Source organism: Sinohyriopsis cumingii, chromosome 1 (assembly GCF_028554795.1).
Source record: "Sinohyriopsis cumingii isolate HCF-2022 chromosome 1, ASM2855479v2, whole genome shotgun sequence".
Lineage (NCBI taxonomy): Eukaryota > Metazoa > Mollusca > Bivalvia > Unionida > Unionidae > Sinohyriopsis > Sinohyriopsis cumingii.
Window position 1 is genome coordinate 131,144,116 of NC_142961.1, and position 72,089 is coordinate 131,216,204.

The window sequence follows — 72,089 nt, forward strand, 5'->3', positions numbered from 1 at the left end:
CCCATTTCAAATAAACAGGCGTTTCTACTACAATTAAAGAACGAAGTGTATGACTCATTGTAATGCATAGATACCATGTAATCTAGTAAGGTATGTTCTCCAACGTGACCTGAAAGTAAATAAGCATTTTATAAATGTAAAATGTATCATGTTGTCAATATCTAAATCAGGGGAAAAAAATCAACGAAAATAAAATTTAATTTACAAAAATGGAGAATATGGACAGTTTCAGAGCTGTACAAAAACATTTTACGTTTATCGTGTTGCAAAAAGCAATTTATTTTTAACTGTTATTTCCCAAATAGAACCCTTTCTCTCTCTAAGTGAAAATGAATTTCAGAGGCAATCAGGAACAAACCGGCTGGGTCGAGTGACGTTAATTGATTTAAACAGAGTGCTAAATTATTTTTATTCATACCAATTCGGTTCAGTTGTCAGGATGGCTAAGCAAAAATACAGAATAGGTAAGTTGAGTGTGAGGTATTGGTGTATGTGTACGCAGGATGGAACTCATGACAGTATCATCCCTCATTGTTGTATTTTATGAATTGATTTGTTCTGTCTAAAATCACATGCTGTTGACTAAATACCGCTTCATTGTCAGACGTTTATAAGTCCACTGTTTTAACTTCACTTTTTCTTCTGTCATAGAGCTGTATATGTCTAATTTAAATCAAAGTAGTCCGACTTCAGTCATGTTGGCCAACCTGGGGTAATATTTTTTGTGGTCCAAGCTCATGCCAATTTTAAGCCTTTTAATTATAGTCTATGAATGTGTGTGTGTGTGTGTGTGTGTGTGTGTGCAGGGCAACATTTACTAAGTCTCTTATCAAAGCTCGATACACAGTCAAAAGATAGCGGATTAATTGTTAGTTGCTAATGATAGCGGATTAATTGTTTGTTGCTAATGTGGTCATATAAAATCTCAACCTCGGCATTCGGTAGCAGCGATGGTTGCGGGATGGGATAAATATGTTGATGGCGGGAGGGGATTAAGTGAATGATGTTTTAATTTTCTTATCAAATAGATAAAGAACTAAGCAGTTATTTTTTACGACGGTATCGTCTTGTCCATATTTATCGTTTCAAGCAGGAATAGTAATCTTCGCAAAATACAAACGCACAGTCATATAAAATGTTGGCCACTCGTTATAACTTATTCAGTTTCTTCCCATAATACATTTCATGCGCGTTACTTACTGAATTGTCCAGTAGCACCAATTGATTGAGTCTGGTAAATAACGTAAACACACTAAAAGTTGATTGTTGTGCCATTTTATATGAGCAGAATATAAACATCAAAAAACCATAATCCCTAACATATTGTAGTAACAGAATGATGAGATGAATGCACCAGAGTATAAACGCTTCATATTAAAATCCGATAATAAATATTACTTAATACATTTCAGAATGAATGAATACATTAATTAGCGGTATTAATTAAAACTATAATTGGAATTGAAGCTTTGCCCTTTTATTCTTTGACCCAATATAGAACCCGCCGTACTTATCTACTCTAGCACAATTAGGTTACAACATGAGCGCAACAGCTTCGCGTTAAGCATAGAGCATGCGCGACGCATCGAAACGGCGAAAACGGATAACTTAGTACTAGAAGAATTTTATGGTTGTGTATTCAGGTGTTTGTGGGGTCGAACAAAGAAAAGTAGGTAGGCATATATGGGGGATGTAATGTTTATGACACGTAAGGAGGTCATGTGTAAATCATAACATACATACTACTGAATAACTGAATAAACTCTTTTGGAAAGAAACGTAAGAAACGAATTAGGGTTATTTCGACAGTGAAAAAGACATATACGGCCATGTACATTTCACTTGCTTTGTATGTATGTATATATATATATATATATATATATATATATATATATATATATATATATATATATATATTATAAGCCTTCGTATGTTTAAAGTTTAAATTACTCTTGGAATTAAAAAGAAATACAGTAACTTTGCAAAGAAGAATATGATGTTTGTTAGGTACTGTTGTTACACTGTTTATTAAAGTGTCGATTGGGAGTTAAACTGAATTTTAAAACATCGGATTCATATACTACCTTAATGAAATGTTCTATAATGCATTGTCAGTATCGGTATTAATAACGCTTGTCACAAACACTTATCTGTACAAAAACGTATAATAAGCATCTGATGACACCTTTGCAATCATCATCCATTTTTAAAAGATTTGTATCATTTTTGTATTTAATACACCAGTAAATGACCACAACATCCTTTCGACGGATTCACCGTAAGAGTTAAACAGTAACCTGGTCCAACTGTTGCAGTAGACAAATATTAAGCGTCGAAAATTTCTTCCTGAAATAAACAATGGTCGGAAACGCCACATATATAAATATGTTATTCTGACAGTACCTGGCTAATATAAACATAACAATGGCGGTATTATGTAAAAGCATATTTAGATTAAATCCAGTCATATTGATGTTGGAAAGGCACAAAGAATGGAGTTGAAAACGGAATTGTCATACGGTGAATATTCAATGGAATCTTCCCGGTAATAACCGCTTCTTTTCCATTGCTTATTGGGTTACCATCGTCTGCGATAAACCTCCTTAGGCCTAATTTACTTTTCTGTGTCTAATTGTGTATTTATCTAATGAAGGATCAATGTTACCAACAACAAATGGTTTGGCTCAAGTTCTGAAAGCTGCAATGAATATCCAATTATCACTTTCAGCAAATTAAATTCAAGAGTATTACAATCTTTATCAACATCTTCAATATCTGATTTCAATATTTTCTAATTCGGACAGGGATAATTTAGGGACGAAGAACATAATGGTTCTTTAAACTACGAGTGGGAAACTTGAGCACATTTCTGACTAAATTATTTACAGTGTTGTTAGAATTTATACTTTTAAATATATCTCCTCAAACTATACTTGTAAATGCGCTGACGCATTTCCAGTAGTAGATTTTGAATGGGGTTCTTAGAAACAATCTATTCATATGAATTGTTTTGGATAAAATTGTCACACGTTTGCCATACGATATAAGCTCACCGCATGCAAGACGTTTATGAACAAGTCTCTTCTTAGGGTGATAAATCTAAAATGTTCGCAATATTCTTGCGAGCTTTTAACTTTTTTCTTGGACTTAGTGCCTAGACATTCTCTGTAACATGCCAACCTAGTGGGTGAATGTCGTGGCATTGCCTTTGATAAGGATATGGGCCATGAATCAAACACTTACAATTTGAACTTATCAAACTAATCCGTTTTGTATAGCATTCAGATATCAATAGTTAAAACGGCCATGTTTTAGAGGATGCAGTTGTTATTAGGATGTCATCTGAATCTTGAGGACACACGGTACTAATGATATGGAAAAATGGGAACCTGCCTGGAAATGGGTGAACATATTTTAGAGTATACATAGGTTTGGCTCACCAGGATTGGGTAATAATGTAAGTTATGTTTTAGGAAAATGAATCATGTGAGAGCTTATCCTAGCTGCAAGTGAAACAAAATATAGACATTGTTTTATTGATTTAATTTAAGTCCTTTAATGGTCTTGGGTTTGGAACACTCATTACTAAAAATAGCACCTGACTCTTTGTTGCCAAATTACAAGCACATGTTTCAAACACATGCAGGTCCAGAAAATGTTGCGGCTCATATCCTTTCCTCAACAAAGAAGCTGGCATCCAGGTTTCGTCTTTACTGATAAATATAGGTTTGATCACGAGCACTCAAAAATTTTAATTTATTGATTTTTTAATATCTTGTTGTTCGCATAGGTTTACTATGGAAACTTATTTAGTACCATGAGCCCTTAAGACACTCTCTGTCAATGAGTTTCACAGCTCCAACGGTAAACTACAAATCGCCATTTCTTCTAAAGTAGCCGACATGAAAATCATATTTCGAACATAAACATGGAGGGATATTTGTATTCGAATTAACACTGTTAATATTGATTCATCGCGTATCGTATGACAAGCTATCCTTATTTTTTCAGCATGGTCGGGCGCATTAAAGTAGCTAATTTTCCCACTGAATAAATAGCAAGTGTTTACTATCTAATGTTAAGGCGCTGATATTTCCCCTATAATCAGTGATGAAGTACTCACCTCTAGATTCAATAGGAACGAAGCTCTCTTTGTTTGTAATTGCACAGGTAGCCATATATTTTGCGATCACATGCAAAACTGAAATAAGCTCCTCGCAATCGACATATAAATGGGAATCAAGATAATATAGCCATAGCCTTTCGAAAAAAATTTACCTTCGAAGAACAAACAAAGGTTTTATTTTGTTTCATCGTCCAACCGATTCACATTTCAAAAAGAAATAATTTAAATCCGTTGGTATTTTTTATACACTACAACCCGTAACCCATTCATAAAACAAATTATCAATGTGTTTCTCAAAGCAAAAATACATGCATACATACATACATACATACATACATATACCCTCGCATACAGATACGCACGTACACATACACACACTTATATACATACAAACATACATACATGAAAGCATTGGCATACATTTGCTCAGGCACACATAACAATACGATTATCCATGATATACGAAATGGTACACCTTCGCAAATAACCCTGATAAGATAGTCCTTAGGATTGGCTAAATGCAACAAAATTTTATCATAACGGAGAACCTATTTTCAGTGATTTAACAGCGTGTTATTTATTCCATCTGGTGTAATATATATATATATATATATATATATATATATATATATATATATATATATATATATATATATATATATATATATATATATATATATATATATAGTTATGCATCATTTTATTTCACTACTTAACAAGACTGGTTTGTTAACTTGAGTATGATCCTTTATTAATGAATGAAATCCATATTAAGTCATTTCCCAACATATAAACTAAGATACCTTTTTGCTAATATCTTTTAAGCTCTCTCCATATTTTAGAGGGTTACTTTGGGCTATATTAGTTTGATATAATCTGTAACCTTATAGTTCTTCGAAATGTCCTTAGCTTCATTTTACCTTATCCAGCTCGGAGGATTTTATTACAATTTTAATATTGTTTTTTTTTTACAGCAAGCCAGTCAATGTTTGGACACATCGGTAACATGTTATTACAGGCATGTTCTATATTTACTGTTGTCAGATTAGATAACATTGTTGTAGCTGCGGCAGCAGCTAGGTTCAATTTTCCTTTGTTTGGTAGGATAAAGTGCTTAAAACTTACCTCCACTTTTTAATGGGGATATTCCTAAGGTGTTATTTTATTCTTGCCTGTACAATGATGTCCAGCTGTACTGCAACAATGGGTCAGATACATACTGCATGGGTGAAAGGTGAACTATAATCAATAACAATAATAAATCAAGCTATATTCTTTCCCGGGTTTTTTTCCCAGCCAAAAATGGGACAATAATGCATTGCAAAATATATAGCATTAGTAATGTAATACTGATACTATCTAACAGAGGCGTTACTTGGATGCTAATTTCGCAACATAATATAATCGTTCATGAAGTGTCGTTGAGCTGCTAGGAATTTTGCCAAACTTTTTAAAGAACACACAACTTTTGAATTTCCATATATCAGAAAAGAATCCGATGAAACAAAATTACCTCTAATTTAAAAGATGTTCCTATCCTTTAGACGTACGTCAATATGCGCTTGCTAACAAGGTAACACATATGTTGGTCTAATATGATGAACTGTTCCATTTCCATGTTTCTATTTTTACCCGGTCTTGTTTTGTTAAACCGTGTAGTAGTTTTGAAATTGCTGTATGGGGCAAATATATATTCCCAAAATAATCTCAGAAATATGTCGTTCGGCTGGGACAGCTATGGTACTGGTAGCTCCTGCTGAAGTTACTCGGAACATGTGCAAGAGTGCAGTGTCTACAACGTTCTTCAATAATTCATCTGCAGGCAGCTGATTTCTCATTACTTGATCCTTAAGCAATATCAAATTTTATGAATTAATATTACAAGGAAAGCATAATAACGACCACAAAGTACATATTTGCTTTGAGATGAAAATATGTGCAAGAGAGGTTTCATAAAGTGTGAGGCTCCTATATTTTCCCCAATGATGAGAGTCTTTTCAGCAGTGGAGCTAAACAAAATACAATGCAATGAGTCGCCTCGTAAAACTTGTGGATATCATCATTGGTCGGAATCACATTGGAAGGAAGTACGCTGTTCTTGAAATCATAACTTGTAACCTCAAGAGATTTGGTAAGCACTTCAACCGAGCCCCGGACATTGTATACTATTGGTGGTTCAATCGCTACGTTACAACAGACTGCATTGAAGCCAATCCCGCAAAATACCCTCTCCGCAATTTGCATCGTAACTTAATGAATCATCATAGTTGATTAGCTTATCGAGGCTTCCACTGGATTGTTCAGACGTTCAGTACCCGACTAAATGACTTAAATTGCGTGTTTCTTTCGTTCCTAAGCAATTAATGTAAAAACATGTTTGCCTTTTTTAGCATGATCGCGGGCTGCGGATTTTCACTGACTCTCCCAGGGTGTAAGTTATGGTCATCAAGCAAATGCTGAGTGCTAAATATACTCATGCAAAGTCAACACAGAAGATGTATTGTATCAGGCTTACTGCACAGGCAAACTATTCGGGAAATATATATATATTTGTAATGATATTTATGCAAACATAACACTTCAATGTTGAATATTTGTATTGTACGTGTGTGCGTATGTATGTGTGAATAATTTAATCCTTTGAAAATCACTGTTCGATAACGAACTTTATTGAGTAGTTAAAACTTGTTTCTATAATGTACATGGAAATGTTTTGTTATAAAGATCGAGTTCACCCAAACGTTGCTGGTGTTTTCGAGGATGACATGTATTATTGTGTGCAAGATACAATGTAGTCAAGATCGCCGATGTGAAACAACGTTTTTTTTTTTCTTTCTCCTTTTATCACTGTTTGACCCGGAATACAAGCTGACTTTGGAACAGAACTCAATCATTGGAAATGCCTGTACAGGTCAACCTTTACATCAGATTCCATGCATCTGGAAAGAATCCATCCTGAACATTCTGGGACGTAAAAATCACTATTTTCAAATTATTATTCCAAAACCTTGTTCGATCTCATTATTGATGTAATTTGAGTCTTTTCGGTTTAAGATCACACGAGAACCATTGCCAAAATGCCCGCTAGAGATTTGTTTCTTAATGGAATTGAATGGAGAAAATTGAAATGAAAATATATCAAAAGAGAAAATTATTCATACTGAACCGAAACGTGAGTAGTATTTCACACGCTACTGACAGTATTCCCAGAAGCTTAATAAGGTATATTCTTTGTTAGTATGCGTGTGTGATTACTGTCCTATAATTTTCAAAATCCCCAATGTTCGTATAACTTGAACTAGCGGACATGGACTGGCTGGCGACGAATCGAGGTAGCCTCAGTGGCAATAGTACTTGCGATGAGATGACAGCCTAACTCATTTGGTCATTAGCAGCCACACGTGCAATTTCCGCTCGCCTGACCCGAGAAAAAATGTTGAAACATAACTACGCTGCCGCTGCACAGAGCTGCTTGACATTTAACTGTTGTTCTTCTGTGCGAAGTCCTAACATTGCAAGGATAATTGTTTTTTTCTTGATGCTCTAATTAACCGTTCTCGATCTTTGGTTTTGAGTTATTTCACGCTGGGCAATAATGTATATACACTGAAAATATCAGTTTCAGCAAATTAATTTTTAAACTAGTCTCCGCTCGGATTGGTATTTTTGAGATGTTATCATGTATGTCAAATCTGTAAGCTAATACAATTCTGTTCTTTCGCTGTTCTAAATAGTAACGCTACATACAGAGGATACAAAAACATCACTTTGGCACTATGCTGGAGGGACCGCAAAGCTTACTCTCGTGAATATGTAAGCGCTGGAAAGAAAGTCACTTCGCGGAGTAAAAATAAATCCTTGGGTTAGAAGTCTAGGATTCCAGATCAGTAACAATAATCTCAAATCTTCATAATATCGCATCCTTGTTTAACGACGTGCATGCTGTTGCTCGTTGCTGGTCCTTGTAATGAAATGATTTAAATTAATTATAATGTTTACCCGCATGTACGAAACAAAACGATATAAGAAGCAAGACGAGATAGTACAATATCTTCTGCTGCGAAAAATCTTACTTCTAATCACACCCTAATTCTGGCTATTGTGTTTCATGTTAATATTGTCTGTACGACCTTCAGTGGATTTGGTAGTAGGAATTGAAGGTTTATCTTCATTATGTTTCAATTTGTGCAGGGAACCACTCCGGTGGCCTAGTGGTTAGAGCGTCCGCATGATAAGTGGGAGGTCGTGGGTTAAATCCCCGGCCGAGTCATACCAAAGACTTACAAAAATGGTACTATCAGCTACCTCGCTTGGCGCTCAGCATTAAGAGGTTAGTGTTAGGACTGGTCGGCCTGGTGTCAGGATAATATGACTGGGTGGGACATCATGCTACGTGTCTGCGGCATGATGCCCCAGTGTATGACATCGCTTTAAACTGCCACACTACAGACATTGTAGCGATATGACTGAACAATTGTTAAAGCTACGTGAAAAATCCTAGTCACACACACACACACAATACCTTCAGGGTTATATTATTCGATTGTGAATCGAAAACATATACATTCTCATGGAAAAGTAGCAGATGTTGAGATCTGTCAACGTCGTATTGCTTGCCCGTATCATTAGATCGCCCTCGAAACAAACTGATGAGTATATCTAAAGGTTATATGTCCACCATATCTTCATTTTCGAAGATGCGTCTAAATTATGGACCTGCTTTTCAAAGTTGTGTTTACACATTGATGTCTCTTTGTGTTGTTGACTTTCTAAACTCTGGCGTCTCTGATAAATTGTTCAGGTCTCATTGAAGAAAATGTATCGGGTATCCACGATACAAACATCAATGAAATTCGCAAACTTTTCTAAATACTAACCTTTCATGTAGAATATACAATCAATATTATCTCACATTTTAATAAGATTGTGCTTGATACTTTATTATCGGACATTAATTTCTACAATAATCCCCACCCTTTAGAGACAATAAAGTAAAACTTTCATTGGATGGAATAATATCTCCTTGATCCAAACGTTATTACCATCAACTTGCAATATGTATATATATATATATATATATATATATATATATATATATATATATATATATATATATATATATATATATGAATGCATTCATGCATACATACATACATACATACATACATATACAATCCCGTTCTCAGTTTGCTTGGTTGGTTTTTCATAAGATTTGTATCTCATATGTAATGATCCAACTATTTATATGTGTGAAGGTGTATCGGTAACCCCACACATTCCGCATGACAGTTATAGGTATGTCGAGTTTGTATATGGTTAATTCGCTGTTAACTATTAAGCTTAATTTTCTGTTATTTTGTCTTATTTTCAGAAATGGGACCTATGAAGATAGTTTCATCGGTGGTTCTATTTCTTGCAATCGCTTATGTTGTACAGATCGCTGACGGATCTGATACCAAAATTTCTGGTAAGATCCCTGTTTTGACACCATATTTATTGAGACCTATCCAACGTTGACGTTGAATAGTATGCATAATCTTCAGATCAAAAAGATATTGGCGAATAATTATAAGTCGGTTCTTTAATTCTTTAATTTTATTATGTTATTACATTTGATGTTAAAATAAAGTAAATGAAAATTGGAGCCTACATTAACTCCGAAATTTATATCTATTGGTTATAAATCTAAGCTAGCGACCACTTAAACCAATATTAAATATGTAAATCAATTTACTGTTGCTCAATATAACTTCAGAACGTGTGTCCAAGTAATATTACATGGCTTTTAGATGTTTTTTTCTTTCTGAAATCATCTCTGATTAATGTTTGAACCCTAAATGTATGGTCTGCTGAGTTCGCTAGTTTTGTCCATACCTCTTAACTTACACACATTGTTATGGATATACGAACAAGGCAAATATCGTTTGCATTGGTTTCATTCCTTCTTAAATCTAATAATTATTTTTTGATTTCAGTAATGCAGTAGTTTCGAAATAACATTTTCCAGATGTACTATTTTCACAACCCATTATTAACGTCAGGAATGTTATATCTCATGCATAACGCATTGGTGATCTCTTCATGATTGGAAGACGAGCTAGTGATTTTTTGGACGATTATATCTGTGCCAGCCGTGATTAAACGTCAGAGTTAAGATATATTTCATTATTTTAGTTTCGATATCATCGTATCCTAACCTCTTTAGAATAGGAATTTGGCAAACCTTTAATATACAATGTAGTGTTGATTACATGGAAACAAATTTAGACACAAGCCATATTGAAGACGCGTGTGCTGTTTAGTTAGCGGGTAGGAGAGCATAAAACATTAGTGTTTGACACATTTATTTATTAAAGCTTTCGAACCAAAGACAAGAATTAAACTGCTTCGTAAATGTATTATAAACGTTCAAGTTCTTAATTCTATGAACCTGTAAAGACATATTATCGTGGACATAAATCTGCTGCCACATGATGACACATCATTAATAATAATAGTAGATGCATTAGATTTAATTAAGTTGAGTAAATTTGTTTTAACGAGAAATCGATATTTCCGTCATAGACAGCATGTGCCCAGATTATGAACTGACAAATGGTTCCGTGTCTGTTGAGAACCTCGGGGAAGACCAGATGAACAACACACACCGTGCAACAATCAGATTGACCTGTAATGAAGGCTACGTATTTCCGTCTGATCATGGCCAGCTTTACAATACATCTATAACAGCAGTATGCCAAAACAATGGAACATGGACAACTATGATGCGTTGCGAAGGTTATTTTATTTTTTGTTTAGTTTATTGTGACGTTATTGAGACGTCAATATAGTGTGTGCTACATCTACCAACGTTATTAGGTGAATATACTTCGCTTTAGTAGTGTATTTGCGAGCTGTGTATTGACTGATCAATATTTTTTTCTCAATATTTTATTTATAATGTGAAAAATATAATGTTATTTAATGCCATTTTAAATTCAGTTTTCTTCAAAGAAATGTCTAATTGTTATTTTTTTAGGGCTATATATTATAATTTAATAAAATGTGAAAATAATAATAAAACTTTTTTGTAGAGAAATATTCATCATATCTAAAACGTGTTCTAATTGCCTTTCATTAAGTGTCTTTATTTTGCATCAGTTATATTAAACTTTCATTAGAATGTTCATGTTCAAAAATTAAATCCGGCTTTAGCAGATTAAAGGGTCTGGCTAACTTATCCTCTATACATTTCAGTACATGTAAGTAGTGTACGTTACAATTAAACCATCTTTATTTATTTTATTAAAGTGAATTATTTCCATCCACCATCCTTCAGTTTTTAAATGTTCAGGTTTTGTTGCTCGTCAAGCTAATTGTTATAAAACAAAAATAATTATATGTGCTCTGGCTCAGGGTTCACACATATTTTGAGGGAATCATAGCTTAGTAATGCTCAATGATGATTGTGGGAAACACCCTTCTGCTGAGCCTGCTTCCAACAAAAAGTAGGAATCATTGCAAAATGAACAATCTACTGTCACAATCATATGAAACAAATTAAATTCCCCACATAAAACAGGCCGAATCTTATATGCAGGGCTTCTCCTACACGATTTGATTTGTCCTCACTGAATACCTCTTGCGTGTCTAGTTTCAAGCATTTCATTTTATCGAACGTAATAAACAAAAGCTCTAATGCTTCAAGTTATGTCGATGCAACAGATGGATTCAAGAAAGGTGCTGATGCCGAAAAAGCAGCAAAAGCCCCCAAGAGGGCTTCGTTAAGGGAAAAATAAGATTGTTAGACGCTTATATTTTCAATACCCAGTCATAAAAACAAAGTACTAATTAAAACTTTAACAAATTCACAGAACAAATACATTAGTAAAGTCATCAAAAAACTCACAGAACATGCTTAAGACGACATATCCTCCGCATGTGGCAACGACCATGGTATGCCTCCCAGATATTTTCGAAACGATTTGTATCCATACTAATTTAACAGTTCATTTGAACAATGACCAATCGAGATGTTTCATTCAAATGTCACAGTAAGGAATTAAGTGACAGGATTAACAGGATACCCATTAGTAGATGAAATATTTCAAATTAAATTATCGTTGTGTTTTTCCCTATAACTACGTAAAGGAAGATACGTTGATGGTACGCAATATATTTAAAATATATAGATATTTATAAATGAATGATCATAATCTAAATGGCAGATTGTTTAAAACATGATATTATGGTTATAGAATATAAGGCAAGTAGAATTATAATTCCAAGAAAGGATCTCAATCAGGCAATGTTTGAATATTGAATACATGCAACGAGTTAAATAATATCCAGCTTTTGCTAACCTTGAAGACATTAATCAAGGAGTTTCGTAAATTTAGTATTAAATCATTACCATTTGAGATGTTGTTTGTCACTTACTTTATACTTAGACTGGAGAGAAGGAGAAGGAAGAGCCCACAAAGTTTGGTACTTCACTTTGATACACACGCAGCTCCTTTTAATACTTGTGTATAAAAAATAGTCCCAGACGATAGAGATAGCAGTATCGAACACTTGTAATAGTTTTAAGCGTATCCGTTTTGTAACAAATATCAATTACAAGAGCAAATGCCGTCCGATCATTAGACCATCTAGGTTAGCTGCGAAATAACACAACAATTGTTGTGTACGTCTCTGAGGGTGTATTGGTTGATGCAAAACTGTGCTGGATGTAAAAGTATTGCTGAGAACTGAGATTTAGCGCTGCTGATTTGCGATTGTTTGGGTGTAGTTATTAACTGATTGGATGTTCTTGTGACCAGATAGTTGCATGACTTGACTTTTAACAATAGAATACAGTAGACAATGCCAACTATAATTTAGAGCTGGAATGGCATAACACAATAAGAAACATGTAGGTCGTTTGAACTATTTTACCGGGTAAGAATGCTGTAGTTGGATAACTTTGTCTGTTGGAACCCCGGCGTACGTCCACATTTTTTCTGTCTCCAGCGGTGATTTATTTTCGCTCCTATAAGTTAACATTTAAATCACTGTTGCACGTAGGGTGGATTGCATGTTATATGTATAGCACCCCCTCTACCACACCCACCTTCAATTGACCAATATACTTAGTTTTATTTATGGCTGTACTTGTTTGGGGTTTAACGCCACGTTTCGAACACATGAAATGGTATATATGGATTAACGAGCCCCTGTTAGGTAAATTAGGTAAATAGGCGGTATTGAGACCGACGCGACCTTTATCTCCAATTCCTTTCGAGTAATCGATTCGAAAAATAACCTCCAAAATGTTGATAGTAATAATAAAATAAAAACATTCCTAAAAGCCGAGTAAGTACAATATTCTCACGACCACAGCCAATCATTAAAGATAATACTGCGAAGCAATTTCATGAAATTAGTTGTACTATTAAAGATCACGTGACATGATATGTTAATATGTTGTCATATCAATAATATTAAATTACATACACTACATGCAAACTGTTAGGAATATGTGATCAAGCCAATTATAATGTTTTATGTAGGATTTAATGTGAGATAAGAGGTGGAAATACATATGATAACTAAACATATATGGTAAAGCATATCACAATAATTATAAAGTTACAGTTCGATAATTGCAGAAAACAATACATCAATGTAAAGGTCACATATTAAGGAAAGAGACGTCATCAGTTTATATATGTTACATGTGCCATCCACCATCTGTTATAAACATTGCATTGGTGGACTTAAAAGTAATACTTCAAATTATGTAATCTAGTGATAATTACTAAACTACCACCTGCCCTGCTTCTCCTTATGCCATAGCAACGTCTTGTGAGACATTTCAGGTTTTCGTCAGATTATGCGCTTGCTGTTTATGCTGATACATACCAGGCCTACGACAACACAAGCCAGTGAAGTAATCCAAGAAATCACATAGACATTCCATCACCTCCGCAGTGCAGTAATAAGCAGCACTGGTTTAGATTGTCGCTGAGGGGCTAAAAGGCTAGCAATATATGTCGGCAACATGGTCGACGGCTGAGATTCCTTCAACAACAAATATGATTTCTTAATTTTTACTGCATGAATGTTGTAATGATTGTGTCAGCGTCTGTGCGATTTTCGGTACAATTTAACAGATTTTTGCAACATCTTCTCGTGTCTAGAATATTAATTCTATTTTAGTTTCTTGAAAATGTGTTGAAAGGTAACTGCATACTTTTGATAATGGCGTCTTTGCGTACATTCTTTTATGTATTTCATTACACAGGTCAGAAATTGTGTATACTGCAATCAATGTATGATGTTTTTCGTGTGCACAAATGTGTTGTTTAACTGTAAAGTTTGTTGGTCAACTTTCTTCTTCTCTCTGGTTACGTGATCAATACAAACAGGCATGATATGTATATTTTAATTCCATAAGTTATGTTGTGCTCTTGTTTCCACATTCAGGAATTTCAGTATTTTCAAACACTCAGTAGTTATATGCATCTGGATATTGTTATATATGTATTGTGATTTCTTTCTTTCTATCTTTCTATCCATCAACATATTCATCTATCTGTCATTATATCCATATATCCATCTATCAATCGTTCTATCTGTATCCCGGTCTATCATTCAATCAATCAATCAATAAATCAATCAATCAATCGATATATATATATATATATATATATATATATATATATATATATATATATATATATATATATATATATATATATATATATATATATTTCGATCTATCTATCTATCTATCTGTGCATGCATTTACCATCTTGTAAGTTTATATGTGACCTCACGCAAAGTGCTTCTTTAATGGAGGCTTATAAAGCTATGTGATATAATTAATACGAGGTTTGATAGACAGAGCACAAGGTAAGTATATTGGCTGATATCATGATTATTTAAATTCGAAACTATGTAGAAGATCACGGGCACGCACGTCTCCAGTGATATTTGTTTTTATCACTTATCGCAGTGCAATATATTATTTAACAGTCTGTATTTTCTTCAAACAGTATCTCTTAATATAGTTGAAATATATTTAGCAATTAGGATAATGGAAACTAAATATTCAGGTGTTCAATTTGTGGTTATACCAAAGGAAAAACTATATCTGCAATAACGACATAAGAATCGGAACAAATAAAATAAAACAAATATGGAAAGCACTCAATACTCTATTTTTCCTTGTACCTTTTAGTCGTACTATGTCCATCAATGCACCTTGGATTCCAACCCGCTTCATGGCATTTGACTGATGGTATTGCAGGCACATATTCTTATAGATCCATAGCTACTATGACTTGTAATCAGGGATACCACGTGGAAGGGCCTAGTGACATTCACTGTGGAGGAGATGGCAATTGGCATCCATGGGGCTGGGGAAGATGTGTCGGTAGGTTAGGCTGAAACCTTTTTATTAAGCAAGTTTAGGTGTTAATTTTATTTTATTTTAATAGTATAATATCTGGCAACTTGCAGCACATCTCTAATCAACATTTATATTCCTCTCAATATATCGTTATTGGAGCACATGGATATGAGAGGATCTTTGTGTTTGAATGCAGAATTTAGAGGAAATTCAGTCAGGTAAACTTAAAAGAAGATGTTATGTATTGAATACCGGGATATATATTTATCACAGAGAAATACATGCTACTAAACTAGCCCCGAAACTTATAGCTTATGGTCGCACATTTTATCTTGTAGTCATTAAAAAGTAGTTTATCTAAAGACACATTTTCGCAAAATACTGAAAATTAAAAGAATTATCATTTACTGATATTCTTTGTTTCTTTCAATGTGTCCATAATGGCATTTTTTCTCCCTTTTTATTTTATTTTATTATGTAACAAGACTATAATCAAATAAACATATGTAGAAACAACTTTATCTGGCATAACCATACTTTAAATTTTTCCGTCTGACTAAAACATATTATTATTAATGAATATAACTTACACGTGACTTTGAAAGGAACGTTTCAAAGGTTTCCCTTTCTCCCATATCCGTGTAGACAATTAGATTTTACTAATGAGCCTTCTTTCAACATGACGTTTGCGTACGTTATTTGCATGATTTAGATCTGTATATATATTATGTATTCTCTTCTTCCGCACTTTATTATGTTACTCATCCTTTTGCACTGTCTGTAATAATCGTCTGAAACAATTATGAGTTATCTTTCAGCCACAGCGTTGTTATTAGTTTCTCTAGAAGTCTATCATATATTTAGTTGTTTTTATTTGCACAATTTTAATTATAAAGTTTTATTCAAATGCATAATATTCAAGACTTGCTGACCTTGACCAACTGGATTTCATCTCGGAGCATATTATATATTACTGATTCAATTAACGGTTATCATAATGTTGTTTTGTTTCTGAAAGAATGCACCATAATCTTGAGCTAGAACGAAACTTAGAGGAACACAGAACACTTGTCCTTATGTCAGAATGTTCCTACAAACACGTTACAATATTACATAAAATACTACTTGTGTCCTTAGTTGTTGTTGTTGTTGTTGTTGCTATAGGGTTAAAAATTTATAACATTGATGTCATTCTGGGAAAAGAAATTTGTTAGTTTAACCAACTTAACTTTCAAAATGAATGTTATTGTTTCGTGGGTACAAAAATGTCCTTAACGTTCACCAGAAGAACAACAGAAACATACCTAATTTTAGAAATTCTAGAGCACTGAGGATTTTCGTTAAAAAAGGAAACATTTGAGGTGGTAACATTTATTAGATTGTAAATGTATGCTTTGTGTGGCTATATCTCTAACGCACTTTGGTGACTAACTTAGAATTACCAAGAAATTAAGCAAATTATTATAACTTTACATGATGAATTTTTGTGCTTTTGTAGCTAACGTAAAAGGTTCGTGGGTTTTCGGTTGATAAAATTAGATAACCTTCATCTACATACTACAGTGAACAAATTTGGTTTCTAACATGTAAAGAATATGAAAATGTTACGTGGTCAGCATTATTCATTTTCATTATCTCTTGTAAAGCCACCTATCCAGTATGGAAATATATACAAATACATATTAATAGTATTTGTACCGTAAATATGGAATGAAGCAGAGAACCATATATGGAGTATTGTCAATGGCGACACGTTTTAGCAAAAACTAATTTCGTATTCATGTACGATTAAGAAATATTAAAGATGAAAAATTAGCTAGTAAAGTATTATAATAATATACATTTGTGTATGTACACATAAAAACGTATATATATATATATATATATATATATATATATATATATATATATATATATATATATATATATACGTTTATATACGTTTATATACATTTTTAATCCACCGCATAGGAAAATGTTTTGCTAGAATGTTTTGGATTTGGATATTTTTGGAATACCTTGCTTTCTTAAAACACGGTTTTCCATGGGTAATTATGAAAAGGATAAAATTAAAGTTTAAATATTGCAATTTAAGTGCCCCGCAACACTATGTAGGTTTTGGAGTTTTTATTCCACTATTTTGGTCATGACTTACAATAATACATCGCTTCACATTATCACTTTTCCACTCCAAAAGAGATAATAATATATGATTTGAAGCTCTAACAAACTTGCGGGGGAGTCAGGTAACAATATCAAGGAAATATTTGTACACGCAGTGTGAAGGGCTTACTGTCAATATTTTATCCTACAAGTGATATATTTCAAAATAATCAGTTTGATAATTGTTTTCTGAATACTGCATGTTTTTCCCCGCAGTTTTCTAGTCCTAACGTAAAATTGAAAGTATTAACAAAACTTTAAAAGTTTCCTCCTTCGTTCCAAAATGCGTACCTGGTGTATACAGCTTTTCTCTGTCAACCTGATCAGAGCGAATCAAAACTATTTACGTTTCTTTACGTACACATTCATTCTAGAGCAGTTGAAAAATCAATTTGCTGATTTTAACGAATGTATATAGGCAATGCCTACGTTATTCAAATAAAATGTGTGCATATGTACACACATCAGCAGAAACGGCCTTTTTGAGCTTCTAAGTAAGATTGGTTGCCCCCCAAAACTCCTCAGCATGATAATCTCTTTCCATGCAGATATGAAGGGAACAATCCTGTATGATGGATCCTCCTCAACCTCCTTCCCAATTAACAGCGGCGTGAAGCAGGGCTGCGTGCTGGCACCAACACTTTTTGGGATCTTCTTCTCCCTGCTCCTGTCCTAAGCCTTCGACACGTCCACCGATGGCATATATCTTCACAACAGGTCCGACGGGAGGCTGTTCAACCTGGCACGACTGCGCTCAAAGACCAAAGTGAGAGCTGTGCTCATCAGGGAGATGCTTTTTGCAGATGACGCAGCTCTTGTGACCCACACCGAGGAAGCCCTCGAGAGACTGGGAGACCGTTTTGCTGATGCTTGCATGCAATTTGGTCTCACCATCAGCTTGGAAAAAACAAATGTCAGCGTGCAAGATACCACCATTGCCCCTTCCATCAAAATCAAAGGTGTCACCCTGGAAGCAGTCAACAACTTTACCTACCTAGGGTCAACCATCAGCAACACTCTCTCGATTGATATGGAGATGGACAGAAGGCATGGAACGGCAAACACCATCATGGCTCGATTAACGAAGAGGGTGTGGGAAAACAACGCGCTGACAGAGCACACCAAGGCCCGAGTCTACCAGGCCTGTATTCTCAGCACCCTTTTATATGGAAGTGAGACCTGGAGTACCTACTTGAGGCAAGAACGCCGGCTCAGCTCCTTCCATATACGGTGCCTAAAACGCATCCTGAAAATCAGCTGGCAAGACAGTGTTCCACACAGCGAGATCCTGCAGCGTGCAAGTACCCCCAGCATGTACTCCCTGCTGAGCAAACGCTGACTTCGATGGCTAGGTCACGTCATACGCATGGAGGATGGAAGGCTGCCAAAGGACATACTATATTGACAACTGGCCACTGCCATGAGAAGAGTCGAACGCCCCTCACTCCGTTTCAAAGATGTATACAAGAGGGACATGAAGGCATGCAACGTTTCACCTGATGGCTGGGAAGAGCTGGCCGAGGACCGAGACACCTGGAGACTAACGGTAAAAGATGGCATATCAGTCGCTGATGCGAGGAGAGGCCACTTGGTGGCAGAGAAACGTAAGAGAAAGAAGAACGCGGCAGCAACCACAGTAATGCAGACTTCCCAGTATGTCTGCACCAACTGCAATAGGGACTGTCACTCACGTATAGGCTCGCACAGCCACAGCAGAAGATGCCAACAGAGACAGACAACACCCCAAGGGCGCTATTCGCATGGTCTTTCGAGGCTGAGTCGCCAGTGGGTATATATATATATATATATATATATATATATATATATATATATATATATATATATATATATATATATATATATATATTGTGTGTGTGTGTGTGTGTGTGTGTGTGTGTGTGTGTGATAGTTTCAGCATTTTTATAGGCAAGAGAGAATATATATTTTTTCGAGGCAATAGAGTGGCCCTGAAAAGGGCCTTTTAACTTTCTTTTCTTCTCTTCTACTCCTCCACCGACATCTTATTTTTTCCAATACAGTCTTCTTCTTTTAATTTTCCTTTTTATCCTCACCTTCTTCCTTCTCCTCTGTCTGATCTTTTTTCTCTTTTCATTATATTCCTCTTTTATCACCTTAGCGCTGTATCTTGTTATCTCTTCTCTTTCCTTCAGTTCCTCTTTTTCTTCTTTTTCGTGTTTTATAAGCTCTCTCCGTCTGTCCTTTGCCTTCTTCAAATTATTAATTTCCATCTTGACTGTATGGGTACTATAACATCCATATTTCACTTTCACTAACAATTCCTCTATCATTCCCAAATCAGCTAATACCTCCTGCAACTTGTCACTTTCTCTAAGATGTTGTCGATTTTTGTGTGTGATAGATTTATTTACATAAATCTATGTTTGTGTCATATGTCTATGTCTCTGCCTATATCTCATACCCTGTCTCTAAGTACGTCTCTATATCTATGTCTCTATTGTCCCTAGAGTAACGCGTATTCAGGTCAGCCCCGTGCCACACTGTTTCGCCCGATTGAGGTCAGCTACTTGTAACATTGTTGCCAGTGTCCAGTACCGTGACGTCACCCCTGTTCAATTCCCTTGTCGCTAGACAGGCCCAGCTTAAGAATGTACCCGCTGATCTTCAAGCAATACTTCCGCATCAAGAAGTAACATCTAAGAAGTAGACAAAAATAGGATCATACTTTGTTATATCACACGTAAACTGTGATGAAGATATATAACAAACATGATTACCATGTGTTCTTCTACGGGAACACTCAAGACATCTAAAGCCTGTACTATGATTTAAACGTGATATCTGTCTAAGGATTTACAATGAAACGTGATGAACTATGTAAATTAAATTATTTGACAAAGTTCCATTTCCTTTCTACGAAACAGAACCGAAAAAAAAATATTTTGTTTTAGCTTAACCTTCTTAGCAAAATAATCAATGATGTGTACACTTAGATATTAGTTTGTATCAACAAAGACATTTCTCATGATCGAAATAGACAAGGCTAATTGTGTCGTGCCTACGAATATGGTTGCAAAATCACTTGACTGTTCCAACAGGCTAATGTAAATAAAAGAAAGTCACGAATAAAGCTCCGTCTAGTTACACTAATGAAGAACTTAAAAAAAGTACAATGTTTAGCAAAAACAAGGATTATTAGTTTTATGGATCTTATAATATCAAACGTTTTAATCGTGTTGCGAAACACAGTTTGGCTGATTATAAATCAAAAACGAATTGATTAACTACCATACTAATGATAACACACTTACATTGTCTCGTGACGACAAATTTGGTGGACCACAATCCTCTATAGTTCTTAACAAAATACATTTATACTTGACATTAGTAAGAGGCTAGTCATGAATAAAGCCCAATAAATATAAAAAAATGGGCTTAGCTAGAGAGTGCAAACGCGGATTATTAATTTATGGATTATTTAATATTAATAGTTTTAAATCGCGTCACGAAGCTCATGCTGGCATCAAGCCTGAAAGCTTTAATATCTAGTTCTGTTTATCCTTGACTTGTCGTTTCTGTGAGTAACTTTTTCACTTGTGACCATTGTCGGTGAAACGTGCGACGGTGGTAGCTTACAAAATAAATATTATATGTGGTTTTATTTTTGATTGACTTAATAGTCTTTAACAAGAAGGCTTCTAAAACGTTGATAGATGATAATGATTACTTGGGATGAAAAATCTATAAAATGTTTTGTAACTTCCAGGCGCATCATAAATATATTGCACTTCGGAGATTATCTAGATCATACGTACTTCAAATTGTAATATTTTTTTGTGTAATGTTAGAAATGATGATATCTGGCAGATAAAATACGATATATATTCTTCTTAATGTTTTATTCAGATTTAAGGAAAACTGTGCCGTTGCACAACTTATGTTTCGGTGTGGACATTTTTATAAATTTATGTTGGAAGATGCAAGAGCGTACGCAATATATTTTCAGCACATAAAATTAAAGAAAAATATTTGTGATGCCTCTACCTCCTTCGGATCATTTAATAACCTTCATTTTGCCTTGCAACATCAGCGATATTAAATAGGAAGCAATTTATCTTCTAATTTTCACATGATGAGACTAATCGAGGAAACCTGATTGCCGGTGGATGCGCCTGTGATGATTATCTACATTAGAAGGTCTTAGAGCTGTTGGAAGCGACTGAATTATTCAGAAGATTTCTGATCATGTATACAAAGAATTTTACTCATATTTGTCTTTGATGTTGCGAATGCAGTTTTGGGGATTTTGCAATATCTATATATATTACCTGTGGTCGTATCATGCGTTTTGCCTTTGGTTGGATTGGAAATTGTCATTTTAAGGATATTAGAAAGGATTCTGTGCTATTTTCGTTGCATTTCGTCGATGAAATGTTATCTTCCTGTACTCTTCGACCACATTCCGATTTTTGCTTAAATGTTTAGTTAAGTATTGTGGTCTTTTTTTCTACGCAAACTTATACATGTTTCAGCGAAACGCTGCAATAAGCTCCTTCAACCAGAGTTTGGCAAACTTTTTATCACGCCAGGGATTCATGACATCAATCAAGACAATCAAGATACGGTGACCTATAATACAGCAGTTACAATCGAATGTAACCCAGGTTACATATTAAACGGGGATGGAATGGTTGTATGCCTGGATAGCTGGAACGGAACACTTGGAAACTGCTCCGGTAATGATCATGACAAAAATGGTTTCATAACCTAATTGCAACATATACGCATACATACATACATACATACATACATACATACATACATACATATATACATACATACATACATACATACATACATACATACATACATATTTTAGACCATTAAATATTCACAACTGTGGACACAACGTCCATAAATGCTCTGTACATACATCGTAACACTTTATACGTAATTCACATGATCACCTGCATGTTGGCATAGATGACTAGCTGACCTGAAAATTGGGTTTTAAGGTCGACATGCTACATACTCCATATTGCAATATTTGATAGAAAAAAATATATTACCAGACAAACTGCATACCACATAATCCTCTACAATGATTGTAAGGACCACCCTGCATTTAGTAAGCTTCAGTACCAGAGTTTTTATATGTTTAGGAGTTCATATGCTCATAATTGTATGTTGATTTAAAGAGTAATATTTCTAAGCATAATATTAGGACTACAAAACATTGTCTTTTTAATTTTAGCCATCGTGTGTCCATTACCTGAATTAGATCACCAGAGAGGAATATACACGTGCTCTCATGGTATTGACAGAACATGTTCCTACAATTCTCGTCTTAGTATTAAATGTCATGAAGGTTACCAGCTGAAAGGGCCAAACTCTAGTAATTGTACGGAAACCGGCTTGTGGAATGGGACAATAGGAACATGCGAAGGTATGAAATGAATAAGAAACATCCTCTATCATGAATTTAATAACTGATATGTTAGTATTTTTGCTCGTGTTAGACTCTTGCTTTTGCTTCACACCATTGACATGCAATGATAAAAGCCAATCACAAATGGGTGGTTCGAAGCTTATAACCGATTTATGCATTCAAAGATATATTGTAATCAAATTAAGTACTGTTTACATTTGAACTCGCATGTATGCATATGTTTGGATATTGTACTGGTTATGTTTTACGCGGTTTTGTAATTTTGTAGCAGGCCCTTAATTTTGAACTATAACCGTGGGAAGTATTTATATTTATATCTTAAAACAGATTGAGAGGAGGAAAATTGTTTGAAAATTTAACACGCTCCAGGACTGTTTCATTTAATTGATTGATGCATTATGGGCATGTCCGCTTTTGTACTCAGTGGAACAGAATATTATCTGTCCGCATTTCCATCGCGATGATGTTGGAGCTTTTCTCATAGGAATTAGACACAGACTAACAGGGCCGGCCGTGGCCGAATGGACCGATTTAGCTCAATCGGCCTTGCGCTCTCAGGGGCACGTGCGTTAGTAATTTTTAAATATGTATATTTTTAGAGAAAGTAAGTTTAAACCGATGGAAAAAAATGTTAAGTTCAAGATCATATAAAATTTGTTTAAAATTTTAATTCCAAATTACTGGGGTGGGTAGGGTAAGACCCGCACTTCAATCCAGGCGGCCCAGCCGAAGTGATCTAAATCGTTTGTTAAGGCCGTTCTTGTATACCAACTACACACACACTCACACACACACACACACACACACTCATTCATAATGGCATGTGCAAAGTAATACGGCTGGGTATTTTTCGCCTGCATGTGGTGAAATAACCAGTGGCTTATAATCTAACCATCCTTTGTTCTTATCAATTGAAGCATATCCATTTTCTTACGCATATTTAATTAATACATGACTTCTCGATGAGAATATTATAAAGGAAGAGAAATTCTTTGCTGCCGATAATAGATGGTCTATTCTCGCACGCTTACCTCACAAAAAATACGATCGGAGGCGGATTAGAGTTTAAGTATAGTAGATAAAACGGTAATAGTTTTGAATAATTTTATTTGTAAATTGCGTCATATTAAATTTATAATCTATGAGTCAAAACGTCAAATAAAGAATCGGTTCAGCTTATTTTAATTGTTTAGCAACAAGATGCAAAATGCCATATATATATATATACATACACACACAAATATATCTATCTATCTATCTATCTATCTATCTATCTATATATATATATATATATATATATATATATATATATATATATATATATATATATATATATATATATATATATATATATATTGTACACACATTGAAATTAATTTATATTAATATTATATGTCACTTCTAAAAGTCAGTTTGGTTTATTCCTATGCAAGCTTTTGCCATCATAATTCGTCTAACCAAAATAGCATAATAAAATGAAGATTAAAAATCTGAATGTTTACCCTTACCGAGAAATATAATTGTTACTTTAGTTTTCTTTATGATAATTATTTTATCTTTCCTTTTTCAGAGAGAGAGAGAGAAAGAAAGAGAGAGAGAGAAAAGGTGAATAATATATTAGAAGAAATAAAGCAAAGTTACTACTACGACTGCTACTACTTCTGTTGGTGCTACTACAACTACTACTATTACTTATTCTGCTACTACTACTACTACTACTACTACTACTACTACTAATAATAATAATAATAATAAATACATAAATAAACAATTATGATCATTAATTCAAGGTTTCAAATGAAATTTTATTATATTGAGTTCGTATGTACTAGAAAAATTAAATATTAAGCCTGAAGAAATAAGAAAAGATAATATCAATGAGATGATTGTGCAATTAGAAAGTAAATAAATAGAAGAAGGAGAAAAAAGATAATATTTGTGTAGTTTGGAGAAAGACATTAAAGCAACAAGACAATAACTAAAGTGAAAGCTGAGTCAGTGCAAACAATCTCTCATCAAGTCAGAATTTTAATAGGATGAACAAGTTATATGCTACATTAAACAAGATAATAAGTCCAATAAAACAAGATGATGTACTAGAGAGCTTTGATTGAATCGAAGAAATTAGAGCGTGAATTAGCTTTTGAAGCTTCGTAATGCCGATAGAACACAAAAAATGGTACAAGTCGAGGACGTGATGGATTCAGTATTGAATTTTATAACTAATAACTTCTTTTGGAAGGATTTTGGAGAGCTTTTGATAAATCCAATAAAACGTGGATTCTATAAGTTTTTTTATATCTGAAACAGAGAGAGGAAAGTATCACATCATTTCTACGGATTAAAACATTTTGGGAAGTTCAGAAAAATTAGAGAGATATTATTTTGTTTTAAATTGCCTATGAGAAAAAATTATGTACCTTTTTTTTCCTGAAAAATATTGAATTTCTACTCATGATCTGGCATGAACTGGCATGGATACAGACAGATACATTCCATTTTTCCTGAAAAATATTGAATTTCTACTCATGAACTGGCATGGCTGCAGACAGATACATACCATTTTCATAAAGTCTTTTTTCAGTGCCCCTAAGCTCAAGACACCTTTCGGTGTTTTATTAGATTCGACGTTCCAAGCGAAAGAGATTGGCTGAATAGGGTATATACGATTCTGTATAATATTAATTTGCATTCAAAATTATGCTGACCAAAAATAAGTACTTATTCAAAATTGATTTTGTAGCGGATAAAGTGTGCTCTTTCTTTAATAGTGAAGAAGAGACACTCACATATTTATTTTACAACTGTATTGTTGTGAAACATTTGTGATGTCGGGTTTTACATTTTTGTAGAACTGAGAATGGAGTAGATTTCGAGATTTCTGAAAAACTTATTTTATCGTGACATTTAAGTTAATCTTGCCAGTCAAATTGTATCCGTCTGGTATTAATAATAGCAACATCTGTTTCATTTCGATCTAAAATAAATGAGCAAGTTTGCAAGAACTCTACTTTGAATTTATTTTATTTTAAATTTGAAGCTAAATAAGCTAGACCTGGGAGATGCCAATCTTCGACAGCCAATGTTCAGATAAGATAACTCTATATTCACCTTGTCGTATCGAACAGATGTTTCTGTCCTTCAAAATCTGTAAAGTCCATTTGATGCGGTTGTAACCCACTGCATCCATTCAAAACTAAGTTGTTCAGCTCTGAAGACTTGTCCTACATGATCAAGTCAGTGATAGCACACAGTACGAATGGCCTGAATAATAAGCACTTTTCGACTGCCTGTCCTTGTTTGTACAAATAACTTCACTTAAATACACATGTAATGACTTCCCTCTGCTATGTAGACTTTCTTTCGATGTTAAACTTACAAAGTATCCTTTTCAAGTCAATTGTCAACACCATGTTCGGCTGTTGTGCAATGCACTGCTGTAACAAGATATTGGTTAGTTGGGATCACATATTAAGGGGGGCAACTCACGACATCCAATTAATGTGGTCTGAACAAAGCACTAAAATATCTTGTCGATCCGCCTAGGCGTACGTAGGGCGATCACATCGGAACCTTGGCTACCGAAGATGAGAGATCCCATACTATAAACGTTATTTAATAAATGGAAATATATGAAAACATATTTGGAGGTCAAAATACCACTTTCTTATCCTTTTTATGGTATATATATATATATATATATATATATATATATATATATATATATATATATATATATTCGAAAATTATTTATATGTATTTGTATATATGATTATGTGTATCTATGCGTATGTGCATGTTTTCTGTACATGAGTATGACCATATATATATATATATATATATATATATATATATATATATATATATATATATATATATATATATATATACAAGCTCTCGTATTTGTTTTGTTGTAATGCAAATATTTACACACTTCCGTTAAAACAAAAATCAGGTAACCAAAATGGAAGGTAAAATCCAATTACCATGTGCATTCTTTATAACATACAGTTAACATTTTTAATACTTTATAAATATACTCCAATAGCCATATATTGTGGGTGGCCTACGAATGTCCCGCACAACAGGACTCTAGTCTTTGTCCCAGGGATTGATAACGGAACCAGTTACAACGCTACTATCCATCTCCTGTGTAGTGAACATCGTAAATATAGCTCAATGGGGCTGGTTATTCTACAGTGCACAAGTGAAGGAGTCTGGAAAGGAAGTCTTGGACAATGCGAAAGTAACTAATAAATACATAAACAGTGTATTGATATGGTAAAGCGAAGAATCTTTAAATACAAGGCTTTTGTGAATAAAGCGAAAAGCGCGACAGCGTAAGATATCACTACAGACATTTCAAAATGAATGCGTTCCTAAGGTATTGTTTGTGCTTATATGTCTTTTGATGCATTATTTTAAGTATACAACGCTCAATATATAACGGTTACTTACATTTAAAAGTGCAAACATATAGTAGCATATATATATATATATATATATATATATATATATATATATATATATATATATATATATATATATATATAAGCTTATTGCTTTTTTATTCGTGTTTCGAATACAAAGGAACTGCTATTATAAGGTATTTTTCATATTTATCCAAATAATGTATCAGAATCTGTAATGAGATAAAATTTGGAAAAATACAATAATGGAAATTAAGTCATTCCTAACCTTAATCTCTCAACTCACGTGAACAGAATGAAATGATAAGAATGAATAAAGTATGAACACATTCCTGGATATTGTTTGGAGAATACCATTAACCCACCAATAAAAGCTAGATTTGTAAGCCATATTGCGATCAAGAGCCGATATATTAACTACACATTATATATTTTGGATCGGGAAAATAAATTTGTTCTGTGTTATTTTCCTTTGAAACTATGACAAGATAAAAATAATTTCCTTTACGTGATTTACTATGGGATTCCAGGTCGGCATCCTTCTGCATAACAATATACATTTTTGCATATATATATATATATATATATATATATATATATATATATATATATATACACACACATACATATTGTATATCAACATATGACTTGGCCGGGGTTCGAACCCGCGACATCCTGCATCCAGGGCGGACGCTCTAACCACTTAGTCCACTGATCGGCCAGTATATTGATTGCTTTAATTATGTCTAATACATTTAGGTTAGTCTTTTCAGTTTGACGAAATGTCTACTGCAGTAATGAAATGTGTTATTCTTTAGATGAACAGAACATTAATCCAGAAGCTGATGCTGCTACTGAAAGACTCCTTTTAATTCCAATAGTGGTTTTAACGCCATTGTGTTTGGTTCTCATCGTCTCGGTTATCGTTGTATGCTATCGACTGCACAGATTTGCTCGTAAGTAACATAACAAGCTTTAGTCCCACCTATTGCTCTGTGACATGAAACACTGATGCACACCTCTATTTAGTCACGTGTCCAGTTCGCTCTACCTTAATAGTCCATAAGACGGAAAGTATGTGAAAACATGCTGGCCTGATCTCCTAATTGTAAAACTCCTTGAGTTACTTATATGCACGTATTGTGACATGTGCATCCTGATACTGTGTAAATTTTAAGATTTTTAAAATATTGTTTTTGTTATCCATCACAGATTTATACCAATATAAAACAAATGACAAACAACATTGGAAGGGATAGCTAATACCAGTTAGTATCACGCAAAATGAAAAATGGATTATGTCCTATATATGGTAGAATTTCAAAAAAGGGTTCCCGTGTAAGTCGGAGTGGGTTAATCTCATATATATTGATTAAAAGAAATGATAACCGTTCAAAATCAGAAGGGTTTCACAATGTTCCGATCTAAGCAAGCTCTTCGTCAGAGGAAATGGTAAAAGAAACAAGCAAACAAACACCTAAACCAATATTTACGAAACAGTTTACACTCCGGTATGTTAGAATCAGTGGAAGCAACAATATATATATTAACGCTATGTAACACAATTATTGTTCCTGGGTACTAAGTGTTATTTCGTAATTGCTTAAGCTTAAAAGGTGTACAAAATGGCTATTATTCCCGACAAACTTTACTTTTGTGACCAGGACAGAGATATTTTGAAACTTACCTATTTCCAATGAGAAAGTGGGCGAATTTGTGTCTTTTCGTTCATATATAGTCAGTAAAAAGAACATATGATTAAACATTAACATATATTTAAAATAAAATAAAGTAAAACAAAAATGACCACCAAAGATTTTGAAGTGATTAGCGTTTCGCGATTTACAATTATGATGTAAAACACTTTCATAAATCAGCCCCCAAATGTAGTCTCCCATCATGTTCTCGTTATACTGTCCTAGGTAGCAGCGGTCAAGGTCCAGTATTTGCTGGAGGAAGCGCTCGCCTTGCTCCCTGGAGTACGCTCCCATGTTCTTCTTGAATTTATCAAGATGAGGATCATGGATATGGACATTGATGGACATCCTTCAGCACATTGTGCCGTAGTTTTTCACCAGAGTCTCAACCAGCTCCACACAGTTTTCGGCCTTGTAATTGCACAGGAAGCCCCGAACCACTGCGATAAAGCTGCTCCATGCCTCTTTCTTCTTACTAGTGAGCTTTTCGGGGAATTTGGTGCACTACATGATCTTCTTTATCTGTGTTCTGACGAAGACACCGACTTCGACCTTTGGCTCAGACAGCTTAGGGAAGAAATCTTAAATATACTGGAAGGCTGCCGGCTCCTTATCTAGAGCTCTGACAAATGGTCTCATAAGACCGAATCTGATGTGCAGTGGTGGCATCAGCACAAGTGGCTCCCACTTAACGTTGTTCCTGCCCACAAAGAACTCGGTCCGCTGTGGCCAGTCCTGACTGTGGTAGCGCAACTTGGTGTTCCTGCTGTCCCAAAGGCAAAAATAGGATGGAAACTTGGTATAAAAAACCTTCGAGACGCATCGGAAATGCAACCATCTTAACGAATTCGATGACCTTCCAGTCGTACTCATCATACTTCGATGCGTCCAGCAAAGTCTTGATGCTATTGTAATCCTCTTCAAGGTGCACCGAGTGAGCCAGGGGAAGAGACGGGTATTTGTTCCCATTATGGAGCAGCAGGGCTTTGAGGCTCCTGGATGAGCTGTCAATGAAGTGGCTCCACTCATTCTGGTTACAGGCGATTCTAATTGCCTCGAACAGACTGGTCATTTTGTGGGAGAAGTAGAGCCCGTCTTGACGGGTGAAAGAGCTGGAAAGAGCATGGTGACGCATCCTCTGATCTACGACTTGCACACTTTCATTAAAACAAGTTTCACTGCTTGAGCATAGACGTCAAAATCTGCTGGCATCGGACTGAGAGAGACCAAGATCTCTGATCAAATCGTTGAGGTCTTTTTGGATGAGGTAGTATGGGTTCTTCTCCTCCCTTCGACCTCTCAAATTGTCATCTGGATCTAAACGTCCTCCTCGCTCTCTGACTTATGTTGTCTTATAAAGACGGCTGTTCTCTCTCCTGAGGAGTGGGTACGGGGAGCTCAGGGCAGTGTAGCTACAGGTCGATGGATTAAGGAAGGTGCGGACACATGCTAGCAGGTGTATTCTTGTCAGTCCGACGTTTGGAACGGTCAACCATGCATAGGTAGCAGTTGCTTCAGTGGTCAGTGTTCCCGTCAAATTCTTGGGATAGCGAACTTAATGGATCTCCTTCCTTTCCCCTCTGTACCATTGGATAAGAATACATATATTTCACCCATCAATAATGTATAAGAGATTCTCGCATCATTTTTCATATATATTCTTTCAATAACCTTGAAAATTTTAAAATATTCTTAAAAAAATTGTTTTTTACAACAAAACATTCGAGCAATAACTATCAGTCTTACCTTCTATGGCTCTTTTACGGTGCTCGCAGGTGAACTTAGGAGCCCAGGGTTTGTCTTGATACCCAACAGGCATGCCAAAATATACCTTGCAGGCCTCACACATCTTAGCAGATGCTTCCACGAAGTACATGTCTGCTCTTGTCTTGATAATTTGGCGCAGACACAGCAAAATGCGCCTGCCGATGCTTGCAGCCTCTTGATGCCATCTCAGAAACTGCTGATATGTATCCACTTAGGCTGCTAGAACTAAATTAAACTGGTGGGCTTCGAGCCCCTGTATTGATACTACTATTTATATTACAGGAAAATTCTAGAACGTTCTAGAAGTTAATCCAAGTTTGCTCAGCACTGAATTAATCTGGAATGTTCTGGAAAAAAAAGGTAAATTTCAAAACATCACTGTTCTGGTCTCAGAAGGAACGTTTGTGGGGAATCAGAGTGTTGTTATATACGTTTGAGGCATAAGCAATTAGGAAATAACATTTAGTAGCCAAGAACAAAAACACATTTGTTACACGGTGTAATACAAATTTCTGCAAGAATAATAGACGAGAGGGTTCTAACGTCTATCAGACTATGAACGAGGCAATATGTTTAGACATAATGCCAAGTTAAGGACAAAGGAAGAGACAAAGCGTGGTGGGAGATCGACAACAGAAGTATGTATGCATGTATGTATGTATGTATGTATGTATGTATGCATGACACTTACCTTTCTGTCTGGTGTATATTTACTATTCTCTATAATTAATCAAATATACCTTGATTTATTTCATAGTAGTCCGGAATGACTGTGTAGATAGATGAGTTGTTTTTGTTGTTGTAGGATTCAACGCCATTTTACAGCACAGATAGGGTATAAATGGTGGCCAGTATTAATGGTGGAGGAAAAACCAGGGAAAACCCAGGAAAGAACCACCGACCCACGAGATAGATAGATGAGAAATAATTACTAAGTCGTCATGCGAGTATGTCTTCTACATACAAGTGCAAATAACACCGAATCAGTTGCACTGTGTTTTGGTGATGTGTGCTTAGTCGTGATGGAATATGGGCTAGTGTCTGTAGGCAAGGCGATGGTTGCCTTTTACCCGCGGACCTGAGTACGGATCTCCGTAGAGTACGAATTTGAAAATTATCTAACCTGATTGACAGTATTACTTGATTATATATATATATATATATATATATATATATATATATATATATATATATATATATATATATATATATATATAATACTTGACAGTGTACAAATATGTTTCAGATATTGTCAACGAGAGTCACGACCAAGATGCAAGGTATGTTCACATAACCGGTCGATTCATCTATCAAATTTTGTTACGACAACAGCTAGATCAAATACTTAAATAGATTACATGTATTGTAATTACTATCTAAATTTTCAAGTGTGTTTATAATATTGCCAGTATATATTAACAGTATGCTTTTGCCACCAGTATGTAAGTTTTCAGCTAGATATGCCTTTTACGATATTGTATTGATCTTCCATGTCACCAGCTACCAGGGTGAGGAGTTGGAGTTTGCTCTTTTTTCAGACATTTCACAAACAAATGATACTCAGTAAGATATGTCATTTTTTTATCTTAGTGTTCCACTATGAATCAAGGCAATTTAATTCTTCTATTTCAAATAATTTCAGAAATGAAACGGGATCGTATGATGAGCTGAAAGTAGACACCACAATAAAAGTAGAATATGATGAGCTGGAATTTACGACAGGTAATTGTCTAATTCAAATGTTTCTTTGGATATTTTTAAAGAATGTAACAATAAAGAGAGACCAAACAATAATTCACATAAAGGAACTCAAATTATTTTGTGTAGTGAAGAAACGCTGGAGCTATATACTTCTTCTATGACAGTTTTTCAGGAACTTATATCAATCATTTATATTTATTTGGGACCAGTACTTTTCCAAAAGGCTTTAAAAACCTTACATCTTAGAGGCTACACATATTGTTATAATTGAAGTCGTGGTTATATTTGCTCTAGTTATTCTGATGTACCTATCAATATGTAACATTTGTAGTATTTGCATTTTCAATTTAAATAGTCTAGCAAATAGTTATGTATATGACTTGTTTATTAGCACATAAATACTATGTATTTCACGAATACTTTCTTCGACTTTCTGCCCACGCATTTTATTGAAGTTAGAAAAAAATAGATACAAGGTGATCTTATTCAAACCAAATGAAGATGCTAGATGTGTGCTAATTGCAAAATGGTATAATGCACTTTAGCAAAGTTCTAGAACATACTAAAAATTATATGATGAATTTAATCTGTCTTTATCTCAACTAAGACCGAATGCAATTCTTACTGTGCGGCATCATTGCTCTGGGCGGAGTCGGAGAGAAATTACAAAACTAACCCATACGATCCATAAAAACAAACCTTTTCAATGCTTAAGTACAGTTAGGAGTTTACTGAGATTTCTGTTGCTCATTATATATTTCGACGGGTTTTGTCTCACATGCGGACAAAATATAATTAAGGTGTTCGTTTCCCCAACTGGTTTTAAAGACAACACACAGACCGTGGTCTTGATAAGTTAAAAAGTGTACGTGCAACACATATCAGCCCCGTTATTGTCTTTTGAAGAACTGTATAGGTAATATGCCTCCATGAACATTTACATTCGCCATACGTTGAAATACACTAAGGTTCCTTTTTCTCGTCTGAACCAGCAACTTTGTTTATCATATCAATGACAAATATTGTCAACTGTACACTTGAAAATTGTATTACTAACAAACTGAATCACACCTATTGAATGATAACATATTCTTAATCTTACATTCTGCGTAAAATGTCCTTAAAAATACCTTAACAGTTTTTTACATGAATAATAACGTGTAATGATTTGTTCAAAAACATAAACAAAAAAGCAATGAACGTATGAATGAATGACGTATGAAAATTAAAGCTACAGGACTGTTATATTTTCAGGAACAGCTTAAGAAAAGACATATTATGGATTGTTTTATCAAACTGATGGGCCACGTGCGTTGTTCCAAAGTTAAGGGGAAATACCCAAGATGACCAGAAGGCTCCGTAAAAACGAACTATCAAGATCGCATATTTTACTTTTATAGCGAAAACGGACCCCAATTAATAAATACTATAAACAGTGAAAAATGTGTTATAAAAGGCTTACAAAAAACTTTTTTTATATCAAAGCGCAGTTAAAATGAAGGTATATATTGTGTCGGATAAATTTGGTGCATGTCCATATTTTACAAAATTAAAGAATGACACGTTATATTTTAAGTAAAGTTAAAATAAAGCCATCTGATAAAAACAAGATTTTTTTACGGCTTTTTCAAGATAGGGCCCAGATGGAGTACTGATCAACTTTGGGCCCATTGATCCGTTTTTATTGGCTTATTTGAAGCAAAGACGATGGAGGAAAGTCGAGGGAATCAGATTGAAAATACACGTATTGTGGAACTTCTGTATGTTTCAATTCGAAAGTATGTTTCAATTCGAAAGCCGTTGAAGAAGTGCCATCTTGTTGGCACGCCCTCACAAATACCAACATTTACGTCCCACATCAAATCCACAGCTTCTAACCCTGCATAGTCAGCAAAATAAAAAAACCCACAAAATCATAACATATATAATGTAGCTTCCTCTTTTAGTGTTATATACAAAGCTGTTAAAAAAGGTTCTAAATATGATCAATATTCATACAATTCACAGTTTCCTACAAAATTACGTATATCTTAACCATTCCTTACCTTTCACCGTTTGTAACGTCTCAAAATATAATATTCATTGCTTGATATACAACTTTGAAAGATCCTTGATCCTTGAGTCAACACCTATGATAATATGCACTGGTGATGTAGATTTTTTTTTGCCCATTTAGTACCGTGCACCCAGGTCTCCATGGGCATAAAAAAAGGTATTGTAGTACACGATATACGCCCTGACGTATGTGATAAATGTAAAAGGAAACTGAAAAATGAAAGAAAAAGACAAACGAAAAAGGGACCAGCTTAACAGGGGGCGTGGTGAATTTTGCATTTCATAGTACTGCTCTAATTTATCCTCCTGTTTTGGAAATCCAAATAAAATTTTCAAGAAATTTCCTTGTTCAAGAGTTCTGTACGAATACAATAATATTTCCAGAGAAACGAATTAATCTTCTAGAGTCAAAATAATCGGAAGAAAAATTAGCATATAACTCAAAAACTCAAAATCTTCAGTACTTCAATTCTGTCCTGGAGAGATCCTCTTTTGGGGTGGGGAAGGGGGAATTTTATTTCATCATATTTTAACAACTCCCCTTGATCATACTTTGTACACCATAAATTATAAATTACATTAGACCCATTTAGCAAGTGACTTTATTATCTTGTACATCAGCCGCACAGTGTAGATTTCATATATATCTACTCAGTGTTCGTGATATGTTTCTTAGTTGTGCAGACGTTTAAACCTTCTAATAAATTTTGATCTACTTTTATCATATACTTACTGCTACAGACAGTATTTTAATTACAGCCAGAGAACATTTTTTTTCACCATTTTGAGGAAGCGCACCAATGACCATTCATACTGTCTTGCAATGTTATACGCCTATTGCAAGTGCATCAGCTACTAACATTGTACAATTGCCCGCATACAAGCAAACTAACAGATATTAGTTAATTTTATCAGAATAGAGGAAGTAATGTTCAAGGTCACCTAAATCAATTAGGTTTCGCAATTTTTCACATGGACAATTCTAGCAGTTACTTTTCATATTTCAAATCAATCGTCGCACAGAACGAGTTACTGAAAGATCGTTTCTTGGATTTTAGAATGTGCATAATATGAAGTAATAGAAGGGAAGATCAACAAGTATGTAACTGTATGCATTCTTCAACTAACATACATATTTGAATGTAAACAATTTCTTAAGGGTGCTTATACATCAAGAAATATCATTTGATTTTGTTTTGTTATAAATATCATTACCGTGACCCGAAGAAATCAATTATGTTTTGCCCTTAATATTCGTGTATAAAATATATCGCTCTCATGAGCAAATATTATGGCCTAGGGTCAAAACATAATGGGAATCTGGTCTATTCACCCGCCAGTAACATGCTGATTTCCTTACGTTTTAAGAAATATATATCTGTAGAATCCATATACCGCGATGTTTTTTAAGTCTTGACTTATCCCATTTATGTTAAGGTTTAATGTTGTCTTAACCCTGTACGGGATTTACATATTAAAAAGCATATGTGGTCTAGACATTGAATAAAACAGTTCTTGGAAAAACATGATCATTTTGGTGCACATCTAACTGATATGCATGCGTAATTTATCTTCTTATACAAACGTTCCGTCTGTTTAAAGTACAAACATATATGCAGATAGTTTGCCCTCACTCTTGTGGCTAAAATCGGGTTACATATAATTAATGCTACTTATTCCATCCGTGGAATTTTTGTTGTGGCTAAAATCGGATAATATATAATTCGTGCTACTTCCTCCATCGGTGCAATTTTGTTGTGGCTAAAATCGGGTTACATATAATTCGTGCTAGTTCCTCCATCGGTGGAGTTTAGTTTCCCCTTTTAATACTCTAACGCTGTTTGAGACTTAAGGGATGAAACGTTATTATTAACATATGTATGGCCTCTATCGAAAAGTTAATAGCTAAAGTCAACATCACTAGCCTTTTGCCTATTTCCTCATTATAAACCAGAACCTATTTCTGATATAGACCTAACACTTAGTATTCTAACGAATAATATATCGAATAGTTAATGTTTTGATATCTCATCAAAGGTAGCGTCACAGATCCACATATATTTCCATCCTGTCAAAAAATCATATCCATCTGCACAGAAAGTGAAGATACATATTATATACGGTAGCTATTATTTTACACTACATGATGTATTAAATACCCTATTGATCATCCTATATTCACGTTTGAGTCACATATTTATTATTATTATTAGTAGTATTATCAATATTATTATTAGTAGTAGGAGTAGTAGTAGTATACACATTACTTCCTTGCACCGCTCCGGTGGCCTAGTGGTTAGAGCGTCCGCCTCGGATGCGGGAGGTCGTGGGTTCGATACCCGACCGAGTCATACCAAAGACTTACAAAATGGTACTAACAGCTGCCTCGCTTGACGTTCAACATTAAAAGGTTAATGTCTGGACTGGTCGGCATGGTGTCGGATAATGTAACGTGATGATGGGACATCATGCTATATGCCTGCTAGACATCACTATAAACTGCCACAGTGCAGGCGTCGTAGCGATATGACTGAAAAATTGTTACAGCTACATTAAAAATCAAAATTCACATCACATCACACCTTCTTCCTTGCACTATTAAACAAATCCATAAAAAGTATATTTATTTTATTCTGCCCAAAAGTTATGGTGGCATACTGTTACTGCATCCTACTCGTTTTAATCCATCGTAAATTAATTCACCACTAACTTTTAACAAAAATCAATGATCTTACTGTGCTGTGTGCACAATAACAAAACATTCATTTTACTACTTATCCACGGCTGACGTTTCACTCTTTTCAGCTAAAGTGCTTAATTAAACTCGGATTTTTAAAAAATAAAATAAAACAACAACCATAAAGCAAAACAAAACCCCACAGCAATCGGCTTATGTGAGAGTCCTGTGATAAGTTTCATGTGATTAACATTAGTAATGCATGTACCGGTACTCCGCATAACTCTGGATTTATTATATTAACATAACTAACTTGCACTGGCGACCCAGTCGGGTGAGTAAAAGCGAGTTAACGAAGGCTTACAAATCTATTCATATAATATACCTTTATGTAACAAAATCTTACTAATTAAAAATAATTTGCGATTGATTACATAGAACAGTCGCTGCCGATAGGCTCCATTGACAGCTTAAAGCATATAATAAAACATTATACCATGTCGATGACCAATGCAAAGTATTTGATCCGTATATACATAACTGTTAGGATATATACCGGGGGAAAAGTTAGAATGGCCGATCTGAGCAGGTGACCTTTTCCTAACGGTGATCGTTCAGACAGGTTTCGCTGTATTTATGTTCCCTCTAAAAGTGTAACGTAAGAGGTTAATATTTCCTACTTTATTCGTGTCCAATTGACTATCTGGATACTTGATGACACCACATGATGAAATTTGTACGCAGTTTTGACCCCAATTGAAGCTGCGTGAAGTCAGAAAGTCATGGTTACATATTTCATCGAAGTAAAATTTTGAAGGTGAGCATTACTGTTTTAGATAACTCTTTACAATTGCAAAAAAAAGAAACGTCTAGTGAAATATTTTAGCGCAAGATAGATCAAACAAATCACCATTTTTTTCGTCGCTGAAAACTTGCAAATTGTCACCTCAATTATACATTTCTACGTCGATATGTTATATAATAAGGGTGGTGGTAGTGGATGTTGCTCAAGTTTCGTTTTCCTATTCGTTACACATACTCCACCTCACATACGAACACAACCGGGCACAAAATGGATGTACCCGCTTAAAAAGTTGCATCACCGAAACTTTCATATTCATACGATACCTGTTTGTTCTGCATTTTAGCATCCTCGCAATTGCTTTTTCTGTTTCTCCTTTTTTCGCCTGTATGGGGTAACACATAACTCTTCTACACATGCAAAAGAGGTGTATTGTGGTGCTTAATGTGCAAACTAATCCATTTCCAATGTCGTCTTCAAGACTTGGTACCAAACAAGCAGTGACTAATCCAAAGTATGAGGAGCGCAAAAAGGTGAAAGACGAGTTCGAAAACAAATAGACGGATTGAGAATAAGTTGAATTATTTCAGCTACTATCCAGAGTATATACACACGTGTATCTGTATGCAAATGTATACGTAAATATGCATGTATTTTTACGACTATATGGTTTTAAACTATGTAACAGAAAAAAGCGAACCCAACAAGTTTAGTAACATTCAACAAAGACCTTTTTCCCTTGGAACGCCAAGTATTGTGAATTAAAATCTCAATAATCCACAAAGTTCTGTCACAAATAAAAATGTAGAGAACGTTACGAATGAATCTTAAAAGTCATGAATGTGCTGATGTGCCTATACATTTTAATAAGCTGCTGGACCAATATTATTTATGTGCCGTAATGAAATGATCCAGAATATCATTGATTAAGTTTCCCTGATTTCGAAGTAGTGTTTTAATTAAAAATCAATAAACATTTGTTTATTCAAGAGAAGAAAAAAAATCGAACTAATGATTCCTTTCAAGTTATTTATGAATACAACAAAAATTGACAGAACATCAATTAAAACAAGAAAGAATAATTGTTTCCGAAGTCCTTTATATACGAACTGTCACATGACCCATGACTCAAAATACCATGGATATTGGTAATTTTTTATGGTGAAAATAACTCATTCGTAAACAAGGTCAGATTCTCTACTTAGATTAATAAAGATCGTGTACATTACAAGATATCAAATAGGTACGTAGACACCGCAAAACAACAAATAGGTACGCTAAAGATCCTCAATAATGGAACAAAATCAAGCACATATTTATTTTATGAAGTATACATAAAACCTCCCCTCATAAAGAGAAAATATATATTTAGATCCTAGAACTTTGTTCTGCATACTAGTCAAATATACACATAATGCTATACTAATGAAACGGACAGAGACAGTTGACTTAAGAATGACGAACATATATGCATACTAAGTAATATAGGACTTCTATACAAATAAACATTCATTTGAGATCAATTATCTTTTCCCTTGTTGAGCTTATAGTGAATGTACAATTTCTGCAACATCTAGCTCAACTTGAATATTCCCTGTTTCTTTTTGTTCATTTTGTTAATGAAACTAAGCGGACTTTGATCTCTAAATACTATAATCGGACAAAGAGCTGAACTAATGTGTTGCAAAGCAAATATCAAGGACATATATTCTTTCTCGATTGTGGAATAATACACCTGTGCTTCTTTATAATTGTAAAAAGAAATAAAAATACAATGGAAGATCCACATCATTTGTGTGTTCTTCAATCAATACTCCACATACACATTTATCACTTGCATCAACTAACATATTTAAATATTGACTGACGTTCAGAGCTGAAAGAACTGGCACACCTTTAAATATGCCCATTAACTAACATAATGATTCCTGACACGTGTTAGATCATGATATTTTGATCTCTTCCTTATCACAATTTCCTAAGGTTCGGCAATTATGGAGGAATCTGAACAAAATTTCCGATAATATCAATCCATGCCCAAAAATTATAATCATTGCCTTACTGATAGTCATTAGGAATTCGTGCGATAGCCTTGATGGTAACTTCTATACTTTTATCTTGACTGTCTCACAATATGTATTATAAATGTAACACAAATAGGCAAAACTCAGTTTTACCTAAAGTGATTGTCAGATTTGCATCACTCAATCGATGAAAGTGTTTCTGATTGGCTTCCGAATGATCCTTATGTGCTGTTCATCGACGTATACAACAACGATAGTCCATTAGTACAGATCGGGATTGGTAGGAAAAACAAATCATTGTAATACGTGTGCAAACATCCGATGACAATGTTGTCCTGTTGTGGCGTCTCGTCCTAGGCATCGAAATATTTGACAATCTGCTAGAAGGTTGGATGTTCCTGCAGCAGATATACCATGGACACGGTTTAGATGTCGATGTTTTCAACCATCACAGCGGCAACGGTCTCATTCTTGTCAACATATTTAAGATGGATATATCAAAAGACATATATGTTGTCGATAAAAGTCAGAATCCGCGGAGATGGTGGTGGTGTATACAGCCCTTGCGGACTGCCAGGAAGGTGTCTAGTGTGTTCCAAAAGGGATTTTCGAAGAGATGATGGGGGCAATACCCTTGTCAGTATGAATGACCATGCATAGAAACGTTACAATAACTGCCATAGTAGACAAACAATATAGCGTACTGCTCTAGTAGATCTAGTGTCCTTGGTCAGGCAAATCTTCAAAGGGACTTTTTTACTACAAAATGTGTGCGTATCCATAGCTAAGCGATTGCCATAAGGGTAGTATAACCTAAACAAAGGGCATATATAGTAACCTGACTAACGTTTTGCTTGTCAACCTGGAGGTTCAATACCGAATCTTTCTTCCAGCAGAGACCTCTCCAGTGCCTAAGTGGTCAGAGCGTCCGTCTCTGATGCGGGAAGTCGCGAGTTGGGACCACGGCCGAGTCATACAACAGACTTATAAAAATAGCTACAAATGCTGCCTTGAATGGCGAACAGCATTAAGATGTCAATGTTAAAACTGGTCGTCGTGGTGTCACAGTAATGTTACTGGGTGGAACATGATGCCACATGTCTGCGGCATGATGCCCAAGTCTTAAGAGACTGCCACACAGCAGACATCGTAGCGATATTACTATCTCTCTTTCTTTCTTTCTTTCTTTCTTTCTTTCTTTCTTTCTTTCTTTCTTTCTTTCTTCCTTTCTTTCTCTCTTTCTTTTCCAGTAGAAGCGGGTCGCCTAATTTGGCGATCTTCACGAAAACTTCTAGTCTTTATTAATTCGTGTTTTGGAGAAACAAATTCAACAAGATTACAAATGCAATATATTCAGAAGTACTCACCTTTGTCCATAATGAAGGGTTGAGAGTCTGTCGTAACAAAACACGTGAACTCCCGCAGGTCCAAGCGACCTCGACCGCTGTGAGTGGTCCAGACGAATTTCTTTCTTAAGGAAAGATACACTTTTGTGAGCTGGGCGACGAGAGGTTTCACTGGTTCAAACATACTTGTTCATCAATGCGGCTGTCTTATACATGATCCAGTTGTTTCCTATACTAAAATGTACGCCAATTACTTGCTGAATAGTTTAGTAGTACCAGATGAATGAGACTAGTAACTAACATCAGGCAAATTGATTTGTTTTTCCTCCTCATGATGTGAAAATAAAAACAAATACAACCCTTACAATGGTAATAAATATTGAGCTCACAAATGGAATTAAATAATTGCAATTATTCAATGACAAGCAAGATTAGCTAAAACAATTTTAGAATAAATTATGTCTTACACTATTGCTTTTGACTTGAAAACCCTGACGTATCAAATATCCTATTTGAACCTCATATAACTCTTAAGGTATTGTTTTGTTGCAAATCATTGATTAATTTATGTTACATTGTCATCTTCTTCATAGCTCCGTCCGAGTCTCTTTTTAAATGTTTTTCTGTTTTTATTACGGATGTATATCTGTCAGCCTCTGGTACCATGATGCATATGTTTCTTATCTTACTTTAAAAACTGGTAAATATTCAGATATTACCAAGACCGAAAGGTTCGCGTTTGTCTCTCAAAGTATATGAAGTTAGCTGCCTCTGTAAATCGTGAAGTGTGTCTTTTCTAAAGCAATCTCTGTAGACGCACACCTCTCGTTACAAACATTTTAGAGACATTCCAATGGCAAGGAAGCTAGGAAAGTGCTACAAATTTCTGCTAACACATTCTGTGTAATTTGTATATTTTGGAACACTCGAAACGGTCAATAATGTTGTTTCGACTAGGATCCTACGTAACCATCTCAGATTACCTCCCTTTCCTAGGCTCTTGATGTGATCGTAAACGTATAGTTAAGGGTATACACTCAAAATCATGACAGGAATGACAAAAAAACTAGTTTTCTTTTTGTATTTTTGTATATATTAATCCAATTTATGGGGAAATTTTGTTCGTTTGTTCGTTCTTAAACCTTGTTGGTTTTTTGTTTACCATGACAGTTGAATCTCTGATTGAAACGATTTATTCAATACCTTGAAAACAGTCGTTGCTGCTAGCGATAAATAGTTATTATGCAAGAATAATTTGTCTTTTATGTCATCGACGGATTTTCTTCCAGAGGAAATTTCAGTAAGGGTGCATTGTAAATAATAGTATATTTTAACCTTGCGCTACTGCATGTAACCAGCTACATATCAGCTACATATCAGCAGGTAATTATTTATTTATATATACCCGAATTTCCTAGGAAACTTGTATTAATTGTATTATTTAACAGACACACGCACAGACACACACATACCTACATACCTACCTACCTACCAATCTACCTACCAATATGCATACCAATCTACCTACCAATCTGTTTACCTATCTACCGACCTACCTACCTACATACATACTTACCTACCTATCTAACTACATACCTACATATATACCTACCTCCCTCCCTACCTACCTACCTACCTACCTACCTAGCTACCTACCTACCTACCTACATATATACATACATACATACATATATAAATGCATACATACATACATACATACATACATACATACATACATACATACATACATACATTTATTTATACATGCATCCATCCATACATACATACACACATGCATACATACATATATACAAAGATATCTACCTACCTACCTACCTACCTATCTACCTACCTACATACCTACCTACATACCTACCTACTTACCTACCTATCTACCATCCATACATGCATGTGTGTGTACGTGTGGTGTGTACAATAGGAAATTTTCTAGCAATTGCGCTATTTTTGTTTTTTAATTGACAATGATTTCCACGAGGAAAAACGTATCGCCTATTATGTGCTCATTGAAAAATGTATTCATGGATAACCTTTGAAAGGTGTAATAATTGTATTACCACACATGAATACACACACATCTATGTGTGTGTGATAGCACATTATTATTATTATTACTGTTATTATTATTATTATTAGTAGTAGTAGTAATTAGTAGTACTCACACAATGCATATTGGTATTTTGATTCATTTTTCATGTCTAATACATTTAATAAAGCCAAGTAGAATATTGTGACTTTTCAATATAACGAAAGCTTTACTGGCTTTTGTTGTTTAGATTAACAACATATTAAGAAAGAAGCAAATGATGGAGGTTAAAGACACATTATCATTCCAGTTGCTGTTTTCACATTTCAGTGTTTGCTTCTCACTCCTCTGCTTACTCCACCTTTCTTGTCCTTTCTGGTAAAGAATGTGAAAGATGCAGGACAGTTCTACTAATTATAGATCGTATTTTAGTTAATTGTATTAAAGTATTTGTGGCATGCGTGTTTTACAATTTTGCAAATTCCAAGATTATCTCTTTCCTTTTTGTTATTTTCCATCGTAGTTTGGTACACATCTAACGTGGCTAGTCGTTCATATTGAATAGTAATAGCAAGTATCCATTATAATAAGAGTAACTGTATGCTATATCTGGATGAGTTTTGGGGCATTTCACTCCCGCGCATGTCTAATGTCCATTAGATATATTGTTTCCGCAACGGCCATCTCCGTCGACGCTACCTGATCCAACAGATACTGGTCCGCAACCACCATCTCCTTTTTCCCCACTACCTTGGGATTCTTCCCCACCACCCTTGGCGCAACCGCCACCTTCTTGGCCGTCTAAAATTCCTCTACGGTCTCAAGTATATCATCTGCAACCGCCATCTCCTCCTTCGCAGGGGTCTGAAGGACCTCAACAGCCTGAAATATCTACTCAGGGTAAGAAATCTCAACCTATTCTTAATTCTACCTTGCGGAGTCAACAGCCACCACCCACTGGCAGTGGTTTTGGAATTTCTTGCCCTGATAATATCTTCAATGATGTGTCCAGGCTAGCAGTTCTTATCGGAGGAAGACGCGCCGGAAACAGCTCACCGGAAATAATTAATGAGGCCTCTGATATTTGCCGGAGATTATTTCAAGGCGGTATCATGGATGCTCACATATATCAAGAACTCGTCGATGAGCTTGTTGATAGCGATTAGACACATGACAATAGTATAACATGGTCATATATAACAGACATGCACCTGTGCAGGTCAGAGCAGTAAACTCACGATTACCAATCTATAGAGCAACTTACGGAGACGGACTTGGCGATACCGCTCAGCGATTATTTGCAGGATTAGCACCAAAATTGTGCCCTCTTGCAAAACAATTGTCGATGAAAGCCATTAATATTGTTGGTGAAAAAGCTCCTGGCGCAATTGTTGGCGCTGCTGGCAAGGCACTCTCGGCAATCAAAGAAAGACTAGCGTGATTAATGAGACGCAAACCGGTGAAATTACCAACCACTGAAACCATGCCCGCGGAGGTTAGTAAAATAATAAATCAAGCCGCAAATCAAAAACTAGCTGCGCTGGAATCCGACGTGCAAAGAAATATTACAGCAAATTTAATGGCAGGATCATCCATTTGAAATCACACGCAGTAGTATAAAATGTTCAAACTGATATCCGATACAGCATTCAATATAGATGAGTCGGTCGAGCGAGACAGATCGGTGCGTGATTATCAATTTTATTCCTACGATGCACGAGATTCAAATCAGCGAGGGCGTATTGAACTTCAAGTTCATGATACAAGTCGATATTTCTTGCCATCTGAGGCGTTTATTGAAGTAGAAGGTGAACTTGTGAGGGCGGATAATAATAACTACGGTGTCAACGACCGAGTTGGGTTTGTCAACAACGGAATCATGGCATTGTTTAGCAGCGCCGCGTACATGATTGATGGAAAAAATATCGAAATAATTCAAAATGATGTCGATGTTGCCACAACAATAATTGGTTTAGCGAGATATTCTGACGACTTTACAAGGTCATCCGGTCCATCAATGATGTTTGCCAAGGATATTACCGACAGCGCCGACCATCTTCAGTATATTCAGTTGCGAACACCACAAAATACTGCATCTAATCCGCAACCAGTTGATTTTGAACATGAAGTTAGACCAGGTGATGCTTTTGATATTATAAAAGGTGCTTGCGCGACCTACAACTTAGGACTTGCAACACGCCGAGCAATGTTGTCAGGAGGTAACAAAAGTTTTTCATGCGCGATACCACTCACTCATATTTTTCAATTTTGCAGAGATTTCAGAAAAGTCATCTTTGGAGCTAAACACACAGTTGTGCTTCATAGAAAAACCGATGACAATGATGCGATTTGGCGAACAGCTGGTAATGCTGGTAAAGTAAACATAACGAAACTTTCACTGTGGATGCCAGTACTAACTCCATCAGTCACAGAAAACCCCGACTGCTCTCTTTTATGAAACAAGGCGGTATATCACTGCTATCGTGGCTTAGGGTAACAACAGACGCCGTCCAAAATCAAGTCAGGGATGTGTTTACTTGGCATATAGCATCACAACAAGGAGTTTCTGCACCACGACATATCTTTATTGCGTTGCAAGATATGCGTCGGGTGGATAATCAAGAACGGTCTCATATGATATTTGACAAACTTGACGTTACTGAGGTTTCGTTGAGAATAAACGGCCAACAAGAACCATCAGAAGATATATCACTGAGTTATGCAAATAATCATGTGGCGCGCGCATATCATCACTGGTTGACATTTTTGGCGCGTAACCTAAATATAGATACTGGCCCGCAAATATCGCAGCTAGATTTTACAAACTTGTATCCGATTTACTACTTTTCGCTGGAGCATCTTGACTTATCGAAGCAGTCCGTTGTTGATATTCACTTCCGAGCTCGTGTCGGCGCGTTACCAGAAATCGCGGCTGGTCCGCCAGCTGTTCACGGTCCCTACAGAGCAATCGCGGTCATACCCTCCGACAAAGCAATGCTACTTGAAGGTATTAGTGGCCGGATGAGAATCGTTGACGCACCAGTAGAAAATATGTAACAATTAGATCAATCGTGAAGTTATAAGAAATGTCATATAGCCACATTAATGTTACTCTGACTCCTGGTCAGGCCAAGAAATTACAATTGAAACACGCAAGTACATGCGGGACAAAAATAGCCTTAAAACACGATCATCTAATGGGTGGCCCAAACAAACTGTCATTAACTAAAACACAACTTAATCATTTCGATAAGGCGAAGCAAGCGAAAACTGGAACTCAACTTGATTTCTCTCCTGCAGCTGTCAAGAACATGGTTAAGACTGGTGGTATATTTCCTCTTCTCGCAGCAATACCAGCATTGATAGCTGCTGCTGCCCCAGCTGTTGCCAAAGCCGCCGTGCTAGGAGCTGTTGGAACCGCTGCTGGAATGGCACTAAAGAAAGCCACTGGGAAAGGATACCAAAAAAAAGGAATCCGGCTAAGACTTCCAGGAACTCCGGCGTCATGGTACCCAAAACTGTTTTGACACCGATGTCTAATTTTAATTTGCTCGATGCTGTTAAACAATTAAATATAAAAAAAATCAGAGGCGTCTTTATGCGAGATCAGTTACCACGACAACCGAATAATCCAGAAACCGGAATTATTAATCTCGATAACAGCGATGATTCAGGAACTCACTGGGTTGCTTACGCGATTGATCCACGTGGAATCATCTATTTTGATTCGTATGGGTTAGCACCGCCAGTTGAATTTCTCCGATATACAAAAGACGTCCCCCTGACAAAGTCAGCGTCAGGGTCAAAAGTTTGGTACTCAACACTGCCAACACAAACACTGACCGATCCTCCGATATGTGGCCGTGAAGTATTGAATGTTCTTGATGCGATATCAGCGTCAACCAAACCACCTCACAAAGTCGTGCATGAGTATACCACGGGTCGATTTAAACAGTTTCCTATTAAATAATGGTTGATATTTACGGAAGATCTCTCCTCAACAGAAAAGTAAAGCGCACCGACGTGGATTTATCAAAATATGCAACCAAGGATGAAATCGATAATCTTTTAAGTCTGGCTGGGATAGACCCAGATGAGGATGTTATTTTTCAGGACCGACACGGAAAACTAAAAACCAGTGATATCAAATGTCATGAAATAATTCGTAGGGTTATTGGAGCTACTTCGGGTAACATCCCTGTATTCACTGACAGCTGAAAAATCAGAGATTCGCTGATATCAATCGCGGCGTTGCGAGATGATATGCAGAAAGTTGCAGTAAAAAAGCCCGGTGATACAATGACAGGTGAACTCAGCATGAACGGTAAGAAAATAACCGTTTTAAGAGATCCAACATCCCCGGAAGATGCCGCAAACAAACAATATGTTGACGCCATTGACGGTAAACTATCCACGTTGCGGGGCGCGTATGACAAGCGCATAGAAGCGTTTACAAAACTTCGTAGAAACTTTCAAAAAACCAGTGAGACCACGGATGAGTTCTTTGGAACTCCTACGGTCATCGATATGAAGCTTTCTGATATCAAGACCAACATTGACACGATCAAACAAACACAGCGAGATATCGTAACGGGGATTCCTGAGATCGTTAACAAAACCAGTTTGATTATTAAAGTCCCCACTGGAGTTACTCCCGGGCATATTGCCAACATAGTATACACGATATCATCTGGATTTGCAACATGGTCTCGACAAAATAATACTATTAAATATACAGCAACTGTCACTGGAGTGTACATGTTGTCTGTGTTCAGTGCCGCTAAATTTGAAATCTTCACAACATATCTCTGGAGACATTCCACTGACAAGTTTTCCGGGGTTGTAACTATCATATTAAACAAGGGAACCGAAGAAACATTTATACTGGAATCCGCCGACAAGAAATTAACCGCAACATCTTACTGGTGGTGTTTGGAATTCGTAGCTCAAACGCATCAGTTGGTTACTGCGTAAAATAATAAAATGGCATCGGATGCGCAACAATACAGACAAGATCAAGTACGCGAATGGCAGTCAGAGTTACAAAGTACCACCAACGAATGCAAAGCAAAGGTAAAAAAATACAAACGGCGTGTAACCATATTGGACACAATAGTGTATTCGGTGTCCGCGTTAGTTGCATTTACGAGAGTATTATTATCAGCGTTAACACCAGTGACAACTGCAATCGCGGTCACAATTACAGTTTCAACATCAACGACAATTGCAGGAGTTGCTAATATTATCGCGAAAAAATATCCTCATGCGCGCTAACAAACTTGCACGAGTATGGAAAGTTAACAGCGCGGCCACGAGCACCTGCTCGAAATAATCGTCGTTGATATCATCCAGTCTTGACGATACAACAATATCAGATTCCGAATTCGCGCAAATGGCAAGGATGTATGAAGACTACACTCAACGTATAAAGCACTTCAATCTGAAACGACAGCAGATAAATAATGACGGAATTACTTCAACAGAGAGTCGCAGATACAAGCACTGCGCGAACATCCTTGTTAACAGTAACCTCAACTAAGCCAGAATTCAATATTAATTTTCCAACTGCGATTCCAGTAAGCGAGATCGCGTTAGCACAATTGCGAGTATATCACAGTTGGCCCAATATCAGATCAAAATCGTTTGGTGGATTGCCAGCAAATAATTCGTTTGTGTTTGCATATACAAATAACCCCGATGGCACGCCAGACTGGAACGTCACTGGGTTACCAACCGGGTCTTATCAAATCGAAGAAATCAATGAGGAATTACAACGTCGAATAAAAAAGATCACAACAAAGGAATCTAAGATAGCAATAACTGTTCATGAGCCAACGCTGTCGGCGGCCATTGAAAAAAACACCCCAGACTACGCCGTGGATATATACAGCAGCTCAATCAGAACAGTGTTAGGATGGCATGAAGTCGCTCCACCGGCGCCACCAATACCACCAACACCTGAAAAGTCTGATTATATCACTGACAAACAATCATATCACGGAATTATCACAGCACATCAACGACATCTGGATAATATAAAAAGTGCAACGTTGGTATTTATATGATTTACCGTGGGGGTGAGCCTCAGTGGTCATTTATTTATGACCGAGAAGGTGACTCTTTTCCTCTTGGCCTAAGTAGTATTATTTACTACTTTGGATGGATTAATGAGTTACATAAACAACAATTAGAGCACCTACGGCAGCTCTTCCAAGAACACCTTTATGATTTACAAAGTTCACGCAGTGAAATTATCACGCGGATTGAAATATTAAATCAGCTTGTCGCCGACATGGAATATATTAACCAGCGAGTAATCGAGGAAACAATCAATTACACTACTGGCGACCTTTACTTTAAGCCAAAATTTATGACCGATTACTCTCTGACAACGGCCATGCTGCCAGATTATAAATTTTCGGGATATAACGCGCCCGCGTTAAAAAAATCCGTCACTGACCTCATCAATGAATCCTTCGATGATATTCTTGCCAGGTACGCGCCGACTCTACCAGCACCAACTATCCTCAGACATAACAATAGTATTTCGGGCGATGGCAGGCATGTATCCCCGGGCATCGTAAACATCACCGAAGTGGTCGCGGTCAATCTTGTGTGTGATGTCATTGATGGCAGTTACAGTACGGACACGACAGTATCAAAACAAGCCCAGCAAGGATTTATTCTTTATTCATTTACTCCGAAATTAATTTTATTTTATATTTTCTGCAACGCTGACAAATTCACTGAAATTTATAGGGTAATTACTAATAAAAATCACAGAAATCGTCCAATTTCTCAATTTGGAAAGGTAATTTACTAGTAAAAATAATGCGAATTTAGTAAAAAGCAATATATATATATATATATATATATATATATATATATATATATATATATATATATATATATATATATATATATATATATATATTTACTGTAAGACCGAAAATCATTTACGATTTCACAATTAATCAAGCAAGTATTGTATAATGTATCACCACGTGAAATGTTTCATACACAACAAAGAACTTCTTCATGAAGCTGTCGGCGGTGGGAAAGTTACCCCTTAAAAAATAATTGTTGATGAATACGGCAACGACTGATACGCAACTACAACGACTAAAAAAAGATCATATTGTGATCGCGCATTGCGGTATACATCAAATTTTAGAATATATACGCGTATTTAGATCTTAGATTAGATTTATATGTACCACCACATAGATGTTTTCGTGTATGACAAACAAGAGCTCGAGCAAGCAGTTAGGGCTGCATTTGCACAAGAAGAAATTAACGTCAAATTCATTATTGACGAATACAGAGACGAAGACTTCTTACTAACACCGCAACAGTTAGATAGTCTCAGACGCGAGCATATTATTTTCAATTGTATGCGACAGAGATCAAATTCTCAATTATGCACACTCCTGCATTAAACCCCACCAACTAAGGAAAATACTATCTAACTCGGACTGATGCAAGGAAAAAAAGTGATATATTTTTTTACTTTCAATTTCATTTCCAAGTACTTGACTTCTAAGTAAATCAAAGTGAGATATTTACTTCCTTGATGCTTGACATTGTCAAAGTGAGGTATTTACTTCCTTGACTTCGTCAGCGGACATACAATCCTTTAATCTTCTCACCCGAGTATTTATTATCTTTTTTATTTCATACTCTTGAGCTAATTTCAACCTATTTTTTTCAATTGCACGAGACAATGAAACAAATTCATTTATTTGTGCTTCTTCTACTGTAGCCAGCGATTTATACAAATTGTTCTGAATTCTTTTTATAAATCGATACTGAGCAGGAAGAATATATCGCCCTGCGCATTTAGCTTCATGTAGTGATTCAAAATCATAATTGTTTCAGGATTTAGTGATATATTAAATCCGCGCTCTTCTAATTTTTTTAATAGCAGCAATCACATCATTGATATTTTCGTAATTCATATATATAATATCATATATTTAAAAGAAAAAAAAATTGACACCACATCTCCTTGAGTCTCTAGCTTATCAAATAATAGGCTACCAAACTCAGGAGCGGAAACACAACCCCCATGTGAACCCCTAACCTGTCAAATAACAGTCTAGAGAGCCCAGAGGGTGTGTTTGCGAAAGACGAGACATTCCCGGTGTTTAGCCCCTAGCTTACCCAAATGATATGCTAGCGGGTTCATATAGGGACAGTACAACATATAGTATTTACATTTGTAAAGCTTCTAAAGTGTCACCGCATCTTAGCAAGCTTGCAGTAGGACAGTACAACATATAGTATTTAAATTTCTAAACTCCTAAAGTGGCAGCGCATTTTAGCAAGTTTACGGTAGGACAGTACAACATATAGCATTTACATTTGTAAACTCCTAAACTGCCACCGCATTTTAGCAAGTTTACGGTAGGACATAGTATTTACACTATTACACATAGTATTTACATGTATTTACAGTAGGATATAGTGTAGTAACTAAGAACGGCACAGACAGATACGGGGTTATATTCTACACTCAACAAAGTTGCACACCCTCCCCCAAAATCAATCTCGCGGAGTGCAAAATGTCACCCCGTCAGGGTGATAACGCGGAAAGTTGTGCAACTTTGTTGGGTTTCGAAACCCCGTACATAATTCGAACGCTATAGTATATAATCCGACTGATATTTGGAAGTTCAAAAATAGCTCACTCGGTTTTTCGTACTTGTTTTCTTAAATATAATCGCAGCAAAAATACAGATGAACCATAAAACCGAATAAATGTAATAAAATAAGGATTTTATCTATGAAAAAAAATATTATTTATTATACACCCGCCCGTACTGACAGCTTTTGATAAAGTCACCTTGACGAAGTGAAAGGGAAAGTAGTTGGAGATCGTGTTACCTGTACACGGAGAACTGTTTACCCGTTTGCATTACATATCGTTAACAAATTCTGAACTGAATTTAAATTCTGAATTTGAAAAATACCTGTTCTTGTAAGCGCGAAAGTGTTATAGACTGTAAAAAATAATAATTATATACCGCTCTGGGTATTGCACAATCTCAAGGAGTGTTGCACAATCACCTTGACAAAGGGAGGGAACTAACTTCATGAGATATGCTTAACGGAGTTATCTCCCTTAATTAATGCTATTTACATTAAAAAACTTCAGGATTATAGTGAAGTACCTAACAATAATGAAAAACAATTTTTTTTTTATTTTTTTGAGATGGCAGACATATATTTTTTTCTGCGACTCTTCGTACTGAAGGTCCACAAATATAAAAATCCTTGCCAGCTGAGTACATCGATTGAAATATTATTTTTTTATGGATACAACTCTCTTGGTGTCCTTATTACTACAGCCAGTATTACCAGCCCTACAATTTTGGCTTTGTATGACAACCCTCAGATTGGATAAAGAATTATCGGTTTTGACACCATTGATGTGATCGATCACAACATCTTCTTGGATCACTCCGTTAAATACCTCGAACACGAAGCGATGACAGAAATAGTTATTTTTCCCAACAACAAACCTAAGATAACCAGAATTACTAACAACACCAACTGGTTTTTTCAATCTACAGTGCCTAACTATTCCCTCAAGATTCGCTTCGTAATTCTTAATGATAGGATGTGGGACAAATTCTTGGCTCATTTATATATATAATGTATTTGTCTAATTTGTAATTTGTCTGAAAACTTAGTTATATAATCGCGCTCGCATCTCAGTGCAACATCGTTATTTTTTTGTTGTAATATCGCTTGAGTTCACGGTATCTCTTTCCTCCGCCACTTGCACATAACTGTGTTTTACCCCTGACTCCAACACCACATCGCAGGCATGGTATTGGCCCTAAACTTCCCCTTCAGACGCTTTGGGAATGGTTCCCGCAGAATTCTTTTCTGCCGGATTTATTACAAGGAATTACGGATCCAACTTGAAACCACTTGCACCGATTCATTCTATATATAATATCTTTTTATTTAAATGTTTGTCTTAAATATAATATGGAGGAGTTTGAAAGATTATCTGCCATTGGCACCGGGAAAACTTCTAGATTCGATCTTGACAGACTAACCCCTGACTTGCGGATACGGGCCCTGACTGATCTGTTTCATATTATCAGGAATGCCCAAAAAGAATTTCGTAACGACGGTGCATCTCACGTGTGGTCGTCATTTAAAATTATACGCGTCACTGACTCTGTCAATGTTGACGAAGTCATTGATGCTACAATGAATGATGCACGAGCGAAAACAATTATTGATTATCTCTTTGATAATCAGAAATATTTTTTCAGAATAAAATTTATTGTGCAAGCAGATTCCGATACGTGGAATATCCGTGACAAAAATGACCCTGTCCTTGCTAATGGAAAAGCCGTTCTGTTAAGTAAAGATTACAAGCCAGGAATGCTGACTGGGATTGATAAACCATATTACGCTGGAGCGTATTAAATGACCGCGGTCATTTATGGAATCTATCTGATAAAAAAAACAAAAATCAATAAGCTCACCCCAATGAGATTTTCAAGGCTGAATTGTGTAGCCGAGCGAGTAATGGAACATTTTAAAAATGCGACGCGTGGAAACGGTCTAACTGATCTAAGACGTTCCAAGATATCAGCGTAGGCTGAAAAGGTCAAGGACACAGGAGCATCAATAAACGATGTTGCCGAGCTAGAAAAAGCATTAAGATTTCCCATAACCGTAACAACGATAACAGAGGAAGTATTATACAAATCGAAATATAATCGATACGGAGCTCCAATAAATATCATTGATCATAACGCTCACGCTTGGATTAACGCAGTTACGATATTTCCGCGGGATCGTGTTGTGAAATATTATTCGGGAAATATATTTGATTTTATTAAACAAATAAGCAAAAACGACCCTGTGTCTATGTGGTTGTTTAAAAGTTCCGAAGATGGCGAGTATGATCAATTTGTAAGACCCAGCGGCGAATTATACCGGACGAAATCTCTGCAACAACAAATGAAAAAACTCGCAGAGAAATATTCAGAAAACACTAAGCAGTTATTATCTAATTGTTTTACAGTTCCAAGTGTTGCCGCTCACACCGCCAGTGAAAGAAATTTGTGGAGGCCAACCCGAAGTGAGTTTCTCGAAGACATACAATTGAGTTTTGTCGAGTATGGACACGTTGGTTTGTAGAATACCGAGTATGACCACAGCGAGATTATTTCCGTGGATATGATTGCGTGTTATCCGGGAAGCTTTCTTGGAATGGGCGAGTGTAACGAATACTTTAAAAGATTTGGACATCCCACGAACTCGATGACACGAGTTTCTATAAACGGTCCTTTACCCGATTTTCCCCTGACAGGATTTGCTCGTGCGGCGTCGTTTGAATTTGCTAAAGAGCTTCATCCGTGCTGTCATGTTTGGTTTGGCAGACACTTTAGTGAAAAGCGTTGGGCATCAATAGTGTTGTTGAGATATATGCTTGACAGCCGAATAATGGTATCGTTGACAGTCAGTGAAGCAATCATATCATATCGACCGCAGCCTTTAGTTTGGTTATCAACACCGAAGCGTATCAGTCTCGATGAAGTCATTGAAGAATATACACGAGAGAGTCTAAATACTCCCATGGATGTCATTATCGGTGAGGCTCCTAAAGTTCTTAAGATTAAACTCAGCAATAGTGAAAAAAAGCAGCAAAAGATCTTGGTAGAAGAATAATCGGTAAATTTACTCAAGGTGGTGCATATGATCATAAACAACATCAGTCACGATTGATTATCGATGACGCTGAATTAAATTTTATAATTGCTGATGCCGCTGCGAGAAATATATTTTGTAATCGGGAGGACGCGCTCTTGTCCGACGGGAAAAAGGTAGGCACAATTGTAAGTTATATTAGTGGAGAATCGCCTCAATACACATATTTAAGATCTTCGATGCTGGCTTATGTTTCTATATATTTGCTATCAATGATAAATCGATTTCCCGACACTGCAGTTAGAGTTGCAACGGATTCATTTTATATCAATAAAAGATATTCAGAATCACTGGCTCGTTTTACAAGCACTGATGAATCATGGAGTTCGTGGAGAATAAAAATGATGTTACATGGATATTGTGAAGCCGCTGATGTTGCTATCAAAGATAATTATTGCAAATCAGAATTATCAGAAATGTCTTCTGCACCATCTGTAAATGATCCAATCACTAGTCACACAACTGTTTATTTGAACGGACCGGGTGGGTCTGGTAAGACAACTCGAGCGATTGAATTATTTCGAAATTCAGATATGATTGTGCTAACACCTACACACAGACTCGCAAGGGAGATGAAACAACGATGAGTTAATTCTTGTACTTATCACAGTTTTTTTCAAATACAGCGGTGGTGTATGGACTCCAGATCGAATGAGAACAAAATATATTCCTGGGAAAATAATTTGGGATGAGATATGCACAGTGTCGTTAGATATATTAAAATTGTTCCTGGATTGGCTGCTAACAAAAAATACAGCTGTGATAATGTGCGGCGATCACGGTCAGCCACCAACCTTTGTTGGTCCATCTCCGCATTTATGGTTAAAAAGATTTTGTTGATTATTATGAAGAAGTGTCTGATGATCATAGAGCACTTGATGCAACGCTGAAGGAATTTAAAACATTAATCAGATTACAACCGAATAAAATTCAATGTGAAATCATGCGCGAGATGATTCCTGAAACTTCAATGAGCGACTTTTGGAAAACATGGAAACCAGACGATTTGATAGTGGCAAGTAGAAAGATAGTTAGAGACACACTTCAACAGCAGTTGTTTCAATTACAACAAGAAAAATTCCCAATGTTGCCAACGCCGCTGTGTTATAGACCAGCTGATACGCGGTTACAGAATATAGATGTTGCTATACCAGGACCGACCGAGAAACAGAATTTAGTATTGCATGATATTATGCTAGTTGATGTCAATGTTGTCAAAGATGAACTAAAAATGAACAAATCCCCGTGGACGCTAGGATACGCAATGACGATACATTCATCTCAAGGACTAACTATCAGTGATACAACTGTCTGGATCGTTGATGATCGAATCGAGTGGTCAAATTTAGTTTACTTATCTGTGTCCAGAGTCAGAAGAATATCTGAACTGCGGAGAATTGTCTTGGATGAGTCAATGGCTGATGAAATTAATAATGAAAACAACAATGATATAATAAGAAAAAAATTAGCCGGTTACAAACAGAGTGACAAAAAAAAAATAATCGCGATTTCGACCTTGATGTTGAATTTATTAACGCGTTGAAACAACAGCAGAATAACCACTGTGCGAGGTGTAATTGTGTAATGTTGTGGCAGTATTCGAGTAAACACCCAAAACAATTTACCGTAGACAGAAAAGATAATAGTCGCTGTCATACACGACAAAATGTGATGCTGACCTGTCTTGAGTGCTAGTTAAGTGATCTGGGTGGTAATTGTGTGTCCTCGGGAATTACTTGTTATTGTTCACGTGTGAATCCACGTTGAGGAGCAGTCGAATCCAGCCTGTAAATTGCTAGTCTACCAGTGGATCTAGTTATGTTAGATATCTTGTGTGTGGTGATGCTCCAAATGGGATCAGTCGCTCTATTTTTACCACCTTCAAGTTCACCTGGTTCATATAAATATCTCACAGTGACACTACCCAGTATTGGTCGTGCTGAGAAACCACCTCGTTGTACAGGTATATTTTTTTTAGTGACCGCGATGGCAGGTTTCATGTTGGTTGTTCGAGTAATTTCATTATTTAGCGCAGCTATCACGCTTGGTAATCTTGCAACCCATTCGCGCGATCTCTTGTACTGAATGAATACCTTCGCGTATTGATATCCAAATAACCGCTCAGCAAGTGTTTGATTAAATCGCTCAACAATTTCCTGATCACGATGAATTGCAGTATGTCCTCGCCTGATGGCGACATTATGTTGCTTCATCAGTGATGATACTGCGTCTTGAAATTCTTTACCAAGATCAGCTTGTAGCAGCTGTGGCCATCGTAGAGGTCCTCGTTGATAAATTCCTTCAAACGCAGAAGTAACCTCAGATGCTGTTTTAGTCGTTAACGGTTCCGCATCTTTGTATCTACTTGCAACATCAACTACAGTTAACGCGTACTTGTATGTTCGACGACGAATGGTATCATGTGGCAGAAATAATATATCAGCCTGATGAACTTCATTTGGCACAGTAACATCGAAATGTGCAAAGTGAATTTGTTTAGGCGGTGGTTCGTAAATTTGCCATATTGCCTGTTTGGATAACCAATTCTTAGCAGTATCACGTGTGACTTTTGCTGCGTTGGCAAGCTTGCCGATTGCTGCGCTACCTCTCCAGTATCCTCTTGGGGAATAATAAATTGACTCCATTATACTTAATTACCAGCGCCTAATACAAGCTTAGATCTCATTGCAGATTTTATTAACCAGCTAGCTAACTTTTCTTTGAAAGATTTATCAGTGATGGCATTGAACACGTAAATTAATTTTACATCCGCGAGATGGCGCTGTTGCAGATCCTTACTTCAGTAAGCTACATCATGGACATGGCATGCACTATCGATAGCATTTATCGGATACTCGCCTGGATTGGGCTGATCTAAGGCATCAAGTCTGATATCAAGTCGGGTTCCAGGACCACAGTAATTATATCCTGGAAGATGTTTTTCTCCTGGGTATTTAGCCCACGGAGTTCCTGGTAATTTTCCTAACTTAGCTGCGATATCACCTCCTTCTTTTTTTTACTTGACTTTGATTTTGGCTTTGATTTTGGCACTGACTTTGGTTTCGGCTTTGGTTTCGGCGCTGACTTTGGTTTCCACCTGACGGAATAAATTTAAACTTTTTTGTGCCGCATCTTTCACACTTGCCTGTAAGCGCTTGTCGATTATTTTTTGTTGTAGTGGTTGTTATATCTGCAGTTGGGGTACGTGCTCTACATGTCACATAATATAAATCTATATTCTTTTATAATATATCTAATGGAGATCACTGACTTTTCTGCTACAAAACGACGAGAGCCAATCAAACATAACTCGGTGCTACCAAATTCAATTCGAATGATAATTACAGGTCCATCTGGGAGTTGTAAGACGCAGTTGTTACTTAATTTAATAATGAAGTGGATGAAGTGGGATAAGTTGTATATGGTAGCTCCATCTGTGGACGATCAGCGATGCTACAGCTTGTTAAAAGATTTTAATGAGAATGCAAAATCGATAAGCGGCGGCGATGATGTTTTTGAATTGATTACTAGTATTGATGAATCACCAAGTATTGATGATATTGATGGAAGTATTAATAATTTAGTCGTGTACGACGATGTGATGTTGGACAAACAATCAAATCCTGCCAGGATATTCTCACGCGGCAGACATAAAAATGTAGATGTGATTTATGTAACTCAACGATATACACAAATCCCGAAAGTGATCAGGGACAACTGTAACATTCTTAATCTGTTCAACAGCGTTGACACACACACGTTACGAAATATACATCAGACTTGGTGCAGCGGCGATATGGATATAAATAAGTTTAAACATTTCTTTAGTCGTGCTCAGGCAAAACCACATGGGTTTGTAACGATAAATTTACATGATCCTCGAACACGGTATCGAGTCGGGTTAGATACAATTTTCAGCTAGAGAGCAGCAGAGGGGGCGACGACAACAGCATGCAGCAACATCGACGACAATTACGTTTACAACGAAGCACCCTCGCGGTTTTATTTCGGCATTTGGAAGTTGTAGGCGGCGCCCCTTCTGACGACGACGACAATAAAACGGCGACAATTACGTTTACAACGTCAACGCGTTTTTATAAAGGGCTTATTTCGGCGTTTGGAGGCTTCTAAAAGTTGTGGGATTCGCCCTCTCTGCTGCTAGAATGAAGGTACTAAACACATTCTCTTGCATCAACTAGGTTTGACACTTTTTCACATGAACAATTCTAGCATTTATTTATTTATTTATTTATTTAATTTCTTTGTTTCTTTTCTTGTTTCAAATGAATCGTCGCACAGAATGAGTGACTGGAAGATTGTTTCTTGTTCTATAAGATGTGTATATTTGGAAGTAATAGAAGAAAAGATAAACACGTAATGCACAACTACCACACATATTATATTCTAAGCAAATTCTCAGAGTCGCATATACCATAACAACGATTTTTGTTTGTTTGTTCATTTTGTTATAAATAATACTATTAGCACAGCCCGAAGCAATACATTTTCCACTCCTAACGTGTGTATGCACTATACTCATTTTACTCATGTTTTCTCTGAAAGTGTAAAGTTAGAGGTTAATATTTCCTACTTTTCGTGTTCTATTGTCTACCGGGAAACTGGATGGCATCATGTGATGACATTAATAGACATTTCTATCATCACTAGTAGCCGTAACAGTTAATACTACCTGATTATAGGTTCATTCGATGAAGATTATTGAAGATCAACATTACGGCATTTAATGAAACTTTACAAATGACCAAAATATGTTAGACATTTTAGCGCAAGAAATGTCAAAGAACGTCGCTGGATTTTGTCACTGAAACCTTGCACTTTTTGACCTCATTAGTACGAGATTTTCCGTCTTAGAGGTCATTTAATGGGGATGGCGATAGAGGGTCTTACTTACTCAAGTTACGTTTTCCTCTTCCATTTGCCATCACCCACGGACACAAACCGCAAAGCATACAGAGTATGTACCTACTCAAGTAGTTTCGTCTCCGAAACCTTCATCCTCATAAGATAGATGTTTATTTTGCATTTTAACATCCCGACAACTCATCATGACGTTTTTTCCGTGCCAGACTCAAAGATATGTCCTATATCAGTTCCTTACCAGTATCGAGTAACACGTAAATGAGATACACATGTCAAAGCTGTCTCGTTAGTGCTAAACGTATTGACCTATTAGTTTGTACACTAATGTATTTTAAATGTCATCTTTACGTCTTGTGACCAAACAAGAAACAAGTAACCAAAAGAACAAAGAGTGCATAGTATACTCATTTAAGACATAAAAACATAAAAAGAAATGAAATTTTACTTAAACGTTTATAAAAAAAACTATGACCTATTTATAAAATAAAAACGGGTCGAGAATAAGATACATTATTTTAGCTACTGGTCACAGTAGTTGCGCCCGAATATATGTATGTATATATGTACGTACATAAGTATGGATTGGCACGATTCTACGGTTTCAAAATTAATAACAGAAAGCAGCTAAACAAACGAGTGTTAAGTGTTGTAAAATTCAACAACTAATTTATTTTCCTGTAACGAAACGCGAACATGTAAAAGAAACTTACAGTATTGTGAACAAATTCAAACTGGTCCTAAATAAGTACAGCACGTTTTAAGAATTAATCCCAATTAGTCCTCAATAGGTAAAGAATGTTCCAAGAATTTGGAATGTGCTGATATAACTATATTATTTAATGAGTTGATGCACCTATATTGATTATGTACTCCACTGATATTATTTAGGATTTCTTTGAAAAGGTCGTCAATAATCCCAAAGTAGTGCTTTAGTCGAAAACGCAATGTGCACGTTGTCATTCCACCGAATCATCTCAATAAACGAATCCTTTTAATATTATTTCTTAACACAACTATGACATGGCTCATGTAATTCGGATTTTCAGAAATAAGAAAGTACATTTTGAGGAAATTCAGAATGTAAAAAGGTAAGTATATTTTTTTTTACCATTCTTATTACCAGCCTAAGAAGACAGTTTATGCCTTGTCACTTGTATGTTATATGTAAGGACCATTTATGGTGTCTACTATACAGCTAGCCTACATCCGAAACACTGCCTCAAAAAAGTTAAAGCGGAATGTGCCAAAGCAGCTGGTATGTGGCAGTCCACGAAACATTTTGCTTTACTTCATTCAGAAACAAATTTCATCAACCAAAACGTAAAGCGTCTACTACGCGAGTATACATGATTTGTTTACAAATCAAAAGTGCTGGCGTCTGCGCCCATTGTTTGTTTACAATAGAAAGTAGTTCCTTTATGCACGTGAATGCAATATGAAGGTATGCATTATCGTAAAATACTGAACGCTTACAATGTAAAGTTAACGTAGAAAACATATGAGCATATAATAACTCTTAATTCCGAAGATTGGTTAAACACAGTCACTACAGTCATAATGCATTCAACCATTTACATCGAACCTGTGTGGAACAGGTACTAGTAATTTTATTGAATAATCAACTCGGCTAACTCTGCCAAACACACTTTTAAAATATTTGTGTGACACAGCAATGCCTGCCTCCACCTTCCATGAGTGTTAATGATATAACGCAAATCATTTACTTTCTTTTCAAATGTACAAGGAACATACAATTTAGTCCGACGAGGATTTGGAGGTATAAGCAAGAGAGCCAGCGGTCTCTCACCAGGACAGAAACTCCGTTCTTTTGTATTTATGTCACACATTAATTTATGTTTTGACTGATTTGAGGGAGTATTATATATTGCTACTTCACAAACCTTTTGACAACTTTTTTCAAATCAGAAATACAGTGAAGAAGATTAATCTTAAAATCTTCATTTGAAAGATGTTTCCATTTTAATAATAATGGTTCCTGGGCAGTATGTTCAAAACCTAGATCAAGGGGACTAAAACCTAATAATTATTGAACTGATTCCTTACAGCACACAACAGCCAGTTAACACTCTCATCCAATCCCGTCCAATATCAAAATAAATGTAACATAATCATATTCTTCCGAACTTTAAATTGTTGGAACTCAAATGAACGCATACTTTGTCGCAAAATTCCTGACATAAAATTTGACCCTGGATACGACTATGCAGATTTAGGAAGACCAAAAAAGAAACGTTAGAAAAATGATTTTATCAAAGCTCTTACTATGGTCGTAGTCTTAATATTCCTTAAATGTATTGCCTCTGGAAATCTTTTTGACACAAAACACACACTATATGGTAAAAACAAATATTGGTTTCCTGATTTCGTCTTTGATTCGGGATCCGCACAGTCTACCATTATTTTGCTAAATGGTTAGTCAATGCCGGAGTATGATGCCAATGCGCCTTGGGTATCTTCTGTTAAGGGTTTCCTACCATTTGACAAGTGTGACGAAACCTACAATAGTTAGAAGCATCACTTTCGATTTCTGTCATTGAAAATGATTAGAGACTTTGTGATAAGTCTTACTGACTTACAACTATGCAGCCATTAAATATGAATGAAGATTTTGTGATAGGTCTTACTGACTCCCAAATAACCAGCCAAGAGAGTTTTTTTTCAGCTAGACAACGAAATTCGCGTCGATTTGACATTGTAACGACAGCATGAAAGCTTACACACCACTCGCCACCAGGTTGCAACAGGTTTATTTAGTATAAAAATAGCGTTTTGAAGGCGAAACATTCATGAACAAGTGGACGGACAACTTGCGTAAATGTGATTTAGCAGAAACAGTTATCTCTAGGGATATACACGGTCCGTATATCACCTAAATACATCATGTAATGTGGCATTGACCATGCACCAATAAATACATTATACTAAATCTTTTGATTTTGGTTTATTTCATCCTAATCAAATCAGATAAATATATGCAATGCTTATCGATATTAGGAACACTTATGCACATATTGCCATATTCAAGCGTACAGTAATTCTCTTTTGCTCTCTCTTGATTTATTTATTGGTATAGCGATACATTTATAAAAACTTTGTATAAAGGTGAATTCTAGGCCACAACTCTGATATCTCAACATGACAGTCTGGAATGATAATAAGGTTGGGACAGTTTACTGCAAAAAAGGCAATAAACACTACTACTACTTCTACTACTACTACTACTACTACCACTACTACTACTAATAATGATAATAATAATAGCGATACTAACAATAATACTAATGGTAATACTATTGCTATATCTACTAATTATAATGGCAATACCAATAATGATATGAGTAATGACAATAATCAATGGGCGTGAGTTCCAATCATCAAAGCTGTCTATGAATGTTGGTGTACTTATTACAAAATAGTACTTTAAATACTAACAACATTAGTATCATATTATCGATTTGCATTGTGGATGTAATGTTGTTGTGGCTGTAATAATGGTAAAAAGAAATATGTTTATCATTATCATCGTCATAATCATCAATCTTATCATCATTATCATTATTATTATTATCATTATTATTATTATTATTATTATTATTGCTGATGTTGTTGTTGTTGCTGATGCTACTGTTGTTGTTACTGATATTATTGTTGTTGTTGCGGCTACTGTTGTTGTTGCTGATATTGTTGTTTTTGTTGCTGCTACTGGTGTCGTTGTTGCTGCTACTGTTGTTGCTACTGTTGTTGTTGCTGCTGCTGATGTTACTGTTGTTGTTGTTGTTGATGCTGCTACTGTTGTTGTTGCTAATAATGTTGTTGTTGCTGCCACTATTGTTGTTGCTGATACTGTTGTTGTTGTTGCTGCTACTGGTGTTGTTGTTGCTGCTACTGTTGTTGTTGCTACTGTTGTTGCTGCTGCTGATATTAATGTTGTTGTTGCTGCTGCTGCTACTGCTGTTGTTGTTGCTGCAGCTAATGTTGTTGTTGCTGCTGCTGCTACTGTTGTTGTTGTTGTTGCTGCTGTTGTTGTTGTTGTTGCTGCTGCTACTGTTGTTCTTGCTGCTACTGTTGCTACTGTTGTTGTTGTTGTTGCTGTTTCTGTACTGTTATTGCTGTTGCTGATGCTGATGCTGCTACTGTTGTTGTTGTTGCTGATGCTGCTACTTTTGTTGTTACTGTAATAAGAAATCCCTGGAATCTCTGTCACATTCTGAACTACGGAACGAGGATTTGAAAATGTAAATTATTCATTGAACCAGTTTGAACAGTGAACGATTGCAACATTCTTCAAATACAAATGTTGTTTTTTTTATTCTACAAAATTGATTTTGTAACATGTATACAGTCATTTTGGTACTGAACACAGATTATCAGAAATTGGATATCTAGGATCATCGTGACGATTTATTATTATTATTATTATTATTATTATTATCATTATTGATATATGACATAAATTTACTCTTGGTAACATTTAACTATATTAAATGCCTTTATCCGGATTGACACAGCGAAATCAATGCGACTAGCTGTGGGAAAGTATAAATAAATACTGCAAGTAGTTTAAGTGACGCACTATTTTAACAGGATAAGAACATTTTTGACAATTATTCTCTGAAATGTTTAAATTTGGAACAGTTACGAAACAGTTTTGGTATTCAGCGATAATGGAAAACAAATTCAAATATCCAGTTTGAATACTATATTAAGTGTCGAAACTGACAAGCTTGTAATCTCTATAGCGTTTGAAGACTGCAAAATTGTCTTATATTAATGCCAGCATAGTGCAGATTAATGGCAAATAGTCACTTCAAACAAATCAGGATCTTCCAACCGAGTTCATTTAAAAGAAAAGACAATAACCAGCTTCTCCTTGTATGAGCAACGGTAATACCTACAATATATCCTCGGATGTTGGAGGTCGCGGGTTCGAGTCCTGGTCGAGTCATACAAAAGACTTATAACAAGTGTTCGAGCAGCTGCCTCATTTGGCGCTCAGCATTAAGAGGTTTGTGTTAGGACTCGTCTGCAAAGTGTCAGGATAATGTGACTTGGTGGGACATCATGCTGCTTGTCTGCGACAGGATGCCCCAGTGCTAGACATCACTATATGCTGCCACACTGCAGACGTCGTAGCGATATGACAATAATTGCTGAAGCTACGTTAAAATTATGAATCTAAAATACACAACATAATTATAAAATGAGCAACAACCGTAGAGGACATGGCTGTTTTTATTATTCGTGTATCGTGTATATTTTCAATCAATTTGACATCAACTGCGGTAAGTTAATCATTTGCACCCATGGGGACACCTTTCTGTTTAGTGAGGCTTTGTGAGAAATAGCGAGGGTGAATATGTGTGGGCGTGCATGTATATAAAAATTTCTCCGGTGTTCAAAAATGATAAGAACCTATAAATTTATGAATCTCGAATGGAAAAGAACTCATTCAAATATTGCTTTTGGTCATTTCCATTCATTCATGACAGACTGTGAGATTTCAATCGCGTCTGAATGAAAATGCAGTTCAGCTGAAATCCTGCATGGGCGAGACAAGACAATGTTTTCACTTACCCAATTATAGGCAATATCTAGCGTCTTCCTTGCACACACACACACAGACACACGTACATATTATATACATATATATATATATATATATATATATATATATATATATATATATATATATATATATATATATATATATATATATATATATATGTATGTATGTATATTCATACACTCTGTTCCACCGACATATTATATCCTAGCGATAACATCATGGTCACACGAAGCATTATATCTCCTCGCATTTCATCGGAAGCTAGAACAAAAAGATCAATCTTCGTTCATGGATTAAATAAGTCGAGGCGCGAAGTGAACTTCCACGAACGTTTTGAACTTCCTAGAGGACGCGTTTACCTTCCAGTTGCCGTGTCAAAATAGCCTGACCGTTGCCACCAGCAAATCTCTCTTCTTAAATATAAAAGGCCTCATACCGTGCGAATCCTACAATTGCGTGAGAGTTGTTTGCTAGTCCATGTTTTGAGAACTTGAAGGTTCCTAATCTCGCAAATACTAAAGCAATCTTGACCCAATCACTTAGTGGCCACATATATCAAAACTCTAATTCCACACTTGCATGTTGTTCTCCTGTTTACCATTTGTGTGGCTTATTTATAAGCACTTTCGAGCCAAATATTAGTACTTCAAATCTTCAAGCGAGCAAAGCACTACCCAAGAATCGAATGAAAGTAATTATTGGGATCTCAAATTACTGAAGACGTAAACCTAACATGTCTAAAGAACTCTCTAAGTTAATAAATCAGAATTGTCCATTCTTTGGAAAACAATCCATGATGTCATATAGGTTTGTGAATGCTATAAACTCTCCTCCTAGAAACTGGCTGATAACTCAGGCCGAGAAATATCTTTCCAACATCAATACCCGTAATCAACAAATCCTCACTAAAATAAAACAAAGTTATAAACCGAGACGTAAATAGGTCCTAGGTATACATATACATATATATAGATAGATAGATAGATAGATAGATAGATAGATAGATAAAAGGGGCCAGAGAGAGAGAGAGAGAGAGTTGATGGTTTGTAGTAATGTTGATCAAAGCAGAATAATGACTGACATATACGGTAAATATATCAAATATTTTAATTACCTCTTCTTGGTTTGTCATTTTGCTTCGTTTCTAAGCCACACTTATTCTCAAGCGCCGGTACGTGAATTGCATAGCGCTCAATGTAATGCTCTACTTTCTTCATTTAAAACATCAGAAGATTCCTTATGTTGGTTTAACTTTTGTTGATATTGGGTTTAACGCCATTTTCAGCAAGCGATAGGCTATACATGGCGGCTAGTATAAATGGTGTAGGAAGAACCAGGGAAAAGTCCGGAAAGAACCACCGACCCACGAGAAGCTACTGGCAAGCATTCTCACGTACCTACATTGTCCGAGCCTGAGACTCGAACCCACGCGGACAGAGGTGAGATAGCAGTGGTCCGTAACGGTGAGCGTTTTAGACCACTCGGCCACTCGATTTAATCAATGTGATCAAAGCTTCGTTTCCTTTCAATGAAAAATATATACATCTAGTGCTATATCTTTGATACAGCGTACATAATACACACACACACACACACACAGATATATATATATATATATATATATATATATATATATATATATATATATATATATATATATATATATATATATATGAGCAGCAGAGGAGATGAACAGATCATTTGATATAAGGTCCATTTTTAAAAACTTAGACTTCCTACGAAAAATTAAACAAAAACCTGACCAATTAGAGAAATTATCCCACTTTTTATCTAATTAAGTCACTTTATTTTTATCAAACTTTAACGTGTTTTGTTTACCCGTCTGGGCACTTTTTTGAGGTCGCACCTCCTCTGCTGTTACAATTAGATCATTATTATATATCAATAATATCACCTTGTGCTGAATCTTATACAGCAAAATTAGTCAGAGAAAAATTAGAAGCAATCAAAACGTTTTTGCATGTTCGTGATTCTCTTAGACAAAAACTTCAAGAACGTCAAGAAGCACAAGTTGAATACGCGGAGGGTACAGAAAAAATATTTAAACCTGTTACAAAAGTTACTGAAAGAGTTGTAGAAACTACTGAAGGTCTTCGTCCAATGTTAAAACAAACTGCTAAAGATGCTAAGAAAACAAAGACGCTTTTACAAACACTTCCAGCTGACATAGTCGCTGCTCAGCCTTTCCCCGCAGATGAAGAAATACTTGAAGGTATTGCTAAAACAAAAGAAGGTATTGAGCCTAAACCTAAATTAAGGAAAGAAAATACTGAATTAATCAGAAAATTTAAGGAAGGTGTTGTTAAAGGAATTTCAAATACTGACGAGGAAGATTTACCTCGTTTGGCATATAGTGATCTTTTTAATAAATTTGGATTTTTAAATCCTGAACATAAAACTGTGAACGATAATAAATTGGTTAAATTGATATATCGTGTATATTATAACGAAAATCAGGACAAAAATACTGATCTAAGATATGTAAGATTTGTAAAAGAAATAAAAAGGAATGATAGACAATCAGGACAACCTCCTCAGCAAGAACCTTCTTATCAACTTCTTCCATCTCAGCAGCAAATAGAACGACGACAGGAAAAACAAATATATCCTCGATGACGATTTCCACAGTCCCCATTATTTTTTCCTCCAGTTACTCCCCAGCAAGAGTCTCCATAGCAGGAAGAAGAGGAAGAAGAAGAACTAATATTAAAAGTAAATTCAGACCTGAAGGTATAAAAAAAAACTAAGCAAATTAACTCGGGAAAAATTAGTAGAAACAGCTGCATCTGTTGGTGTTATACCAGAATAAGTAAAAAGTGAGTATGCTCTTGATTATCTTAATAATCACGAACAAATTGTATGGGGATGTATGTTCCCTACGTTATGGTTTCATTCCAGGTTCTTATGGTCGGAATCTTCCTGATGTTTAAGAAAGAGATAGCTAATTTTATACAAAAGGTATAATACAATTTGGAAAAGTTTAAAGCTGGACATAACATATCAGCAAAACGAAAAAGTTGTTATGATCCTAGAGTCAGTCAGAAAAACCCTGGCGATGACACATCTTCAGGCGCTACTGGAAGTGGTTTTTATTCAAATACTCAAGGAAGTGGTCTTTTTCTTGTCCTGACAGTGTTCTTACCGACTTATATAGATTAGAAGTTCTGATTGAAGGAAAACGTGCAGGAAATAACTTGCCTGAAATTAGTAATGCACTATCTGATATTTGTCGAAGATTGTTTACTGGCGGTAGTATGGATCGCAACATTTATCGTTCCTTTATGGATGAAATTGCTGATGATTATCACAGCGACTAAACAATTAATTAATCAGTATATAACAAATGATTATACACAATTCTCAACGTGGACCTGTAATGGTCAGGGTAGTAAATTCACGACTGCCAGCTTAAAAAGCAATTTACGGAGATGGACTTGGTGATGTTGTTCATATTTAGAAGGATGGCTCCAAAAGCACAACCGATTGCAAAAACAATTAGGGATGAAGGCTGTTGAGGCTGTTCGTGATAAAGGCATCGGCAATATTTGGTAATCCTGCTGGCAAAGCGTTCTCGACAATCAAGGATAGACTAGCACGGTTAATTAGACGAAAACCTCAGCATGTAAAATTACCCAGTACTGAAATTATGCCTGCAAATTTCCGTAAAATAATAATTCAAGCCGCAAATCAAAAAACTCGCGGAATTGGCTGCTAATGAAGTTGTTCCCACAAAGTTAACTGATGAAATTATACCGACAAATACGAGCTTTTTTCAGGAAGTCGTATTCGTGTTAGACGATAACAATTATAATAAAGATGTTCAAACGTGTATCCGATCCTGCGTTCGATATAGATGCACCAGTTCTCGAAGATGAATCAATACGCGATTATCACTTTTATTCCTACGACGCACGACAACCAAATCGATGTGGAAGAATCGAATTACAAGTTCAGGATACAAGTAGATAGTTCTTACCCGCTGAAGCATTTACCGAAGTAGAAGGTGAAATTATAAAGACAGACGACAAAACGATACTGAATACGCAGCTGATGTCAGGATTGGTTTTGTCAGCAACGATATTATGGCGTTGTTTGACAGTGCCACATACATGATTGATGGAAGAAATATTGAATCAATTCAAAAAGACGATGATGTTGCTACAACGATAATAGGTTTAGCAAGATATTCAGATGGTTATACAAGATCAGCCGGCCCAACAATGATGTTTACCAAAGACAATTCTCACTCTCCAGAAAGCAGACAGCTTAATATTAGACGACCAAGACATTTTGCCGATAACGCAGACGCTGATATATGGCCGTTTATTAATAACACTAATTCAGATTAAAGCATATGATTTTTAACACGACGAAGTATGTTAAAAGGTGATCGTAGAGGATTTTCATGCGCAATTCCATTATCCCACATCTTTGGATTTGGCAGAAATGTTCGAAAAGTTATTTTTGGTTCTAAACATACAATTGCACTAATAAGAAAAACTATCGACGATGATGCCCTCTGGAGACCTGCTGGTGATGCTGGTAAAGTAATACTGACAAAACTTTCATTGTGGATGCCGGTAATGACTCCATCAATTGCTGAAGAACAAAAATTACTTTCTTTTATGGATTCTGGTGGTAAATCATTGCTATCATGGTTGACAGTAACCACAGACAGCATTCACAGTAATATTGCTGGGTTATTTACATGGCATATTGCTTCACAACAGGGTGTTTCCGCACCACAACATATATTTATTGCTTTTCAGGAATTTACGTGAATAAACTCATAAACACGTAGTCATATGATATTTGACAAACTTGGAGTTAATGAAGTTTCTTTGCGGATAAATGGACATCAAGAACCAGCTGAAGATATATTATTGAATTTTGATCAAAATCACGTAGCGTGTGCATATCATCGTTTGTTGTCGTTCATGGGACGTGATCAAAATATAGATACTGGTTTACAAATATCTCAGCTGGATTTTACAAATCTGTATCCAGTTTATTACTGTTCGCTGGAACATATTGATTTATCTAGACAATCTGTCGTTGATATTCACTTTCGAGCTAACGTAACACAACCTCCTGTTGCCGTGGCTGGTCCACCAGTCCTTCATGGTAACTACGGAGCAATTGCAGTTATTCCTTCAGACAGATCAATGTTACTTGAAGGCGCTGGTGGAAGAATGCGAGTTATTGACGCTCCAGTGGAAAACATGTAATTAAATCAATTATCATATTATAAAAATGTCGTATAGTCACGCTGGAGTTACTCTGACTTTCGGTCAGGTGAAAAAATTACAATCAAAACTCGCGAGTAAATGCGGAACAAAAATATCACTAAAAATGATCTGATTTCTAATTTCGGTCCAAACAAATTATCATTAACCAAGAATCAACTTAAACATTTTAATAAAGCCTTGGAATCAAGAACGGGAGTTCAACTTCATCTTTCTCCGAGCGCTATTAAAGATATGGTTATAGTTGGTGGTATATTTCCACTTCTTGCAGCTATACCAGCGTTGACAGCCGCAGCCGCCCCAGTCGTTGCGAAAGCAGCAGCATTAGCTGCTGTTGAGACCGCCGCTGGAATGACATTAAAGAAAGCAACATGACAAGAAGAAAGAAAGGGAAGGGGTTTAAGATTACCGGGAACCTCTTATCGATACGGGAAAGGTCTGAGACTTCCAGGAACACTCCGATGATCTTTCCAATCTCAAATTTTGATTTACTTTATGCTGCTAAAAAATTAAAAGCAATTTCTTATGCGTGACCAATTACCAAAACAACCGAACAATTTTGAAATAGGAATCACAAATCTTTATGATAATTCAGGGCCTGGTACTCATTGGGTTTCATATGCAATTGATCCACGTGGTTCTATTTATTTTGATTCATACGGGCTTCCTCTGCCAGTAGAATTTTTAAAATACGCCAGAAACATTCCATTTTGGTATTCAAAATTACCAACTCAAGAACTGACTGATCCGCCAATATGTTGTCGTGAAGTAATTAATGTACTTAACGCTATATCAACGTCTTCCAATGCACCTCATAAAGTCGTGCATGATTATACAAGTAACCGCGTCGTTTTAAACAGATCTTAAATTATAATAGTTGATATTTAGGGAAGATCTTCTTCTACCAGTGTTATCACTAGGAACTAGAAAAAAAAGATGATATTGATCTGTCAAATTACGCGACTAAAGATCAACTTGCTG

The 72,089-nt window shown here is 35.9% G+C and overlaps 1 protein-coding gene across 3 annotated transcripts; it reads left to right on the forward strand.

The window, feature by feature from the left end:
• The first annotated feature begins 368 nt into the window (after window positions 1-368).
• On the forward strand, window positions 369-34,262 carry LOC149807870 (P-selectin-like). Of its 3 annotated transcripts, XM_089947864.1 has the most exons (11): window positions 383-464; window positions 9,498-9,593; window positions 10,691-10,903; window positions 15,330-15,524; window positions 22,175-22,378; window positions 22,897-23,088; window positions 27,140-27,337; window positions 28,340-28,477; window positions 32,232-32,265; window positions 32,628-32,707; window positions 33,941-34,262. In XM_089947864.1, exons 1-11 carry the CDS (start codon window positions 440-442, stop codon window positions 33,949-33,951), a joined length of 1,386 nt encoding a protein of 461 aa, XP_089803990.1. In that variant the 5' UTR covers window positions 383-439; the 3' UTR covers window positions 33,952-34,262. The 3 variants fall into 3 exon arrangements, with proteins under 3 accessions (XP_089803839.1, XP_089803919.1, XP_089803990.1); XM_089947713.1 differs by lacking the exon at window positions 27,140-27,337 and having other exon boundaries at window positions 369-464; XM_089947793.1 differs by lacking the exon at window positions 22,175-22,378 and having other exon boundaries at window positions 369-464.
• The last annotated feature ends 37,827 nt before the right edge of the window (window positions 34,263-72,089 follow it).

Bases quoted from the DNA above. Each gene is read 5' to 3' on its own strand.
- LOC149807870 (XM_089947864.1), top strand. From the start codon at position 440: ATGGCTAAGCAAAAATACAGAATAG. The intron at 15,525-22,174 runs GTAGGTTAGGCT...TACATGTTTCAG, and splicing joins GGGCTGGGGAAGATGTGTCG to CGAAACGCTGCAATAAGCTC. The intron at 32,266-32,627 runs GTATGTTCACAT...AAATAATTTCAG, and splicing joins AGTCACGACCAAGATGCAAG to AAATGAAACGGGATCGTATG.